At 35.5% G+C, this 61,246-nt stretch overlaps 2 protein-coding genes and 1 long non-coding RNA gene across 6 annotated transcripts; 2 read left to right on the top strand and 1 right to left on the bottom strand.

Moving 5' to 3' along the window:
* The first annotated feature begins 18,741 nt into the window (after positions 1 to 18,741).
* Positions 18,742 to 21,060, top strand: LOC140010703 (uncharacterized). The gene is made up of 2 exons (XM_072058021.1): positions 18,742 to 18,975; positions 19,054 to 21,060. Exons 1-2 carry the CDS (start codon positions 18,742 to 18,744, stop codon positions 21,058 to 21,060), a joined length of 2,241 nt encoding a protein of 746 aa, XP_071914122.1.
* A 13,377-nt stretch (positions 21,061 to 34,437) lies between these two features.
* On the top strand, positions 34,438 to 51,495 carry LOC113698133 (putative late blight resistance protein homolog R1A-3). Of its 4 annotated transcripts, none has more exons than XM_072056807.1 (6): positions 34,438 to 34,690; positions 43,364 to 43,400; positions 43,479 to 43,521; positions 46,441 to 50,475; positions 50,667 to 50,704; positions 51,198 to 51,495. In XM_072056807.1, exon 4 carries the CDS (start codon positions 46,479 to 46,481, stop codon positions 50,403 to 50,405), a length of 3,927 nt encoding a protein of 1,308 aa, XP_071912908.1. In that variant the 5' UTR covers positions 34,438 to 34,690; positions 43,364 to 43,400; positions 43,479 to 43,521; positions 46,441 to 46,478; the 3' UTR covers positions 50,406 to 50,475; positions 50,667 to 50,704; positions 51,198 to 51,495. The 4 variants fall into 4 exon arrangements, with proteins under 4 accessions (XP_071912908.1, XP_071912907.1, XP_071912906.1 ...); XM_072056806.1 differs by having other exon boundaries at positions 51,195 to 51,495; XM_072056805.1 differs by having other exon boundaries at positions 50,612 to 50,704.
* On the bottom strand, positions 36,022 to 36,877 carry LOC140010243 (uncharacterized). The gene is made up of 2 exons (XR_011817539.1): positions 36,526 to 36,877; positions 36,022 to 36,427 (listed from the first exon to the last, which is right to left on the bottom strand). It is a non-coding gene; the product is annotated as an uncharacterized lncRNA (long non-coding RNA).
* Positions 51,496 to 61,246: the final 9,751 nt, after the last annotated feature.

Here is a 61,246-nt window from a genome sequence, read left to right as displayed (position 1 = left end):
CATTATGTATTATTGTGGGGGTTACAAAAGGATTATTTGAATAAGTCTTTATAACCCATTCAAATGTGAATTAACTCTTTAGGTTACTAATTCTACCTATTAACTACATTTTAATATGAAAAACTGTTACACATTAGTTTTTCTTTTACTTAAGATTTTGTAGCCTATAAATAGTGGAGTTCTCAAAAGGTTTTGATACACTTCTTCTCACAACAAAAAATCACTCTAAAATACTATCCTCCTCACATTTATTTCTTTCTCCTTCATTTTGTTTTCTTTGGGCAAAGAAGGATATTGGGAAGCTTCTGCTTCTCTTGGTTGTGCAGATCAAAGAGAAGTAACAACTATAGAGTTGGGCTGTTGTATCCTGGAGGCGGCGCGCTAGACCTTCTGCATCGGTTTGAAAAGCACCGTAGGGGCGCGTATCGTCTTAAAGAGAGCGTTCTACGCGCCTCAGCCCTACCGAACTTCTTAATAGCTGTCAATTCCAAGGTGGTTATTTTTTGAAGATCAGAGATTGTTCGTGTACTCTCCTCCAACAATTTTAAGACGATACTAAAATGGAGAGCAACACTAACTCTACTATCCCTACATCCGTCGGAAGCTCTACAGATCTCAACAAGCCTTTCAAGTTCAATGGCGAACACTTCAAAAGATGGGCTAAAAAATTAAAAAGATTTGGAAGGCTTTGCAAAAGAAATATGATACTGAAGAAGCTGGAGCCAAGAAATACGCTTGTAGCCGCCACTTCAAGTATCAAATGGCAGAAAACAAATCTGTCCTTGTTCAAATACATGAACTACAAAATATAGTTCATGAAATTCAATCTGAAGGCATCAAGGTGGATGAACAAATGCAAGTGGCTGCTATAATTGACAAATTACCAAACTCTTGGAAGGATATTCAAAAGGGACTACGCCACAAGCAATCGGAGATCAGTCTAGTCAATCTCATGGCTCGACTTAGAATTGAAGAGGAGGCAAGAAAGCAAGATAAATCTGAGGAGACAAATGGCAATGGTGACACTAATAAGGTACACTTTATTACTCCAACTGATAATGTCTCTAGAGGTCAGAATTCTAAGAATAATGCATACTTGAGACCTAGAGGAAAAAATATGAAAAATAAGAATAGACCACATTATCAATATAAAGGACTTAGAAAGAACCAAGAAACCCTTTCTACGAATAATAAAACTCTTAGGGGTCCATGTTTTGTATGTGGAAAACCTGGCCACCAAGCCAAGGATTGTTATTTTAGAAAACGTGGACCACCTAAAAAGCATGGTGATAAACCTCAAGCTCATGTAGCTGAAGAGCCTTTAGTGGCTATGATAACTGAGGTGAACATGCTAGAGAATCATGAAGGGTGGTGGGCAGATTCAGGTGCTTCTAGGCACATTTGCCATGATAAAGATTGGTTCAAAAGCTACACTCATGCTGAAGAAGGTAAAATGGTCCTACTTGGTGACTCACATACCACTAAGGTGGTGGGTGTTGGTGATGTGGATCTAAAATTCACCTCTGGTCGTATTTTAACTTTGAAAGATGTTCTTCATACTCCTCAAATCAGAAAGAACTTGGTTTCAAGCTATCTTCTCAACAAAGCTGGGTTCAAGCAAATTATAGATTCTGATCAATATGTAATTACAAAAAATAATGCATTTGTTGGAAAAGGTTATGCATATGATGGTATGTTCAAATTGAATGTTGAAATGAATAAAATATCTCCTAGTTCTGTTTATATTGCTTCTAGTACTAATTTATGGCATGCTCGACTTTGTCATGTTAATTCTAAATACTTAAAGAATATGAGTTATATTGGATTGTTACCTAAGCTTCAAAATGATTTTGAAAAATGTGAGTATTGTAGCTTGACAAAAATCACAAAACAGCCACATGTAAAAGTAGAAAGGAGTAGTGATTTACTTGAATTAATACATACTGATATTTGTGAATTTGAAGGCACTCTTACACGTGGTGGCAAAAGATATTTTATAACCTTTATAGATGATTTTTCTCGATATACTTATGTATATCTTATGAAACATAAAAGTGAAACACATGAAAAACTTGTAACATATGTACAAGAAATTGAAAATCGTTTTGACAAGAAAATTAAAAAGTTTAGAAGCGATAGAGGAAAAGAATATGAAACTTTGGGACTAATTGATTACATTAAATCTTTAGGAATTGTTCATGAAACTACTCCGCCTTATTCACCTGCATCTAATGGTGTAGCAGAACGTAAAAATAGAACCATAATAAATTTAACAAATGCAATAATGGTGAATGCAAGTGCACCAAAGAATTTTTGGGGAGAAGCAATTTTGACAGCTAATTACATAATGAATAGAGTGCCTAGAAAACAAACTCTTTTAACACCTTATGAGTTATGGAATAACAGGAAACCAAATTTAAACTATTTTCGTGTGTGGGGTTGTTTGGCATTTGTTAGATTAGCCGATCCAAAAATTCCTAAATTAGGAGTTAGAGCTAGAAAGTGTGCATTTGTTGGATATGCCTTAACCAGTAAAGCTTATAGATTTTATGACATAGAAAGTAACATTATAATAGAATCTCTTGACGCAATTTTTCATGAAGATAAATTTCCATTTAAATTAAGAAATAGTGGGGGTGAAAAGGAAAAAATAATAAATGAAACTAGCTCTACACTTTTGAAAAATTTTGAAACAAATGAAAATTTGAGAAGAAGTAAAAGGGCTAGTGTAGAAAAGGACTTTGGACCAGATTATTTAGTTTACTCTGTAGATGGTGATAAAAAAACTATAGAAGAAGCCTTAAACTCACCTGATTCTATTTTTTGGAAAGAAGCTATAAATGAAGAGATGGAATCCTTATTGTCAAATAAAACTTGGAAGTTAGTTGATTTGCCTATTGGTTGTAAAACTATTGGATGCAAATGGGTACTTAGGAGAAAATTAAAACCAGATAGCACAATAGATAAATATAAAGCAAGACTTGTAGCTAAAGGCTTTAAGCAAAAAGAAAATGTAGACTTTTTTGATACATATTCACCAGTAACAAGAGTTACATCAATAAGATTGCTTATAGCTATTGCTGCCATTCATAATCTTAAAATTCATCAAATGGATGTAAAAACAGCTTTTTTGAATGGAGATTTAGAAGAAGAAATATACATGGATCAACCACAAGGTTTTGTACAACCTGGTCATGAAAACAAAGTGTGTAAGTTAACAAAATCTTTATATGGTTTGAAACAAGCTCCTAAGCAGTGGCACGAAAAATTTGATAAGAGCATGATATCAAATAATTTTAAAATAAATGAAAGTGATAAATGTATTTACTATAAATCTATTGAAGATACTCATGTTATCTTATGCTTGTATGTTGATGACCTTTTAATTTTTGGGACTAATTTGAATATTATTGAAAATACCAAGGGGTTACTAAAAAATAATTTTGATATGAAAGATTTGGGTGAAGCCAATGTAATACTTGGAATGAAAATTACTAGAACCCCTAGAGGAATTATGTTAGATCAAGCACATTATATTGAAAAAATACTTAAAAAATATAAGTATTATGATTGTAAACCAGTTTCCTCTCCTTTTGATTCTAGTGTGCATTTATATCCAATTGAGAATGATGCATTTGTGTTAAATCAGCATGAATATGCAAGTATAATTGGAAGTTTGAGATATGCCACTGATTGTACTCGACCAGATATTGCTTATGCTGTAAATATTTTGAGTAGATTTACAAGTAAACCTAGTTATGATCATTGGAATGCTATTACTCGTGTTATGAAATATCTTAAAGGTACTATAAATTATGGTTTACTTTATAAAAATTACCCTACTGTTCTAGAAGGGTTTAGTGATGCATATTGGAATTCTCAATCTGGTGACTCATTATCTACCACTGGCTATATTTTTATTTTGGGTGGTGCAGCTGTGTGTTGGAGATCTAAAAAACAACACATTATTGCTAAATCTACTATGGAAGCAGAGCTTATAGCTTTAGCTTCTGCCGGTGAAGAGGCCAGTTGGTTAAGAGATTTATTATCTGAAATTCCCGTTTGGGATAAACCGGTACCACCTATACTTTTACATTGTGATAGTACTGCTGCAATTGGTAGAGTACATAACAAATATTACAATGGAAAATCCAGAGCTATTAGAAGAAAACACAGTACTGTGAGATCATATTTATGTGATGGTGCTATAAATATAGACCATGTGAGATCAAAAGAAAATCTTGCTGATCCATTAACGAAAGCTCTAGCTAGAGAACAAATTTCTCAAACATCAAAGGGAATGGGACTTGAGCCTAAAAATTTTTAAATTGGAATCATCTATGAGGATACAACTACCTAGGGATTGGAGATCCCAAGAACTAGGTCAGGGATAAACGAATCATAGAATGGTTTGGGTGAAAAGCATGCGTATATTAAATCCCTTCCCATGGTGTAAAGCATGCTCGTGGTTCTATGACGAAGAAAAGGTTAAGATTTGATATAAATCTTTTAATGAGTTCTATAGCCCTTTATGGGTGGGATGCCTTAGTCATAGGGGCATTCTTGATAGACTCACCTATATGAGTGTGGAAGTAAAGGCCGCTTCCTATGAGAATTTGGCTAATTTTCTAAAGCATTCATGAATCTGGGATAAAGCACAAGGCCGTAATGTGCTGGCTTAAGAAGCATATTAATTAATATCTTGAATATCATGTGTGTGACATAATCTTACATATCTTAAAGTAGTCTTAGTTTCAAGGCTTTAGTCAACTTTGACTCTAATATGAGGATTATGGAAACACTAAGTGAAGGTTTCAAGGCAATGCCACTTTCACTATGCATGATATTCTTACTTTGCCCAAATTTCCTTTATCTCTTTCAGATTTTATTAAAATAAGTGGGGGAATGTTGGTGTATTTTAATAAAATCTTAATTTTTAGATAAATCTTTTCAAGGAGTTACAATAGTATTCATTGGTGAGTTATGTAAATTGTTATTGTGGGAGTTACATTGCATTTTGAATGGAGTTATAATTGTGAGTTATTTTTTTTTGAATAAGAGTTACAAAACAATTATTTGGAATTGTGGGAGTTACAAAAGAATTTTGAATAAGACATTATGTATTATTGTGGGGGTTACAAAAGGATTATTTGAATAAGTCTTTATAACCCATTCAAATGTGAATTAACTCTTTAGGTTACTAATTCTACCTATTAACTACATTTTAATATGAAAAACTGTTACACATTAGTTTTTCTTTTACTTAAGATTTTGTAGCCTATAAATAGTGGAGTTCTCAAAAGGTTTTGATACACTTCTTCTCACAACAAAAAATCACTCTAAAATACTATCCTCCTCACATTTATTTCTTTCTCCTTCATTTTGTTTTCTTTGGGCAAAGAAGGATATTGGGAAGCTTCTGCTTCTCTTGGTTGTGCAGATCAAAGAGAAGTAACAACTATAGAGTTGGGCTGTTGTATCCTGGAGGCGGCGTGCTAGACCTTCTGCATCGGTTTGAAAAGCACCGTAGGGGCGCGTATCGTCTTAAAGAGAGCGTTCTACGCGCCTCAGCCCTACCGAACTTCTTAGTAGCTGTCAATTCCAAGGTGGTTATTTTTTGAAGATCAGAGATTGTTCGTGTACTCTCCTCCAACACTATGTAACTTTCCTATTGCAGTGGCAAACACAGTCATGCATTAGCTAGCACAGTCTGTTTCAATGTTGAATAATGTTTATATATGTATTTATAATCCCAATTTGTGAAATCTTCTTCCATGCATATATGGGAGATACACTTTTCTGTTCGCAGTTTGTGTATCTAAATAAGAGTAACACAGACAAGTGTAAGTTGCTTCTATTTTTCCTCAATAAAAACCATAACTCGATTGATGTGTTGAAACACAGCAGCTTGCAACAGATATTAAGTGGAGACACAAACCAGTTTTGTGTTACTTCTAAACAGAGAAAGGCCATAGGACCTTTATAATTTGCATAACACTGTCATATGAGCGCATGTTTCACTGACATTGAGGTCTAGGAATAGCTTTAAATATCTAAAAACATGCATCTTCCTTCACTAAAATATGCTGAAGCACAAACATTTTTATTCTTCACTAAGCCATATTTTCGGAAGTCTAGAGGAAGCAATTTTTCTTAAAACTTTTTTGGTGCAGTTTCATGTTTTATCTTCCATTTTAAGTGGCTCATTGCTCGAACTCATCAAAGTAACAAACCAGAAAAGCTAGATGACCTTTTTTGTTGGGTAATCTGTATACCTTTCCATTCAACTGATCTAGTACTGCAATTATTCCTTCTTCCACTGCCGGTTTCCTCTGAAGGAGAGCCTTTTTCTTCTCATCACACCAGACAATGGTGAAGACTGAAGCATTCATTGTCTCTTCTGCATTTGGTGTGATCATTCCACTCGTCTGGTTAGATATAATTCCTCAGGTCTCTTCTTTATCTGTGCATACATTGCATCAGTTTGATGATATAATAATTCATGTGTATTGAAGCAATTTCTGGAGCTTCCAGATTATTTGGTTTGAATTTGATGCAGCTGTATTGCTTTGTCATTGCAGGGGCAAGCACATTCATGAATTCTATCAGTCCAACAGTATCCATCATAATCTGCTTGTAAAATGTTCTCCATGTTCTCTTCTGGTTTGATGTTTATTAGTGTTGATGAACCCAATTTTTGAAATCTTCTTCAATGCTGCTCCTGACTGAAATGATCCATAAAACCTGCAGACAACAAGCATGTATGCTAGATTCACTTTTATCTTCATTTCATGTATTCCAGTACTACAAAAGACTTTGACTTGCTTCTTGAAGAAATTTCAGGACCTTTTCAACCCTTTTTGCTGAACCTGCTGCAGCAATATAAATTTGTCATTGCAGTAGCAAGAAGAGTCATGGATAATATTATCCATCAGTAATCTGTTTCTATAATGTTCTTCATGTTCTTTTCTAGTTCGAGGTTCAATGCGCATGCATTTCATCATCCCAGTTTGTTAAATCTTCTTTGATGCAGACAAGATTGATGTGATGCTTATAAGTTAAAACCAGCTAAGATTGATGAAATACGAGATAAACTTTTCTGTTCCTTTTATGTATCACAGATAAGAGTAAGACATATAATTGTAACTTGCTTCTGTTTATCCTCAATAAAGAACCATACACTCAATTGATAGATATGTTAAAACATACAATAACTTTTTTGCAATAAATATTAAGTGGAGACACCAAAAAAGAAAAAAAAAATCTAGATTCTGTAACTTTTCAATAGAGTAATAGCATAGGAGCAGAATTTGGAGACACCAAAAAAGAAAAAAAATCTAAATTCTGTAACTTTTAGATAGAGAGAGGGCATAGGAACAAAATTGTACATTTTGCTTTAGTACTTGTGTTATATATGGAACCCATATTTCACTGGCATAGCAAGCAAAATGTCTGGAAACTGGAGAAACTGTGGCTATAAAGAAGGTTTCACTGGCATTGAGATCTAGAAACAGCTTTGTATATCAAGCCAAGAATAAAAATGTTCAAATGTTCAAGTCGATGGTGATACATGATCGTTGTCATGAGGGGCCAGAATGCTGATTGAAAACCGACATCAGCATTCTTGAATCCAAATTGTGGTAATCATTTCCTCTGTTTTGATTTAGGCTTTCTTCCTTTGGCTTTGATATAGACTTTTCTTTTCTTTTCATCCAGTTCTGAGCATTGGCTTGGGTTTTTTTATTATTCTTTTGGGTCTTCATTTCTTTTTCTTTATACTTTTTCTTAATTTTTTTGGTGAAACTTTGTTTCCTTCTTTATCTTTTTTCTTGTTTTTTCTTTTTCTTTTTATAACTAATAAAAGAAAGTCTACAAATATAATAAACTAGAACATAGGATAAAATTGAAAACATAATAAGGATTCAATTGAAATTTTGGTGCTTGCAGATTTAGTTTACATATAAGCAGCTAAGTCTTCATGGATGGACCAATGGAGGAGCCAAAATAGTTTTTCATTTGGGGCACAAATGAAAAAAAAAAATTTTGTACCTTTATAAATAGATACTAAAAATTTCTCTATAACCTGTGCTGGAAAAAATTTTTAAAATGCGTTTTTAAAACACCCTTCATAGCTTATCTTACGTACATCATAACATATAAACGTTACAATGAAGAGTGCCAAAAGCTATATTTTCAAAGTGACATTTAATCCAAATGCACCAATTAGTATTCATGGAACAAGGAATAGCAAATAACAAAACACATAGTTATTATATAAAATAAGAAAATATAAGTGATCCACTAGTGAACCATAACTGGTTCAAGTATTAGTTTTAGTGTATAAAAAAGCTCATTATCGAGGTAAACTCTTTAAAGATTGGGCTTGTATTCGTAATCATCATTAACATAGTTATTTATGTGCATTAAGAATATATATTATCAAAGTACTTATAAGGCGATAAAAAAAGGTGATATGTGAATTCAACGACAATAAAAACAAAGCTTTTTTAAAAGCCCAAATATTAAAACAAAAAATTTTCCCTTGCCAGTAAAAGCACATATAAAAATTATTAGGGTAAAATCAGGATTTCTTAAAAATTCTACACCTAAAATTGTTATTTCACTTTGGCATGCGTGCCCGCATTGCCTTACAAGTAGCTCCACCCCCGATGGACCAATCAGTATTCTAGTCAGGGGCGGAGGGAAGGGGGGGGCCAGGGGGGGCAACCGCCCCCCCTCCAATTGTTAAAAAAAAAAAAAATTCTAAGTAAAAAATTTTTATTATATTGTTTTGCCCCCCCAAATATTGATAAAAATTTCACTTTGCCCCCCCTCCAATTGTTAAAAAAAAATTTCTAAGTAAAAAAAATTTTATTATATTGTTTTGCCCCCCCAAAATATTGATAAAAATTTTCACTTTGCCCCCCTCTCAAGGACCCAAACAATAATGTTTGAAAGTTATTTGGACTTGGTCCAAATAACAGAAACTCGCCCCCCCTAATTGCAATTCCTAGTTCCGCCACTGATTCTAGTATTAAAAAACGTAACTCCATGTTTAAGACAAAGTTACTAAATTCAACTCGATCTGATAGTTCAACCGATGAATTGGTTTTCTAATCATGTTAAGTTGCTAACTTGATCATTTAAGGTAATGAACCGTTGAAAGTCAATTTTACCAACGGATGCTGCAAATTGAAGGCTGTTGACTATTTTATACTAATATTTCCCTTTCCCTTAACTCTTCAATTTTTCATTTTTTTTACCCCCTTAAATACTCCTCAAATAAGCCTTTCCTTAAATTTTTACTACTCTAGCACTTTATCCTAAAAGTGCAAAATTAAATTACCAAAGTGATATCTCACCATAATTTATTCCCCGAAAACACTTCTCAAATAAGCCTTTCCTTGAATTTTTAATACTCTCATACTTTATCCTAAAAGTTAGAAAATAAATTATCAAAATGATATCTTACTATAATTCATCCCCAACATAATAATTGCTCTCATAAAATATTGTAATTGAGAGCAAAAAACTACATATAAATAAGAGATTATACTTTAAAGTTGGTTTTGATTCCTAATTAAATTTACCTTGTCCTCACTCTTGTAATATTTAATAACTCAATGAAAATCAAACAAAAAATTTTATTGCATAATTTGTCAAGATTTATATATAAAAAATTAATAAACACTATATTTAATTTAAAAATATAGTTTAATGATTCATTGGTTCAACAATTCATCCACTAGTTGAACCAGTAACCTATTGCTAAATTCCTATCCCAATTGAGTTTAATAGCATTGGTTTAAGAGCCAATCAATTATTTTATCAAATCTTATCTTGGCGACGTAGAGTCATTGGCTAGCATTTCTCTACATGCCTTGAATTTGATTGGACACTGAGGGCAAGTCTTCTAATCGTAAAATCACTTGACACTAAACTACATTAAACTTATAGGATTATTTTTCTCTATAATTTTGAAAAAAATTTATTTTTTTGTGAATATTCTCTTCATATATTTTCAATCATCTTTTTACTTTACATATATTACACATCTTTAAAAATGTGCCACAGTAATTTTTTCTTAGAAACTCTTAGAAAATTTCAATTCAAACAAGCTCTTAGAATTTGAAGTTCATCTTTATTAGTGTACTCCACTTTTATTTTAAATTTGCTCCTCGAAGTTTTAGTTACATAACTTTACAAAGTTTTTCTTTTTCCTATTTTCTTTTAGAAAAAACTCTTAATGTAATGGGGAAAGGGAAAGAGCAAGGCATAAGAGTTCAAGTAAAAATCTCATAAGCTAAAATCTACACAAGCTGAATTGGGGCTTGAGATGACACTCTATTAGTGTTAATGTCATGCATCCGACTTTGGACCAGTTGCTAGAGTTGTTAAAAGAAACAGCTAAAAGATTATGCAATGTCAAACAGAACTTGCATGCGTGGATAACATATAGATTAATTGTAGTGAAATTATTCAAATTGGGACTTTGAAGAGTTTGATTTAGTAGTGAAGGATGAAACATCAGAATTTAGAGGTTTTGAATTCAAATACCTTCTGTCTATCTCCTTGTTTCTTAAATCCTACACTTCTACATAAAAAATTATGAAAAAACAAATAATTCAAATTGGAAGCACGTAGAACTTTAAGATATATTAAAAAAAATAGAAAGTGTCGAAGTGAAAAAATCAAAATTCAAAGTGATACGTATATTACAAAATTAAACTTTAATGGTACAAAATGATTTAGTACAAATGCACATCAAAATGTAATTCTAAGCTTTTCTTGATAGCGTTGCTGGCCATTTTCTACATTTCTTTTTTTGAGATAATTAATTTATAACCAAAATTGGAAAAAATTCAAAATAAAAGAAATAAAAAGGCTTTCAAATAAAATTTGAAATCTTTGAACAACCACTTTGCAAATTCACAACTTTCCTATACTAAAATCTTAAGCATTTTTATCTCTTCACCCCTTGTAAGAGTTCTGATTTCTCAAGGCTTTAACATTACAAATTTCCCTCTTCTTAACCACTTTGATCTACTCCTTTGATCTGAGGAGAAGCCATGTAGGGTACGCAATTGCCCCCATTCAAGTTTTAAAAAATTACATAATAGACTAGAATATCATTGTACCTTTCATTTTGCGCCTTATTTGTTCCCTCTCAATTTTCTAAAATTATCTCCTTTAATTATGTTGCCCCCTTTTAATTTTATAAACTTCACTCTTATATGTACATTTCTTTTTTATTCTCCACATGAAAACTTTGTAATAATTAACTTAAACACAAGCTGGATCTATTCTACATCAAACATTAACTGCAACTTTTGGCAAGAAAAAAACTGCAAACTATATGGTCATCAAAATAAATCTAAACCAATGATTAGGGTATAAGGTGATATATAGGATTACTCGCATCAAACTTCTTTACATATTATATATTTTTTATTCTTATATTTAAAGTTTTATAGGCATGTATTGCAACTTATATTGATAAGAACATTATTTAAATTACATTTTTAACTTCTAATGTACAATTGCTTGTATATTTTAGTATGGAAATATGCATAAATCAAAATTCATATGTTTATAATTATGCACGCATACGCATAAAGAACCAATTTCAATACTTCATCCAATATTGAAATTCATTAAAATCGTTAATTGATTATTTGAATTTACTTTGAAGTAATAAGTTTGATGGATTTTTTTTAAATATTATGTGATGCTGTAAGTTTACTTTAGTCCTCAATATTGATAGCTTAATTGGAGGTTGTTCTTTTTTGTTTGGGGTAAGTCTGTGAAGCCTAGAAGATGGCCTAATCCTTAGGGCTTTATCGTTAAGAGGCAAAGAATTTCAATGTCTATGGAAAATAAAATTACTACTTCAAGAAAAAGAGGGGAAAGTTAATGATGTGTTTTGATCAAAGTCTTTGATCAATTCATATTCTTAACCCTTTCAAGCAAAAACCAAAGAAGCAAAATATATGCTTAATTTAGTTTTTTTTTTTATTTTTACTATAAAAAGATATTATATCTTTTCAATCGCTTTGCAAATGAAACAATAATCTTCTTTTGCAAATAAAGCAGTAAATTTTTCTAAAATAAGTATGTTTGCTTATAATAAGATATTTTAATAATACCAAAAGTGTCTTCTAGAAATAGCAAAGTTTGTGATTTTAATAAAGCAATAAGTGTCATTAGGAGAAAACTTAACAAAAAATTTGTTGATAAAAACTAAGATGGCACCTTTACTAATAATGTAGTATATTTTGGGGATAAATTGGTCGTTTGAAGAAATAAACTTTCCTTAACATTCAAGTTTGAATAGAAATTTGCATCTATTTGACAGTAAAGTTTTGACTTATACTTAAATAGAAGTATTTTTTATTAAAATAAAGTGAAAATTATGTATTTTTGAGAAAAAGTGATATATTTGTAAATATACTTAAAAAGTGGAACTTGCATCTTGTACTTAAATAGTAATATCTTTTCTCAAATAGTAGAATCTTTTCTTATAATATGTTTTCTTGTATTTACAAAATCTAGGAATTGTTAATAACATAGTAATAAACTAGTTCCTTTCCCGTGCATTTGCACGGGCACTTTTTTATGTTCTATAATTTTTATTTTTTTGAACAAAAATTGTTATAAAAAAGCTTAAAATGCTATTTCATAAAATTTAATATACTAATTGTAAGACAAACATTAAAATAAAACGTATTTAAAATGGTTGATTTATAACAGCTTAATAATTAGTTTCAATCAAATCTTATCTCATAATTCAATTATGTTTAATCTAACTAATGGTGGCAAGTCAACATATGAGTGAAGGACATATATTAGCAAATAAGTGCAATTAAATATTTGATTCTTTCATGACTAAAAAGAATTTTAAAAGCAAACAAATAGATGATGAACTCATTATTTGCTCAAATTATTAAAAACTAAGAAAAGTAACTTGGGAGAACTTTTGCAACCCCGTATTATATATCTACTACTTTGGCCTAAATCGAATTTGAATGTAGAGATTATAAAAATTAATAGAATATTTTAGGAAAGAATAACTATTTATACAATTTAAATGGATTTTTTAAATTTAGATGGACTTGTACGAGTAATATGCTAAATTTATGTAATACAGATTCATTAAAAAATGAAAATTGTCAAAACTTTAGCATTACAAATAAATAATTAAGTATAATAATAGAGATACAGCGAACGTAATTGAAGACAACTAAGAAAAGAAAAATTGTATCCACAATTCTACCTCCTGATTCTAGCCATACTTTCCTTTATAAAGCATGCATGGTTGCTGGATTCTACCCCATACATAGGTTGAATGATCACAAGAAAAAAAACCAATGTTCTATTGATTCCCTAGCAAAGGCACATAATAGGGCACCAATTCTCCGAATTAATTCCCCATCTCATTAGTCTGTCTCTTGTAGCCAACCTGTTTTTACATACCAACCACATTACGAATGCATACCGAGGTATATAACCCTTAAACCATACCAGTTTATAGAATGCTACAGCTTGATTACTGCTGATCTAGTTGTATATATTCTAATTTTGTCTCTTGCCCATCTGAAAGAATCCTGCTCCTGAGGTAGTGATATGCATTCTGTAGGGACTGTTGAGATTAAATCTTCCACTTTCTGGTTCCTTCTTCTTCTTGTAGGCGAGCTCCGTTCTCCATCCTTCATTATTGATTCTAACTTTGCATTTATAGATCTGCCAAACTGAGTTACAACCTCCCTTCATACCATAAGTAGATGTTTTGTCCATTTCCAACTATTGCATGAATTTGCTTCCAAGCAATCTCTCTTAGTTGCAATAATTTCCTCCAAAACCATGAACTATTAGCAGGTATCTGAATCTACTAAAAAGATCTCTGATTTAATTTTATCAAATGTACCCGGGCTAATCCATAAGCTGTATTTCCTACAAAAGATATCCCAAATATGCCGGAGCATCAAGGCTTTATTCCAGATTTTCAGTTGATTTAAACCCATTCCACCTTCATTTAGAGGTTTGCAAATTTCCTCCCATTTAACTTTAATACCTGAAGACTTATTAGAACCACTCCATAGGAATCTTGACATTATTTGTTCCAGCACCTTAATAATTTTCTTTGGCAGCATAAATATACTACAATAATTTTGAAGGCTCATTAAAACAGATTTAACAAGTTGTGATCAACCTCCATAAGATAAGCTCTTTGAACCCATCCTTGGACCTTTTTCTTCATAGAATCAATCACAACTTGACAATCACTGATCCTTAATCTACTACTGATCATAAGAGGAATTCCCAGGTACTTCAAAGGCAGTGCCCCTTCCTGCATTCCCATAGCTCAACAAATATCTTGTTTCTATTGTGAGCTTACACTAGCAAACAGAATTTCACTTTTACACTAGCCAAAGCCCAATAGAAAAATAAGGGTAAAAAATCAAAGCAAAAGCAGTCTACCAAAATCAGAATCCCAGGAAGCAGCAATGGAAACCCAAGAAGCTAGCCAAAGCCCAAAATCAGAAAAAGCCGAATAAAAAGAAAAGCCCAAATCAAACTCAAGAAAGAAAGTCCAAAAATACACACAGGAAATTAATCAATGAAAAGTGGCTTACAACAATTAAGATGCCAAAAAAAAAAAAAATTGACTTTAGTTTTTTGTTCACAACAACCTTCATGTAATGCTTTCTGCAGTGATTAAAATTTTTATTTATGGTTGGTAGCATATTGTAGTGGGGCAAATGCTCGCACGACACGTGTCAGCTCGGCAGGCCACACAGACCAGGTCGGCAGAAGAAATTCCGTAGCTCACAGACCTGGGTTCGGCATGGAGGAACCAGCTCGTTCGTCGCCATCGTCTCCCCATGAGTTGGGCCTCGTGGGCCGCCGCCTCACCGCCCCCTATCTTTCAGGGGCCGCTGTGCTAAGCCCTGAGAAGACTCCGAACCCTAAGGGGACTTTGACTCCTGTAAGGAAACTATCACTTGCTCAAGCCTATATATACAGCTTCATTGGAGGACACAAAGGACACCATCTACAGTACACAACACTATACCTTATTCCTCTCTTCTAACTTTGGCATCGGAGTTACTCCGGGGACTTCAGTCCCGCCATTCGTCTTTCTTCGCAGGACTCACTCCCAGGTCGGCTCGGAAGTTCTCCCCCCAGCTCGGTTCGTTGCAGCTCAGCTCGGACTGCGTTCTTGGCCGTCGCATCAATTGGCGCCGTCTGTGGGAAACGTTTTCTTCTATTCGCGAATCATGCCAAGGACTAGGTCCCAGAGAAACGCGGACAGATCCCCGGGGAAGGGGCCTAAAGGCCCCCAAGGCTCCCCCCAGGGTCCCCCGCCTAGAAATGAGGGGTCAGGACCTTCCCGGACCCCAACTGAGCAGCTGGTTCAGGCAGTGGCCGAAAACCTGCCTACCTTCGAGGCGATTGTGAATTATCTCAAGGGCCAGGCCGGGGCTCATGAGGGGCCAGAGCTTCAGGTCCCAGGGAAGGAAGGAGTTGGACGGTCAGAATCCCAAAAAGGGAGCCCCAGTCACCGACCTAAGCGTGCGCGTCAGGAGCTCACGCGCGAACCAGTCGAGGTCGAGCCTTCTCACAAACACTCCCGAACCGAGCACCCGGAGCCCGTCCGGGGGTATCCGAGGGAGGAGCTCTCCCCCCGGAGAGATCCGTATTTGGTACAGGACGAGCTGGACCTTCTATTGGATTCTGAGGCAGACAGGTACATTGCTTCACCGTTCATGCCCGACATTGAGAACTATCCGCTGCCTGCGAAATTCAAGATACCGAACATGAAATCTTATGATGCCACCACGGATCCGGAGGATCACCTGTTTGCGTTCTTGACTCAAATGCGTTTGCAAACGGCCGCGGACGCCGTCAGGTGCAAGACCTTCCCAATGTTCCTGGAGGGGAAGGCTCGTCAGTGGTTTCAGGGGCTTCCTCCCAGGTCTATTCGGTCTTTTGCTCAGCTCGCAAGGCTGTTTGCAGCCCAGTTCGTCTCGTCGCGAGCTTTCTCCAAGAGCACAGCTCACCTGATGACCATCCAACAGAAGCCTGAGGAGTCTCTACGTGAATACATGGTGCGTTTCAATAATGAGTCCCTTCAGGTCCGGGACCGGGATGACAAGGTGGTGATGGCCGCCTTCATCAACGGACTGCATAAACAGAAGCTCTATACCGAACTCGTGGAAAGACCTCCTAAGTCGGTTCGGGAAATGCTAGACCGAGCTCACGAGAAGGCCAACGCGGAGGAAGCCAACCGCCTTAAGAGAGCACAAGAGAGATTGAGGGATGATAAGCGCAGGAGAGGCGCCGACCAGGCGGAAGCACGGCCTGGCCAGGGAAGGAAAAACGCTTATGATCGCCTTCCCGGGAGCCACCCAAGGGGAGGAGATAAGCCCTGAACTAAGCCCTGGACTAACCTCACGGCACCTCGAGCTCGGGTGCTAGCAGTGATGGAGCAGGAGGGGCTTTCCCGACCCCCTCGACCTTTGGCCGGAGATAAGAACAGACGGGACCAAGGTCTGTATTGTGCTTATCACCGAGACGTGGGCCATGATACGGAGGATTGCCGTCACCTCAAGAAAGACATTGAAAAGCTGATCAAACGAGGCCATCTTGGGCAATTCATACGAGATGACCGAGCTGACCAGCAACGAGGAAGGCCGAGGTCAGAACGACCGAGCTATCCCCGGGACCGACCTCCGGGGCCTTATGGCCGAACTCCTGAGTAGGAAACACAGAATTTGGCAGGGGTGATTAACACTATTGCTGGAGGACCTGCTGGCGGGGATAGTCACGCGGCTCGGCGGCACAATCGCCCCCCTCCCACGGGAGAAAGCTCGACCAAGCGGTTGAAGATGTACGAAGAAATTATTTATGGACCTGAAGACGCAGTCCCTCTGGCCTCCAACAATCATGAAGCCATTGTGATAGAGGTCATCACCTGTAATTACAAGGTGAAGAAAGTATACATAGACAATGGCAGTGCCATTGACGTGCTGTATTACAAGACTTTTAAGGAGCTACAGTTGGAGGATAGACAGCTCGTCCCAGTTCGAACGCCGTTGATCGGGTTTGCAGGCCCTCCCGTAAGGCCAGAGGGAATGATAACTCTCATGGTCACGGTAGGGGTATCCCCGAGGTGCCGAACTGTTCCGGTAAACTTCGCGGTGGTTAGAGAGCCCTCGTCATATAATATGATTCTGGGGCGGCCTACGCTGAATGCCCTCCGAGCGGTATGCTCCACCTTGCATCTCAGCATGAAGTTTCCTAGCCCTGCGGGGGTGGCTGAGGTACTCGGGGATCCGGAGGTGGCCCGGGCATGTTACATTGCCACCCTCAAGGGCAAGAAGAAGTTGGTAGCTCAAACGGTTTGTTTAGAGCCCTGGGAGCCCATGGAGAAAGGAGAAAGGTTGGGGACGGACGAGGGATTGACTGAGCTGCCCGTCCACCCTGGCCGGCCTGAGCACACTGTGAGGGTCGGCACTTGCCTAGACGAGCTGACCAGACGCTCTTTGGAATCTCTCTTGGAGGACTATGCAGAAATTTTTGCTTGGAGTGCGGATGACATGCCAGGAATTCCCACCGAACTGGCAGTCCATAGGCTACACGTAAACCCCGACGTCCGGCCTGTGAAGCAGAAGAAGAGAAGCCTTGCTCCTGAGAGAAAGGAGGTCGTCAAGAGCGAGGTGGGTAAGTTGCTGGAGGCCAAGATCGTTAAGAAGGTCTAGCTAATCCGGTGCTAGTCAAGAAGGAGGAGAGAGCTTGGAGGATGTGTGTGGATTTCACTGACCTAAATAAGGCCTGCCCGAAGGATTGTTACCCACTTCTACGGATTGACCAGCTCGTGGACTCAACAGCTGGCTATGAAATCTTTTGTTTCTTGGACGCCTTCAAGGGGTACCATCAGATAGCCTTGGACGAGGAGGATCAGGAGAAGACCTCGTTCATCACCGAGGACGGCACGTATTGTTACGTCACCATGCCATTCGGGCTAAAGAATGCGGGCGCGACCTATCAGAGATTGGTAAACAAGTTGTTCAGAAATCAGATCGGCCGAAACCTGGAGGTCTATGTGGACGATATGTTGGTGAAAAGCCGAACCCAGGAGCAGTTCATCTCTGACCTAAGAGAAATTTTCGAAATTCTTCGGAGCTCACGAATGCGGCTAAATCCAAAGAAGTGTACTTTTGGGTCAGATCGGGAAAATTTCTAGGCTACATGATTTCTAAAGAAGGGGTGAGAGCTAACCCGGACAAGATCAAGGCCATCATGGACATGGCACCACCTCGGAATATTAAGGAGGTGCAACGTTTGACATGGAGGATGGCAGCATTGAACAGGTTTCTGTCCAAATCGGCAGTTCGGGGATCGCCTTTCTTCAAGGCCCTGAAGGGAGGTCGGCAGTTCGAATAGAGCCCGGAGTGCCAGAAGGCGTTCGATGAGCTGAAGGAGCACCTCGCTCGGTTGCCTGCCCTGACCTCTCCCGAGTTGGGGGAGACCCTGTTTATCTACATAGCTGCGGGTGAGGGGGCCGTTAGCGCGGTGCTGGTGCGAGAGGAGAACAAAGTTCAGAAGCCTGTATATTATGTCAGCCGCGCCCTACAGGGGGCCGAGGCAAGGTACTCGGCGGTAGAGAGGTACGTTTTGGCATTAGTACATGCAGCTCGGAAGCTCAGAACATAATTCCAAACTCACCCTGTGGTGGTCATGACGGACCAGCCTCTGAAGCAGATCCTGTCCAAGCCAGAGTCTTCGGGCCGAATGGTGAAGTGGGCCGTGGAGTTGTCAGAGTACGATCTGGAGTATCAGCCTAGACCGGCCATTAAAGCCCAAGCCTTGGCAGACTTCATAGCGGATGGCGTTTCCTTTGGGTTACCCGAGGAGGAGGCCGATCAGGCTAGGGACATACGGGCCAGGAAGAACGGGGAAGTTGTGAAAGATGTGCACACCGGACAAGCAGTCGAGACCTTACAAGCTACCAAGGCTATCCAGGCCTGAGAAGCAGCACAGGCCTTGCAGGCCGGAGACGCTGCCGAAGTCACCCAGGCCCTCCAGGTAGCGGAGGTCGGATCGCCCAAAGAGGCAGCAGAGGCCGAACAGGCCAAAGGAGCTGCCGAGGGCGAGCAGGCCAGAGAAGCAGCTAAGGCCAAACAGGCCCAAGAAACTGCCGAGGCCGGACAGGTCGGAGAGGCAGCAGAGGCCGGACAGGCATTAAACGCTGCCGAGGCCAAGCATTCCAAAAAAGCAGCTAAAACTGAACTGACCAGAGAGACGGTCCAGGCCGGGAAGATTACCGAGGCTGCGAAACGAGCTGATCCCACTTGGACGTTATACGTGGATGGCGCGTCAAGTAGGGAAGGATGTGGTGCCGGGCTCCTCCTAATCAGCCCTACTGGGGAAGAGCTGCCCTACGCGCTGAGGTTCGATTTTAGAGTTTCTAACAATGAATCAGAGTACGAGGCTCTGATTGCAGGGATGGAGATGGCCCGGAAGTTAGGGGCTAGGTCGATAAAAGTCTATAGCGACTCGCAGCTAATAGTGAACCAGGTATGGGGAAGCTATGAGGTCAAAGAGGGGGCACTAAGAAAGTACGTGGCCAAGACACGAGAGTTGAAGGGCCTGTTCGAGCAGTTCGCGCTGGAGCATATTCCGCGAAGTCAGAACAAGAGAGCGGATGCCCTGTCTAAGCTGGCCTCTACCTCGGCTGGCATCTCAGGTCGGGAAATACTCGTGGAGGTCGTCAGAAGTTGGGCATATGAACAGTGCAACACTGCGGTCATTCAGGTGGTGAGCTCGTGGATGGACCCCATTATCCAGTACCTAGCTCATGGGGGGCTCCCGCAGAGCAGGGAGGAGGCTCGTAAAGTCCTCCTGAAATCGCAAAAGTACGAGCTCAAGCAGGGAGTCTTATACAGGAAATCTTACTTGCAGCCCTGGTTGAAGTGTATAACGCCCGAGGAAGGGAGTTATGTCCTGCGCGAGTTGCATGAAGGCATCTGCGGCAATCACGTCGGTCCGAGAGTGTTGGCCAAGAAAGGAATGCTGGCTGGATACTATTGGCCCACCATGTCAAGGGACTCGGCCGAGCTGGTAGCCCGATGTAAGTCTTGTCAGTTACACGCTCCAATCCATCATACCCCCACCCAGGAAATGATTCCTCTCAGTAGTCCGTGGCCATTCTTCCAGTGGGGAATTGACCTGTTGGGGCCGTTACCCCGAGCTCCAGGTGGTTATGAACACTTGGTGGTAGCCATTGATTATTTCACCAAGTGGGTCGAGGTCGAGCCCCTCAGCACAATTAGCAGCAGGTCGATCCAGAAATTCCTTTGGAAAAGCATAGTCTGCCGATTTGGCATACCAAAGGCTCTTGTCTCGGACAACGGCAGGCAGTTCGCTGACCGCTCCCTCCAGGAATGGTGCGCGGAGCTCGGCATCCAGCAGCACTTCACTTCGGTGGGGCACCCCCAAGCTAATGGGCAGGTCGAGAATGTCAACAGAGCCATCCTGCACGGCCTGAAGACAAGAATAGAGTCAGCTCGGACTAATTGGCTGGAGGAGCTGCCTACCATACTGTGGGCTTATCGAACAACGCCTCGAACGGCCACCCAAGAGACCCCGTTCGTCCTAACATACGGGGTTGAAGCAGTAATCCCGGCAGAAATTGGAGTACCCTCGGGTAGGGTGCAGCACTTCGTGGCTCAGGACAATGAGGAAGAGATGCGGCTTAACTTAGACCTACTGGAGCATCGAAGGGAAGAAGCGGCTATAAGAATGGCTAAGTATAAAGGCCAGGTCGCCCGCTACTACAATGCCAGGGTAAGGCACATTTCTTTCAAGCCAGGGGACCTGGTATTACGTAAGAACTCCGTAAGTCGAGCTGTGGGCACGGGTAAGTTAGACCCAAACTGGGAAGGTCCCTACGTGGTGAGGGAGGCCGACCGAGCAGGTTATTGTAAACTAGCTCGTCCGGATGGAGGCGAAGTCCCGCGCACCTGGCACAACTCGAATTTAAGGCTTTTTCTTTAAGTATCCTGGCCGAGCTGAAAGTGGTCAGCTGGACAGGTCTGCTTCTTCATTTTACTAGCTCAGTACTAGGGATTATAAATATATTCAGAGCTTTTAAATAATAGAGAATTATTCAGAACTTTTAAATGATTGAGAATTTGTACAAGTGTTGAAGAAATGCCATCTATTCCATTTCAAAAGGCATGTACATGCGGAGGGCCATACAAAAGCGAGCTGGCCAGCTCGGTCCCTACCCTAGCTTAATTTCTGTACTATGGACTCAGTCTAGCTCTCCCCTTGCTGTTCTTGCTCTGGCTTGGGAGAGGTCGCGGGCAGAGTGGGATCGGCGGCCAAGGCAACCAGGTCGCGCCCATTGGAGTAGCCCGCGACAAGCCTGTTAATTTGATGGACGGCTTGGGGGTTGTAATCAGGCCACTGGCTCAGGTCAAAACCTGGCAAGTTCAGGGACTGAACATCTGCCATGGCTTTGGTATAGCCGAGCTGTAGGACAGGGCCATTTAGGATGGCCAGGTCATTCATGAAGCGTTCGGACTTCTTAAATTCTTGAACGCCTAACTGACGCCCTTCTGCCCTTGCCGTTTCCACCAGCTCGGTCGACCTTTTCTGCTCAGCCTCCAGAGTCACGGCCAGCTCCGCCGCCTTCTTCTTTTCCAACTCGAGGGAGGAGTAGGCGTCTGAGAGCTGCTTCTTCAGGGACTCTAGCTCGGTCTCTGCATCTCCGAGCTGGCTTGATAGCCTTTCCTTGGCGGCGTCGGCCTGAGACAGATTGACCCCCATGTTCTCGTACCACTGAGCCAGCTCGGCCCCAGCAATATTGAGCTACAAAACGAGTACAGGATAAGAAATCAGCAAGTTCAAAGGTATGCCAAAAAGGCACTGGTCGGGAGGACACCTGGGCTGCGCTAAGGTAAAAGTGCTCCAGCAGCTCGGAGTTGGAGGCGAGCTGGATGAAGTGGTGATCGTGTGGGAGCACCGCGCCCTGGACGAGCTCCCGAGCAGCTTCTGGGAACTGAGCTCGGTCATTTACCGAGAGCCCCCAGTTTGGGCAGAAATGTAGGGGGTGTGAGTGGCAGCTCTGCCCCGTAGGGGGCTTCAGAGGAATCACGTTCCTCATGCGCCACATTGCTGGAGGTGACTCGGACGAGGCCTGCTGTTCGGCGGAGTTCACCCCATAGTGAGGGGCTAGAGCTGTTGAGGGTTCTTCCTGGGATTGGGGGGAAGTCTCCTCAGTCCTGGCCCTCTTGGCCGCTGACTTTTTCCTTTTCTTCTTTTGCTCCTCCACTAGCGGTGGCGGAGCTGCGATCTGAGGGCTGGGCCCTGGTGGAGGAGGAGGCGTCGCGCTGCTAGGAGCTGTGGACAGGGCAGGAGTAGGAACACTGGTGCTGCCCGTTCCTCCAATGTTCAGTAGCTGGGAGAATCGCTTCACTGCGAAACAAAAGGATTAGTGTGGATGATATGACCGGGCCCATAAAGAGAGGAAATGAAGAAGGAAAGCATGAAAGTGACGTTTGGTAGGGCCTATTTATAGGCCACCTGGGCGGGAAGACGAAGAGTCCCGAATTGAAATTTCGAATTTATTGCTGGAAAAACCGTCGCCTTGGGAGACGTGGGAGCTGTCAACCGTCATTATGAGAGGACGTGACCGTTGACGTGACAGTTTTGACGGTAGACGTGGCAGTTATCCGAACGAGGGCTGTGATCAAGGGGTCATGGGCCCCACATTGGGCCGACCTGACGCTTCGTAGTTTGGTCCAGACTCACGCGACCTGTCGGTGACCCTAGACTCAAAGGGGGGCTAGTGTAGTGGGGCAAATGCTCGCACGACACGTGTCAGCTCGGCAGGCCACACAGACCAGGTCGGCAGAAGAAATTCCATAGCTCACAGACCTGGGTTCGGCATGGAGGAACCAGCTCGTTCGTCGCCATCGTCTCCCCATGAGTTGGGCCTCGTGGGCCGCCGCCTCACCGCCCCCTATCTTTCAGGGGCCGCTGTGCTAAGCCCTGAGAAGACTCCGAACCCTAAGGGGACTTTGACTCCTGTAAGGAAACTATCACTTGCTCAAGCCTATATATACAGCTTCATTGGAGGACACAAAGGACACCATCTACAGTACACAACACTATACCTTATTCCTCTCTTCTAACTTTGGCATCGGAATTACTCCGGGGACTTCAGTCCCGCCATTCGTCTTTCTTCGCAGGACTCACTCCCAGGTCGGCTCGGAAGTTCTCCCCCCAGCTCGGTTCGTTGCAGCTCAGCTCGGACTGCGTTCTTGGCCGTCGCATCAAGGTTTTCAAATAAATATAGTAAAACATGAACAAACAAATGTTGCTGGGGTTGGAGTATTAACATGACTGCAACATTGCTGCAAGCTTGTAGCTCTAATTCAAGTCTTATGGAGGTACAATCCCTTCCTTTCTACATGAATCCCTTCCTTTCTGTTGTTGCCAATGCTTTCTCGGGCCGACCTTTCCTTAATGGTTGAGTGAAGCATTCCCTTGCCAGAATTTAGGCGGCATTCTTTTCATCCTAAGTCAAATAGGGGATGAGTTTTTCTTTTTAACTTTTTTTGGAAATTGGGTATGGGTTCGAATATAGGCCCAAACATGATTTGAAGTGTCCTAACCACGCCATACGTTCAATACAAAATCTGAATTTAATCCTAACATAATTGCTATACTTGAATTTAATTTCCTTTCAACAAGTCCATTGGGGGATTGGTAGTGCCTCAATCATTGAAATGTAGGAATTTGTCAAGAAATCCTGCTGCTGACTCACTTTATCTTCTTACGCAGAAAGGATAGACAATAGAGGTGGTCAGGACAAAAAGACATTGAAATTTTTGCTATTCCTGTGAAAGAATAGTAGGAAATAGTGCAAGAAAAATCCAACGCAGCTCGATGTTTGGGTGTAAAAGAGAATATGCCCAACACTTAGTATTCGATTTTATTTTTTTATTTTAGTAACCTTGAAATTGCATTTTACTTTCTGGTTTCTGAAGCCAAAATCAAGTGAAGCTACATATAAGCTTTGCTCGTTTTTAGCAAGATTCAAAAGGAAAACGAAAATGCTATGTTACAAATTTGTAATGGTAATTCAATATCTATCTATATCAGTACTATATTAAGGGTGGGAATTTGAAATAGTGCATTTAACACATTAGATCTTCTAATCTAATTAAAGACGGATTTTAAATCACTTCTACTTGACAAGTTGATTTTTAAATAATTAAACTTCAAGTAAAGCAAGAACTCATCCAATAATCGGCATAGACTTCGATACTAATCAATGTAAAGTCGTTCAACAATCAATCAATAATTTTTAAAGACCACGATTTTTCCTGTGGTGAATCTATATTTTGTCCAACTTTTAACTCAAACTTGTCAAGTGTCTCGAGTCTTCTGCTCAAACTTTAACTCAAACTTGTAGGTTGAATGCAGCAAACCAAACTATTGTCTTTGATTATGTTAAACATGAGAAAAGAGAAAAAAGCGGAATCAAGAAATGAAGAAATAGGATAGAGGAGGTCGACTCGAAGTTTTGACCAAACGCGTGACGATTCAAAGTTTGAGAAACTTCTACCAGAAACGGTCCTAAAGTTTGGAGACACCAGATTGGTCCTTACCATGTTAATAGAGTGATTCCCTGATAAGAAACACCTATTGCCTTGGTCTTGGTCTTTGACTAGAAGTCTTGGTCTTTGCTTGCCATAAAGATAGTTGCTGGGAAAGTGTGATCTAGCTTAGTTTGCCTTAATTTTTGTTCCCTATTACGAGTTTACTACTGATTGTGTGTGGTAAAATTTTCTTCATTTGCAGAAAATTTTAACTGCTTCTTCATAGGTTACATTTTTGTCATTTATTTTATGGTTATTTCCCTATTTTATTTTACCAAATATTGCATTAATTGATGGATTCTACTTATATTTGGTTAATGGTGCTAATTATAGGAAAAAGAGCAAAACGTGACAAAAAGGGCAATTTTCCAATTAATTTGATGGTGGCACGTTCGGGACCGGTTTCCAAGTTCGATTCAAACTCTAGGCAGCTTTAGAGGAAGATTTGGAAGAATTGAATTCTAATTATTACTTTTATGGTTGAATAAGGAAACTTGAAATACTTTCTTTTGTGGTTTATTTTTCTATTTAGGAAACTAGTTTTATTTGGTAGTAGACTAATTAGGAAACTAGGAGAGAAAAGGTCAGATTCTCATTTGATTAGGACTTCGGCCAAAAATAAAAGCGTTAGGACTCTTTGCTTTGCAAGGAGGTACGACGGCCACTTGGCCTTTTGGCCAATCTTTTGTTTTCTCTAGTTTCTCTCTTATCAAAGACTAAGCAGTTGGTTTTGGAAAAATGGTGTGAATTGCTTCATTTGGCTATGCGCAACTAAGTTCCTTTTCTAATCGAAGGTCAAGTTGAAGACTTGGTTCCAAACATCTATGAGATCGAATTATTTTACTTATTTCTTTTATTCATTGATATTCGTGCGTTTTCTGATTTAATTTCTTATGATTGTTTTGTTATTTAAATGTCAATGGTCCGATATTCGAATTAACCTAATAATATATTATCAAATTAACCGGTTAAATCCGTAATTATTTAATTGTCATTAATTTTATGATTATTTTTCCCTTGATTTTAGCCAAATATTGCATTAATTGATAGATTCTACTTATATTTGGTAATTGTGTTGATTGTAGGGATTCGGAGCGAAAAAGAGTTAAGAACATGAATTTTAACTAATTTCTGTACAATTCGGCATGGGAGCGTCAAGATCTAATTCTGCAAGTCCGGGAACTCGGGATTTGGCACGTGATTTCCAATCTCAAATTGAATCTGTGGATGTCCGCCTCTTCACCTGATGATTAGTCTCCTATCTCTATTAGGACACTAGTCTAATTTATTTATCTTACTTTTGTGGAAAGAATCCCTTATATAGTGGGAATTTGATTTTGATTAGTAAAAGTAGTTGAGTAGTATTAGAAAACAAGAGACCAATGTGGATTGTTTCCTTATCTATTGGTTCAAGTGCAGCAGACTTGTCACTTAGGTTAAATTGTGATTTTTCCCTTGGCCGCAAGGGAGAGGACCATGACTCTTTGTGGGGAGGACGGCAGCCGCTTGGCTTTCTTTTTCCTCTTGGTAGTTTTTTCTATTGTCAAACATTGATGCAATTTCTTTCAATGGAATTGCGTGAGTTACTAGAGAGTAACTAATTTTATTTTCTAGTTGAAGGTCAACTTGAAGACTTGGTTCCAAACATCTATGAGATCGAATTATTTTACTTAATTATTTTATTCATTGGTATTCGTACGTTTTCTAGTTTAACTTCTTATGATTGTTTTGTTATTTGAATGTGAAGGGTCCGATATTCGAATTAACATAATAATCTATTGTCAAATTAACCGGTTCAATCCATAATTGTTTGATTGGTTAATACTAGTGGCGACTAGTATGATTGGTCCCATGTTAGGGAACGTATAATCTAATTTAAACAAACCCTCGTAGTGTGTTTGTTGGTTAGGGTTAGACTTTTCTAATTTCTAATGCAATTGAGGAATTGAATTCTATGGTCGTACCTAGGGTTATTTCTTAGTTACGGAAATAGTCAACGGTCGTACCTTGACTATAAAAAAAGTAAGGAAAAGTTGGTTGTTTATCGCGTGTATGGCAACTATAACCAATCTGTTAATGAGTAATTAAATTATTATTGCATCGATGATCAGTTGAATGGACCGTATTTGAAAAGTTACACCTTTGGCTAGAGTCATATGTATTATTGATTAATTCCTATTTGTTTTCTTGAGTTGTTTTTATTTAGTTAATTAGTTAATTTTATATTTTTATAAAACCCCCCATACTCTGGACTCTAAAAGAAACGAATTTCCCCAATCTCTATGGATTCGACCCTGCTTACTACTGTTTATAAAATCTATACTTTATCTGAGCAAGTATTTATTATTGCACAGGCTCGACATCTATCAATCCCTCACTTTTAAAAGTGTAATTTTATGTCACTTACAAATTCACATTGTTTAAATTTGGTCATTACCTAGGTTTTCGACTAGTTTTTTGCCAGAATTCATCACGTGCATTGCATGTGATCATTTTTTGGGGCAAAAATATCAAATCAAAAATTTATATAATCCAATCTATAGTCCCTTAGATTTCACAAAATAAATTGTTTCACCCCTCGCATTTCACAAAATGAATTTTTTCATCCCTCATTGACCGTGTGTACAAATAGTTTTTTTTTAATCCATATATATATCTATATGATTTTACCTAAACAGTATAAATAGCGTGTAATATATCTCTATTTGATTTCATCCAAACAGACTACTTGTAGTTGTACACATACTACTCAATATATATATGTATATGGGTTTAAATCTAACAATTTTGTTTTAGACCTATATATATATATATATATATATATATATATATATATATATATATATATATATATCTATTTGATTTCACCATATGAATCTATTCAATATTTGTAACTTTTTTGTTTTGGTAATAACTCATTTTTTGAGTTGTGTAATAAGACCATTTAATTGATCGGTCCTAATTCGAATTCTATAATTATGCTAACAAATCATTTTAAAATTTGAAAGTGTCAATCACTTACTTTTTTTTGTCATACTTTTATTTTGTTTATTTTTTTGTCAAAATTTAATTCGATATGAACACTTGATTATATTTAGGATTAAATATCTTCTTTGTTTTAATTTTCCAATAAAAGAAAAAAGAACATGAGTGAAAAACTAACAAATTTTTTTTTTAAAACCCTGTATATATCTATTTAATTTCATCTGAGCAGTATGTTCAGATGAAATCAAATAGAGATGTTTTATATGCTATTCATATTGTTCAGGTGAAATCAAAAAGATATATATATATATATATATATGAATTTAAAAAAAAGTTATTGATACATATGATTAATGAGGGCTGAAAAAATTTATTTTGTGAAATGTGAAGGACAAAAAAATTTCATTTTGTGAAATGTGAAGGACAAAAAAAGTTCATTTTGTGAAATGTAAAGGATTATGGATTGGATAATATAAATTTTGATTTGACAATTTTACCTTTCAGGAATAATCACATGCAATGCATATGGTGGATTCCGACCAAAAATTAGTCGGAAACTTAGATAGGAACCAAATTTGACCAAATGTGAATTTGTAAGGGACGTAAAAGTATACTTTTAAAAGTGAAGGATGAAAAAAATCATTTTACCAAATGTGAGGGACGTTTGGAACAATTTTCCCTTTTAATTTTTACAAACTTCCTAGCAACTTCTCATCTTTCTTTCCATTTTTTTGAGGCTTGATGTTCGATCCCTCACAGATTTGCTTGTTTCGCATAAGATTCTCGTGGAAGTTTGGAACCAGGTTTTTGATCTGAGGAAAACATCGAAGTGTAATTCATGGGCAATCCGGAGTCACTTTTAGGGCGTAGTGAATTGAGGGATGAAAATAGGTTTTTTTTTTATGCAGATATTTGAAAATGGGCTAATTACTTAGAATATTGGCAAAAAAAAAAAAAGAAAAATCGGAAACTTACGGCTCTGACAGGGGTCTAGTATCAAAATATTGGTGTCGAGCTGCTGACACAATTTTTTTCTGTTTTTAAACCCGACAGCCAGTCAAAAGTTTTTCTTTTACTGTCAGCCTGGCAACCACCTGCAAAAAGTTAAAAAAAAAAAAAAAGTCATTGAATGAATAAAGGACATTCTCAAGCCATGGTACAGAGATGGTTTTTTTCTTCGTTATAACCAAGCCGTGGTACAGAGATGGATTTTTTTCTTTCTTTCTTTCATTTTTTTAAAAGTCTGGCCATACCTTTCACAAAGCCATGTAAAATCATACCAATTATTTTTGAATATTTATTTTGGAATTTCCTGAATTAATAAAAGAAGTTTGTTGAGAAATACTCCCTCCGTCCCATTTTGATAGTTTTGATTTTTTTTCATAGCTATGTAAAGTTATACCAATTATTTTTGAATATTTATTTTGAATTTTCCTGAACTAATAAAAGAAGTTTGCTAAGTAATACTCCCTCTGTCCTACTTTGACAGTCTTGGTTTTTTTCTAGAACAATTTTTAAAAATTAGTTAACTTTGATGAAAAAGTAAATATAGCCTAATGTTTTTCTAAAAGACTCTTACATTAACAGCTCGGCAGCCACCTGCAAAAAGTTAAAAAAAATAATTGTTTTGATACAATATTCCCTTATTTAATACAATATTCCCTTACAATTTAGTAAATATTCCCTTAAAGTAGGTTATATTTACAATATTCCCTTATTATATACAATATTCCCTTACAATTAAAATAGTAAATATAACCTACTTTATTTAATACAGTCAACTTTTCCACCAATAATTGTTTTGATATATGTGTTGAATGGTATTATAATTAATGTAAAGGTGTAGTGATTAGTGACACTTCAAATATTAATGTAAGGGTATTTTAGAAAAACATTAGGCTATATTTACTTTTTCATCAAAGTTAACTAATTTTTAAAAATTGTTCTAGAAAAAAACTAAGACTGTCAAAGTAGGACAGAGGAAGTATTACTCAGCAAACTTCTTTTATTAGTTCAGGAAAATTTAAAATAAATATTCAAAAGTAATTGGTATAACTTTACATAGCTGTGAAAAAAAAAATCAAAACTATCAAAATGGGACGGAGAGTATTTCTCAACAAACTTCTTTTATTAGTTCAGGAAATTCCAAAATAAATATTCGAAAATAAATGGTATAATTTTACATGGCTTTGTGAAAGGTATGGCCAGACTTTTAAAAAAATGAAAGAAAGAAAGAAAAAAAACCATCTCTGTTACACGGCTTGGTTATAACGAAGAGAAAAACCATCTCTGTACCACAGCTTGAGAATGTCCTTTATTCATTCAATGACTTTCTTTTTTTTTAAACTTTTTGAAGGTGGCTGCCAGGCTGACAAAGGAAAAGTTTTGACTGGCTGCCGGGCTATGTCCAGTGATCTTTTTAAAAAAAAGAAAAAATTTTGTGTCAGGCGCTGGGTTGTTTTAGCCCGGCACCAATAGTTTGATACCATAACCCTTTTAGAGCTGTAAGTGTCCCAATTTTTTTTTTTTTTTGCCAATATTCTAAGTAATTAGCCTTGGAAATGGGGGTTGAGATTGTTGGGCCAACACTTATTGAAATGGTGATTACTGCCTGATCTAAACACAACTATTGATTCCGTCATGGAGAAGTTGGAGGATTACCTGAGACCTTCTTCGAAGATGTATTCTATATTTTAAACTTCTAGAGAAATATCCTATGCTTTGCCACAATGCAAGGTGTTAAGCAGATGCACTTGATGGTTCTCCTGACTAATTCTAAATTTTTAGCTTTCATAACCGAACACCTTGGTCGTGTGTACATTTTTCTGGTATAAAACGCAAGTGCAATTATGTTTAATTTGAAATTTTCTCAATTGGAACCGAAGATTAAGCTTATTAATCACCAATTCCTTGTACCTTCTGTCCGTGTCTTGAAAGCTTTAAAAGTGGTATCAAAATCATCAGTTACTTCTGCTCCGGTGGACGAAAAGCAAATAATGGCAGAAATTGTTGATTCTCTCCGAGGTATTTCTATGCCTCCACTAGTATGTTGTTATACCACTTTTACGCTCCTTGTGCAGGATTAAATGCTTACTTCACGAGGGAGTAAGGTTCTCCCCCACACCAAATTCTTGCATGTCCTCAGGCAAACTCAAACTAGAAGACCTAAGCACAATACCCAAACAAATAATTCAATTCTTCCATAAACATTGAAGTCATGCTACCCCCACAAACCAGTTGTTGTACAACACTAGGTAAGCTATTAAACAACTAAGGATCTCTTCACATAATAAAGGGATAATTTCAGAAACCTCCCTTGAGGTTTCTAACAATTTCACTCAGCTCCCCTGAGGTTTAAAAAATTACACTTACCTCTCTTGGTATAGTAAAATACCTATAATGCCCTCCACTTGGTAGATAATTTTAAATTTAAGGCAATAAATTTGCAAAACCCAAAGAAAATCTATTTTTCTGTCCCTTGTCTATTTTCACTCCTCTATTTTTTAGTTAATATAACATCTTTTTATTATCTTCGATTTTGTGGATATTAGCAAATTGAAATTATAAAATCAACAGACGGAGCAAATTATGTGTCAAATTAGAAGAAAATAAAGAGACTCGTAGTGGAAGAGAAATAAATAATGAAATTAATGATTGAAATAGGAAGAAAAACTAAAGATGTTAAATTTGTCATATTTTGTTTGATGTCAGGAAAACTTTTTATAAAATATCAATAATTACATAAGGATTTTTTTCATTGGATTAAAAATTTTTTATTATGATTTTATTGTGGAGCTAGAATTTATTCTCTATTTTTGAAATATTAATATTTTTAAGACCATAGAAGGGTTGTGATAGCGGTTCTAAGTCAGATTAATTTGTATTGAAAAGATATTTAAATATTGATATTTAATTTTGGGGTATAAAATTGGTTGTCAATAGGATTTGTGTTTGTGTGTGTGTGTGTGTTTTTTTTTTTTACATAGCAAGTATTGATACTGTACATGTAATTTGAGATCTTTTGGATGGCTATTTGATTTTAAAACGTATGCTTGGATGGTTGTTAGAGATTAGGTTTGTTGATTTGTACAAAGTGTGGAAGAAAATAATTGAATATACTATATTTTTCTTAGTTTAAAGGGCAATTTAGGAATTTGGTGAAAAATTTTATATTATTGGACTTATATTGTTACTAAATAGTAAAAGCAAGGGAGGTATATGTAGTTTTTAAAATCTTAGGGGAGCTCTCTGTAATTGTTAAAAACCTCAGGGGAGGTTTGTGAAATTATCCCCATAATAAATGCATTCAAGCACAAAACCAATCTAAGTGATAGACCTCACAAGTTAATCTCACTCTCTCAACCATATGCACAAGTCACATAAGCATGGCAATATATCACTCAAATTCATTCCACAAAAATGCGCCATCATAAGCTTATAATGAATCTAATTCTTCGTTACCTCAAAACTTGCATAACATCAATTATAAGAACTTTAAATTTTTGGATGTAATAGGGCACAAAGATAAGATAGTTGGAAATTTAAGACAAATCCTTAGAACTAGTAGAGAACAACACAAAACAATCCCTAACTGAAGGTAACTCCCAAGACTTCTCTGCAAATAGGATTCAATGAATTACACTTTGAAGCACCAAGTGTATCTTTTGTGAACAAGAAGAGTCATTCTCCAACCATTAGCTACCTAATTGATGCTAATAACTCACGGAAAACCCATAAAACCCCAAAGTAATACTAATTATGACAAAGGATATTCTTTTCTTATTTTTCTTTTTCTTCATTTATTTTCCTTTTTTCCTTTTTCCTTTTTTTCTGGCTTTTTTTCATTTTTTAATTATTTTTTGGTATCCCTACCAAACTTTGAACTAATGTATGCCAATCAAAAGTAACAAGGTATGATGCATTAATGTACATTTTGAAACTTAAAGGTGTGGTTTATATCTTCTTACAGGACAATTGTATCATGCAAATGAATCGCAATTTGGTACGACATGTCCAAAACGTTGAAAAGCTGAATAATAGAAAAAAAAAATTTCATGACATTTTGCCTCTGCAATACTTTTAACTTTCCTTTTTATTAACGCCTTCTAATAATTATCTAAAAACACTCTTGCAGGTTAAAGAAATCAACAATTACAAAAATCCTAAGACTTTGATGTTCCAAAGAAAATTCCAAGAGGCGCAAGAAATAATTGGATTGGCTTCGATGATGTGTTTTTTGAGCATTTGAATAAACTTTAATGCAATTTAGTGCAGAATTTGTATAAAAACTTTTGTGTGTTTGAGTGTTTAGGGAATGTGTGAAATACTTTCTTATTTTAATTTTTCTTTCCTCTTGTTTCCTTTCTTTTATATCTTCTTTTTCCTTCCTCTCATTTCTCCTTCCCCAAACCGCCATTGGCACCGATGCTGGCACCTCACACTCCGCACCTTTTTCCATTTTTTTTGGCCTTTCCCTCTCTCTCTCCCTCTGTCTCATCCTCCTTCTTTTCCCTTCTCCTTCTTCTCCTCTCTTCTCCACCGCTTGTCCTCCTCCCCCATCCTCTTGCCCTTCACCTGCACCCTTCCCCACCCTCTCTCCCTCCCTCGTAGCCAGAAAAAAAAAACTCTTAATCATTTAACCAAAAAATACAAGGAAAAAAAAAAAACCAAAACAAGTTACTTCTCCACATACACCAAAAAAAAAAATCAACCTTTTCATGGCTAGATGAAAACAAAATTAGCCCTTAAATCATTTAACCCAAAAAAATGGACAAAAAAGAAAAGAACCAAAATGGATTACTACTCCACATAAGCGAGAGCAAATTGCTACCAATCTAACAAAACTAAACAAGCAAAAAAAAAAAAAAGGTTACTAAAGTGAAAAAGTTCAATAGTCCAAAGTAAAAGAAGTATCATGCACAATTGCCAACAAGTAGGAATGTTACAAATGCTATGACGCAACTAAAATTTTTAAGTCTTTTGTTGTCATTTCTTCGTTTATCTTAGGTGGCATTTGCTAAGAGGATTTCGGAATGGAGAATTGAAATCAATTCCATAATTGTTGTTTGAATTACCACAATCAGAATTGAAATTTTGGAATCATATCTAAAAATTTGGAATCCACCAATTCCCTAGTAATCTGGAAAGTTTTGGATAAAACTCAAGCCTGATTCTTGTTTAGAAACGTGGCTCGTCTTGCCATCCGGTAAAAAAATTAATAAATAATTATATACATATATATAATTATATAAAATATATATTATAATTTTATGAGATTCGAACTTGAATTTGACGAGTTCAAAATGTCAAGTTCGAGTTCGAGGTTAAAAAAATAAAAAAAATAATTATTTTATTTTTAAAAAATGAATAAAATAATAATTTTTCTAACAAATAATAAAATATCAGGGATATATATATAATTTTACTATTAAAATAAAAAAAAAAATATATATAATCAAGTTCGCGAGTAGTTTGCGTAGTATTTTTGAACTCGAGATCAAGATCAAGTTTGACTTCATTAGCTTGAACTTGAGTCGAGTTTGAGCGGTTCGATTCGTTTGCAGTTTCAGTGGAGATATTCTCAATTGAAATTTGTGTTTTCTAAATAAGAAGTTGAAAAAACCTTTAAAATTGTGAAGGCCCTGCCCAAATAGCACTAATTATCCCGAGGCCCACAAAACGACTCGTGTTTCTGCGGTAATGGACGCGACAAAGGCTTTGTTGAAAAGCACCACCACCTCTCTCTGTTTGAAATGTGGAAAAGCAAAAGACAGCATCGATGTTCTGGTGGAGCAAGAAAAGTGAAAAGCATAAATATTCTTCGTAAAAACAACCTCTGCCTTTTGTTTTGTGGGCAACACAGTGAAGGTCTGCTACTGTGAACTATCTCGCCTCAGACGTTCGGTAGTAGCATATTTTTCAAAGAAATCCCACGAAGCGGTTTTTTGGGGTGGTGGCGAAGCCGGTTGCCGGAGCTTCTACTGTCAATTTCTTCAAACAGAGCTGATTACGGTGCTCATCAACAAGAGGTATTTTTCAAATTCAAGGAATCAAAAAAGAAAAAGGAAACAAGTTGATTAATTATTCCATTTTCTCTGCTGTTTATATATTCTGTATGTTGAAAGAATCATCGGTTGAGTTGATTCATTTTGAAGTAGGAAAAGATGATCTAACTCTGCTAATTTTGGTCTTGGTCTGGAATAAATCAGCATAGATGTAAAAAAAAATAAAAATTTAATCAGACGGCGTGAGTAATATATAACTGTAAAAGTAATTATAGAAAAAGCTTCTAAACTTTTCTTTTTCTTAGTGCTCCTTCTCAGTTAGAGGCTAATAGTTAATGATGCAATATTTTTTCTCTAAATAAATTTACTACCTTTCGTACAAATTGGTATTCATGAAAAGTAGAAATTCTAGAATTGAAATTTGATAAATGTATTGCTAAATATCTATAATAATGACTTGAGGAAATTTTTTTAGTTAAAGAATAGCCAATTTTAGATTAGTCTGAGAAGTTCAACACCTTGATAGAGTAATAGTTAGATAAAACGAAAAAGTCAAATTTAGACAATTGTATAAAAATCTCTTAATACTGAAATTCTATAATCTCTCCATTACTCTGCCAAATTAACTTTTAAATGGAATTACATCAATTTAATTGTAATGACATGCATATACTAACTAATCTCACATACATTTGCCACCAAGGATGAAAAAGACATTTAAAGAATAATCATAGCAAGTCTCCTGTCTTCAACCCCAAATTGCAAGCAAGAATCCTTGTAATTCTTTATTCTTTCACTAATGACTGCAATCTTCCCAAATTAGCCGATTAAGAAATTAGTAATACTCTAGGACCATACGTCATATTAGTGTTACTCTTTGAAATGTATTTAGGGGGTGTTTGTTTCACAGATTGGAATCGAAAATGGAAATGGAATCATAGACTCTGGTTTTGGAATTAAACTTTTCATTTTAATATCTAACTTGGTTCACACATTGGAATTAGTATCATTCCAATTCCTGATGCTTGGTTTGATGAGTGTTTCGGAATTAAATGCAATTAAATTTTCAAAATTACCCCTGAGATAACAATTCTTATAAAACAAAGGGATAATTGCAGAAACCTCCCTTGAGGTTTCTGACACTTGCACTGACACTCCCTTGAGGTTTCAAAACAAACAAATTCATTCTAAATTTTGGTTTGGGGTAATTTCATAAACCAAATCGCGGTCACTTTCTATAAAATATCACTTTTCCATAAAAGACCAGCTCTTTATGGCTTTCCTCCATTATAAGAATAGAGTACCCATTTTTCCATAAATAAATTTATTTATCGGACAAAATAAAAATAAACCCGTTTTCCAATAAAACACCAACTCTTTATAGCTTTCCTCCGTTATAAGAACAGAGTACCCTTTCAAAATACAAATGGGAAACCGCAAAAAACATAAACAAGGAGAACTTCCAAGGAGTCAGGGGGTCTGCATAGTTGAGTCCTTGGATTTGTTCTCTTCTGAAGATGGCTGATTCTCCGAGTCAGATTGCCGGACCTCTTCAATCATCCTAACTACTTCATCCATGTTTGGTCGCATGTCTGGCACCTTGGCAACACATGCCATGGCTATTTGCAGCATTAGCACCATTTCTTCTTCAATATTTTGGAACCTCATCAACTCGACATCAAAAACTTCGGCCGTCCATTCCCCCCTGACAACTGATTGGACCCACCTTGGGAGATCAACCATGTCATCCCGTCCTGGAGACTGAATTGGTTGTTTTCCAGTTAGCATCTCCGCCATTTTTTCAAATCGCAAATTCTACCTTAGTATTAATTATAGGAGAAATTTGAGAGAATACATACCTTAGAACTCTTGGATTTGGGTGGAGGGTTTCCTTCAATTTTTTGAGATATTTTTCATGGAGATCTTGTTGAACAATTTGCCCACTGAAGATATTTGCCCACTATTAATCCATTTAGATCTGTTTTAGATCCTTTTTTTTTCAAGAGATTTTGGATTACAGATGAAGACTATATGATGAAGAAGAAGAGATAAGAAACTGATGAAGAAGAAGAACAGAAAGAGCGGCGTGTGATGGAGAGAAAGAGAGGGTAAAAGAGTTTTGTATGTGATGGGTAGGTCCGTCATAAATGTTGTCCGACGGAATAAGTTGAGGGTTTTGTCCAAAACCTCCCAATTTGTTCGGGAATGGGATAAGTCCCATTTTTTAGAAATGATTCCAAAAATTGTATTCCAATAGGCTTATCTCAAGCAACAAATAAAGGGTTTATTCCATTCTGTGATTCTCAAACCCTTTATCCAAGCAGCCCCTTAGTTTCTGAAGATAGGAGGGAAAAAGAAAAAAAGAAAAAGAATGAAAACATCTGTTACTAATAGTTGGATGAATGGTTTCTTATTTTTCTTGGAATCCCGTTTGACTTTCTTTTTAACTAAAAACATTTGTTAACTCCACAAAGAATAATCTGTTGGGAACTTTGCTATTGGGTCTAGCTTTTTTTTTTTTCTTTCCTTTTTTTTTAAGTAAGCTCTGGGTTCCTTTTTTTAGTAAGCTCTGGGTTAATTTTAAAGTCAACCTTAAGCAATTTCCAATTTCAATTCATCTTAAAAGGAAAATTATTTCAATAAAACCTTATTGCTATAATAACATCTAAAAGTTCTCCAAAAACCAATGTCTTTACATGGCAGAAGCTCATTTGTATTGGGTCTAGTTATATGGATTTTTTTCCCTAACAGGCATGGACACTCATTAACACTCCAAAATTATACCTAACTTTTCATGCGAATACACACAATCACAATTATTATACCTCCTATATTTTATACACTTTTTCAAATTAACTATACTTTTTCTTCAAAAAAATTAACATATGAGACTCCTCTTAGCAAGCATTCAATGTGCACTGATTGGCCAAACCATACTTATATTTTGAACGATAGGATCATGGGTCTCACAGTTTGAAGTTGTCTAGTTCAATCTAATTGTCGTAGTTCTTACCTCTTTTGGTGTAAAATCGTTTAAAATGGGTGTAAACTTGAATTTGTAAACTTATATACTGAAATTTGTATTAAATTAAATCCAAAACTGTATAAGTTTATACCAATGTGCTAATGATTTCTCCAGGACAGTTTACCGTACTATTTCTTGGCAATTAAGACGACAAATTTTAAAATATACCTACCTGATCTTTTTAGGGTAGTTTACAACTAATCTCCTAATGCATACCCTAATTCTAACTTCATCCCATAACATCTTTTTTGTGTGTAATGAACCCTTCTTTTTGTTTGTCTTTCATTATAAATACTGAAATATAAACTTGGCACAAAATCTACATTTTGGAAAATATATGCATAGTTTACATTGATTGTTAGTTGACGAGTTAGAACCCTAGAAGAATGCTTGTTAATTACACTATTGTTCTGTAATACATTTACGATAATTTAGCAACACCTTATAATCTGTGAGGATGCTCCTTGACCCAATGAGTAGCTGGTGCCCGGCCGGTTATTTTACTAATGTCTCTTTTTGTAATAGTGTAGCCAATAAAATAGATTATCACTATACTGGTCTCAACTTAATTGCCCCAAACAAATGCTTGTCAATACAGTTTTGGACATAAAAAAAAGTTACCACAACACACCCTTACTAGGGCTGCAAACGAGCTGAGTCGAGTCGAGTTTTGGCCTTATCGAGTCGAGTCTTGACTTAATTTCATCGAACTCGAATTCGAGCTCAAGCTCGACGAGCTAGTAATTTTCAAGCTCGAACTCGAGCTCGAAAAAAATAAAAAATAATTATTTTATTTTTTAATAAATAAATAAAATAATATTTTTTCTTAATAAATAATAAAATATTAAGGATATTTATGTAATTTTACTATTAAAAAAAAATATATATATATATATACTCGAACTCGCGAGCTAACGAGTTTAATGTTTTGAGCTCGAGCTCGAGCTCGACTCTGGCTCGACCAGCTCGAGCTCGACTCGAGCTCGATCAATGAATCGAGCCGCTCGCGAGCGGCTCGATTCGTTTGCACCCCTAACTCTTACATACTAAATCTCCCAAACTTATGCTGTGCTATTTTCTTACCCCCTACGTTTTAGGTATTTTTATCCCAAGTTTTAGGCATGCAAACAAGTAATGGTTAGGAGAATTTATTACTTGTCTGATGCGTAAAATACAATAAAAACTCTATAAATTAATAATTTTGAAATTATACATATTCTATTAATTTAAAGAGGTATTAATTAATAATTTATTAGTTTATTGAACATACTTACAATTTAAAGAACACTCATTTAATCAACTAAAATTTTATTTGATTTTATAAAAGTATGAATTATTCTATTAATAAAAGGCGACTAAAAGTCTAATGAATATAAACCAATCAAGTTCATGGGTCTCAAGTTTAGAAGAAATTGTTGCTAGCATCACTGAAAATTTTACTAATGATGAAGCTCAAGATGATATAGTAGCTTTGGAGTTTGTTACGTGGAAGGAAGCACTCAAAATATCAATAACTCTTCATAATTTCTAATTGCAATATGAGAATTCAACTCCAAAACTTTTAGATGCAATACAAAAAATTAAGGATGAGATTCAGGTAGATTTAAATTTTAAGAAAAAATAATAATAAACTCATATTTTAGGAAAATATGATATGTAATTTTAGTGACTTACTAATTTATAATACGAATGGGACCAAAGGGTTATGTTAGTTTTTTTTAAAAAAATTATTATCATATTATTTTATCAAAATTATTAATTTAGCTCATAATCCAAGTTGGGACCAAGAAAATTTATTAGTTAATAGAGATTATTAATTTATCGAGTATTAATTTATAGAGGTCTTGTTGTATAACGTATAAATTATACAAGGGAAAATGATCTGTTTCATCTCTTGCTTTTTGGTGGAAATTTTTTGGTCTATCATTTGTAAAATGAAACAAATTTGTCATTCACATTCTAAAAGGAAAGTAAATTGGTGTTAAAATGATAACCTGATATAGATTTTAAAAGTAAAATTGGAGTATCACTTTAGTTTCTTGCAAATTTAGGCTATTTAGCTACACTTGATATGCACATAATGTTTAGTCAACATAAAAAATTAATTCTTTCTAAAAAAATTCAAAATTTTTGAGAAAATGAAGTCAACATAAAAATTCCCTCTTTTTTTTTATAAATAACTCATAAATCTGGCCTAAACATTTTTTTTTTTGGAAAATATACTATACCAATACCAATAATACAATGTTCATTAATTTTTTAGTGATGTGTTAGAACCTCAAACCAGTGCTATTTAATACATTATTACTAGAGAGAAGAGCTTTTTTTTTATGTTATAATTTTAAATTTTTTTCAGAGACAATGGTTTTTTTATTAGGTTATCATTTTAATTTTTTTTCCTTTTTATAATGACTTAATATTATCTTCTCAAAAAATTTTATTTTTTTAAAGAGAAGGATTTATTTTTTATGGTACAATTTTATATTTTTCCCAACTTAATATCATGTGCATATCAAGTGTACCAAGAATTGGAAATTGGAAGAAATGAAAAAGAAAATCTCCGTACTTAATTGTACACAATTGTGTAGTGGCAGCCATGGACAGTGATGGAGCCAATATTTTTTTCTTGGGGGGGGCCAAAATTTTTTCGAACAAAATTACCTTAATATGTTATGTTCAAAATAATTTTCATTTATTTAAATATATGACATCTTAAAATATCAAATGTTAACTTTAATTATAAAGGTATGTCTATTTCATAAATATGTAACATAGGCATAACTAAAGTTAAGACAAGAAATAATCTTTGATTAAATATCTTATAACATCAAAAACCACTTAAGTTGCACATTATGAGAAGATGCTCCAATATGTCACTTGTGCAATAAACAAAAATATAACTATGCAATATAAATATAACTATTTTCACTTAAAAAAGATAAAAGTTATGTTAGCATACCTTGAAATTCATCCTCTTTTATTAAAAGTAAATTGAGATTTACGTTCTTTTATAGAACTAAATTCATGTATAATTGAATCAATACTAAATTTTCGAGCAACTTCCTTTTTTTTATGTACATTGTTAGGCAATCATTCAAGAAATTATCTTTTATCTTGTTTTGGAGCTTTGTTTTGATTATCTTCATAATTGAAAATGTCCATTCTATAGACTATAGAACGGAGCCAGGATTTTTTCTTTTGGATGGGAGCCAAAATTTTTCTGAACAAAATTATTTTAATATGTTATATTCAAAATAATTTCATCTATTTAAATATATAACATCTTAAAATATCAAATATTAAATTTAATTATAATGGTATGTCTATTTCATAAATATGCAGCATAGTCATAACAAAAATTAGGATAAGAAATAACTTTTGATTAAATATTTTATAACATCATAAACTACCCAAAATTGTACATTATGAGAAAATGGTCCAATATGCCCGTTGTGCAAAAACAAAAATATAACTATGTAATATAAATATAACTATTTTCAATTAATAAAAGATAAAAGTTATGTTTGCATATCTTGAATTTCAACCTCTTTTCTTAAAGTAAACTAAGCTTTACGTTCTTTCATAGAACTAAATTCATCTATAATTGAATTAGTACTAAATTTTTGAACTTCCTTTTTTTTTTTATGTATATTGTTAGACAATCATTCAAGAAATTATCTTTTATCTTGTTTTGATTATATTCATAATTGAAAATCATCGTTCTATAATTGCAGTTGACATAGGAAGAGTGAAAACAAATATAATCAATCTGTCAATAACAGGATTGATCACTCAATTTCTTGTCTTCACCAAGCCTTCAAGTAATTATTTGTATATTTGTATATGGGTCAACAAAAGTATAGATCATTAATTTTAAATTTTTATCAATTAGGCTAAGTTATATATTTGTATATGAACCAATAACGTAATTATTTTTGTTTTAGCCCATTGATAATTATGAATTGAGTCTTTTATTATAATATATCAAATTGGGTCAATTTATTATGGATTATCAAATTATATGTTTAATTTTTTGAATGTTAAATAATTAGCACAATAAAAAATAAATAACTTTTTTTGAAGAACAAATTAAATCAAAGTTGGCTAATTCATGTACACACACAGATATATATATATATATATATATATATATATATATATATAAACTCTCATAATATAAATTAAAATTATAAAAAATTAGGGGAGGCCAGCTTTGTTTTATACATATATATTTACATATTATGAATTAATATTTTCAAAATTTAGGGGGGCCATGGCCCCTCCTTGGCTCCTCCTTGGCTCCGTCATTGCGGCCATGGATCATGGAAAGTCATGACCCTTCCGCTTTAGCAAATTAGCTCAGGATTGAAAAGCTCTAAACTTAGAGGGACTATTGTTTTAATGGGGCTGTATCTATTGTTTACTAGTTACTACTACTACTTTGTCCATTATAAGAGTATCTACGATGGTGTGTAATAGAGGGTGTAATAGACTCTATTACACTCATGCATTGTGTTTCGTATCATTGTGGGAGTATAATGAGTATTCACGCAAAAAAGGCACTCAAAAACTGTTGGACCCATACTCAAAGCTTTCAACCGTCAAAATATTACCCATTTTGTCCGTTTTATTCAAAAGCTTTCCAACGGTCCGTTTTGTCCAATTTACAAAGGTAAAACAAAATAATGGCAGCATTGCAACGCTAATATTTTTTTAGATTTTAATCTTCAAAATTTTGTCAATTTGACCAATTATTCAAAGCAGCAGCATGGGACCCATACTCAAAGCTTTCAATGCTCAAACTATTACCCGTTTTGTCCATTTTATTCAAAAGATTCCATTTTGTCCATTTTGCAATGGTAAAACAAAATAATGGCAGCATTGCAAAGGAAATATTTTTCTTGATTTCAATCCTCAAAATTTTGTCCATAAATGTTGTTAATAATTTCTCAATTTCTCACTCTCCTATTCCATCATTGCAACAGTAATATTTGGGAGCGGTTCGAAGGCAATGATAATGAAAATTAGTATTTATTATGTAATCTTACTTCCACTTCAATTGATTTAAGTTATGTAACGGAGTTAAATTAATTAAATAGAGCATTATTAATTGAGTATGATGATTATGATATATTTACATTTTAAGTGTTAGGTATTTGTTTAATGATTACTTAATTATTTTTTTTTGAAAATAACAATGTATTAATTTTGAGATCCAAAAAATATGTATTTTTTCATGAATTAATAATATTATTTTTCCAAAATAAAATATTTGAAAAGTAAAAATTTCACCAAAAGTTAATAAAATATTTTTCAAACATAATGAAATTACTTTTTAGAAAATAAATTTATTTATTTATTTACCGGATATGTATTGTGAATTATTAAAATAAATGCATGATTTGATGTGGTTTCATGCTATTATACTCTGTAGAGTGTAATCTATAGTGAGTGATGCTGTAATGAAAGAAAGGGATAATAAATTGATGATATAGCAAATGAATTACACTCTTGTGGATGTCCTAGTGTACCATTTCGCTTGCAAAAAGTCTTGCATATAAGAATTCTTTTTATTTTGGTCGAAATCATCAGAATGTTCTTTTTTCTTTTCTTAAACTTGATTTTGTTTGGGTTGGTGCATGATATACTGGGAATTTTTGCGCATTCACAAGATCACCAGCTATTGCCAGAGGTTTCACTTTCGCTCAAGTGAGTGCTGAATTTATTTTTTTTAATTTAAAGTTTTTTTTTTAATGTAGCTTCACCATATAAATGGAATTTCTGCAGATTCAACAGATCACCTGCTCCCAGAGTATTCATTCTCTCCAAAGTAAGAGCTGAATTTCTTTTTCTTTTTTTTCACACATTATTTTTTGTTGAAATATATATGGCTTCCATGTGTTCTTGACACTTTATTAGTGGTTGAAATTTATATGGCATTTCTTTTGCATATTCACTTAATCCTTGGACGTACAGTCTCAGTTTAATAAAGCAATTTCCTCCCAAGCTCATAGTATGGAAAGAAACGCGAGGAAATTAAGCACAAAATAAGAGGAAATTCCAGCTTTTTTATTTGACTTAGCATTAGATAAATCAATTTTTTATTTTTAAATTACCCCAGCAATTATGTGAACGCATTTCATGTGATATGATATGAAATTAATATGTTTCTTCATCTCCACAGTGTTTATCTTACGAGTAGGTTGTTGTTATTTCTCGATAGATCTAGAAAAATAAGATTTAGATGGTTTACTTTCTCATGTTATCTCACATGAAAAAGGAAATAAAATTGTTAGTCTAATTAACAAGTTTTTAAATTTGGAGAAGTTGCCAAGTTAAAAATTAAAAAAATAAAAAAACAACAGAAGCATTAACAATATATAGGCTTGAGATCCTGATGTTCCGTGCAATGTAACTTTTAATCCCAAGAAGATTAATAAAATAGTGAACATGAAATTTTGAAAACTTTCTAAGTTTTCAAGCTCTCAAGAAAAATACTTTAAACGGGGCCATATAAAATTGTAATTCAACTCTAAATCCACAGGCCAATTTGCACCGCAAACACTAGATTTGGAATTGGGAAAAAGCGAAAACTCCTTTATTTTTGGGGGTATTCTTTAAAAACGTACTGTAATGGTATATATGAAAAACTTTACTATAAATATTTTTGAGGGTGTTTTAGAGATATTTTTAGGGGGTTTTTAATGTATTTTAGAATATTTTTCGAATTTACAATTTTTTGGACATTTTTTAAAAGTTTACACCATCCACCACCACCTCCACCGCTACCTCCTGCTCCTCCCTCCTCTCTTCTCTTGCTCTTTCTCTCTCTCTCTTTTTCCCCCTCTCTCCGTTTCCCTTCTCCTCCCTCTCCTTCTCCTTCTTCCTTCTTACCCTCCTCCCTCCTCTCCTTTCTTCCCTCGCCCCCTAGACCCCTCCTAAGTTCACAACTAGAAGTCACCTCTGAGACTGATTTTTTCTAATTTAAATCTATAAAGATGTAAAGTTCACATTTTAAAAGTAAAAGATGAAAAAATTTATTTTACAAAATGTGAGAGGTGTTTTGAACAATTTTTCCTTAATTCATTTATATAAAGTACAAAAATCAAAGTAGGCATTTATTCAACAAACCAAGAATTATCTCGTGCTACATGCAAATTTATTTTATGTTGGCTCTGTTTTTCCCATTTGACTTTATTTTGAGAATCTTTTCAGTTCTACTATAAAAAATGAAATAAAATTCAACAAAGAAGTGAAGGAAAAGAACAGAAACTTATGTGCCTTTACACATAGGCAAAAGGAAAAAAAAAGCATAAACTAATTCAATTGATAAAAGAGACAGTAAATTTCAGGAGAGATCATAAATATTTTTCCAACATTTACGAATTATATTTGGAGATCAAGGCGGAATTTTATTGAGGGAAGTCAAAGTTCGAATTCCTAGACAAACTAGGCAATAGATAAGTTGTTAAAGCAGATGAAGGAAAAGAAAAAAAAAAGTAAAAGAGAAGGAGAAAAACAGTTTTTTTTTTTTAACAAAAGCTTATTTAATACTCTCTCCATCCCATAAAGATAGGCTTACTTTCCTTTATGTGGTGCTTAAATTATAGGCCTATTTCCTTTTTTAAAGAGTGTTAATTTGTTATTTTACTAATATACCTATATTAAATGTACATAGTTATTAGAAATTTTGTAATATATTAGTTGGCTTCTAATGGCTCCAAATTGAAAAGTTTGGTTGTTTGGCAATTTTATTTTGGTTATTCATATTAAATGTACATAGTTATTAGAAATTTTGTAATATATTAGTTGGCTTCTAATGGCTCCAAATTGAAAAGTTTGGTTGTTTGGCAATTTTATTTTGGTTATTCATTTTAGTGAAACATGTAACATTAATTAGATTGACTCTTGCATTAGAAAACTAAAGTACTCTAAGTTTCAAAAACAATATAGTAATATGTGCCTCTTACTTTGAATGAATGATCTAATATTAATAAGGGTTATTTGAGAAAAATATGAATAAAAAATAATTGCTGTAACTATAATAATTAAATTTCTTAATTTGTGTGAAGAAAGAAATAGACTTATTTTTATGGGACAGAGCTAGTATACAATCAAAGAACGCCGCCCAAGTGGAACTAAGCATCATTATTGTAAAAGGCTAAAAGCACAACTTAACTTTGTCCTTTCAGTTGTTAAACTTCAACAAACTCTATACTTATCTATCTATATTACATGTGACAATTTGTCATACAATTGATGAGAAAAATAATTAATTATTCAGAATAATTAATGCAGAAACCATTACATGAATGTTGTAACCTCACTGCTCATGTGACTGCAAAACTGAGCCTGAAAAAATGTTGGAGTAGGAACTATGACTGCAAAATTCAATCAGGTCATAAAAAAAGTAAGCAACCAAATTGGTACACACGTGGCCACTAACAAAGGACTATATTGGTCAATACCTTATTGTCCAGGGACAAAAATGATAACTTATCTGTTGACCTTGGTCTTGTTCTTTGTTTGGAACTACTCAAGTGGTTGGGGAAGTGTAGTCACACTTATTTAACTTTTTATTGCTTCTGCTGCACGATATCCTTTGTGAACAAAATAGCGTCTCACGACATTTGCACAAAAAAGTTTTTTTTTTTTTTTTTTAAAAAAAGCCCTACCTGTTGTTTGTTGGCTAATTTGTAGATGAGACAGTTGTAGATCCGGAACTAATTTTATTCAGTGGCTAAACCAGATAGAAGTCTGATACAAGAGGGAAAAGAAGATACCATAATGGAGATTCCCTCCAGCAGTAACACCAGTTTCTTTGAATTTGCTTTACATGACTATCTGAGGTCGCATCACATCTCCTCCAGCACTAGCACTAGTTGCTTTGATCTTGCTTTAGATTTTCTATGCAAGCTTGAGGAGTCCGGTGATTTCTGGCTCTTCGATATCAGGGATCTGAAGGAAAGCATAAGATTCTTGAAAACCATTTTTCTATATGTCAAGAAGTGTAGGAGGAGGAGGAACTGTGAAGCGGTTTTGGAGCATGACCAGGACGACAAGGGTAAAACGCTTTTGAAGCAAGATCAGGAGGACAAGGGTAAAGCGCTTTTAGAGCATGATCAGGAAGACACCGGTAATATTCTGTCAGAAAGGTTGTCACATAGTATTATTTGCTTCAGAATTCAAGATATGGTTATCAACATAGTTCATGATCTTGAGTCTGCTTATCTATTATACGAACATTCTGATGAATCAGATAGAAAGCGAATAGCAGAAAGTGCGATGTCCGGATCCCTGGCTAATATTTGGTCACTTCTTAGGACAAATATCAAGGAATCGTGCACCGGCATCTTCTTCAACTATTACCCACCGGAAGATCCACAACTAGTTGTGGATCTTATTGCATCCCTTTTGGAGCCTCTAGGGCATCCTTTAATTGAGTTAGAGGATACTAGGAGACACGAGCTACAGCTTGTAAGGAGTCTCATTCGCTTTGCGATAATGCGAGGTGTTGAGTGCACGCAATTGACAGATCTCTTGACTCACGCTGCAGATGTGGTTGAATGCGCGATTTTTGAATGTTGCTTTGACAGTGATGAAGAACAAGTGCCCAGTCAAACGGACTCTGAAATTTATGAGTTGATGGATGAGGATATAGATCCTCCTGATCCCCAAGTCCGAGAAACTTGCATGCATGTCCTGACAGCGTCAAAGAAACAATCAAGATCATCATATGCTTTAGCCGTTGAGCAGAAGGAGCATCGAGTGCTAGTCGAACTTATTGATTCTCTCCTAGATTATCTTACGGATCTACTAGGATCTTGTGCCAGTTTTCAGGTTCTAGTAAAGGATCAAATGCTAAAACTCCATCAAGGAGTAAAATACTTGAGTATCCTTCTTGAAGAGGAGGAGAAACTAGGTGATGAAATAAAGGATCTTATTGGAGTTGTGGTCCATGATGCAGGAACTCTGATCTTCTCCCTTTCTGTCAATGAAATCAAAGAAGGCTTTCCCAAGGAAACAGATCTTGTATTGTTTCATTTGTACAAAGTTCTCAAGTATATGATGGCAGAGCTTGGACACAATTATCCACTAGCATCACCACATTCGTTGTTTAATTATCCTAGATCCAATGAGTTGGGTTGTATAGATTTTTTCTTAAAAAATCTCAAGGAACTAGCAAGGTGTGATGAGGTTGATGATTCAATTGTTTTCATATTAAATAGAATCCAAATGGTCCAAGATGATCTTGTATTCTTAAGATCTTTCCTAGAGAATATCAAGGAGCAGCGCTATCATACTGAAAAACTCCAAGCTTTCTGGAGTCGCGCTATGGAGGCTGCATACAAGGCAGAGTTACTAATTGACTTGATACTTGTTGGTGATAAATGCGAAGATTCTTTGTATGCTGTTGCTAGACATATCAAGCTTCTTAAGACTGAGGCCCTAGAGATCTATAATGGTCAAACCCGGACAGTTAACAAGACTTTCATTCACATACCTTCACAACTTGCTGCTGCCATACACAATGAAGATCTAGTGGGTCTCGATGATGCGGTGGAAACTATCACTCATCGACTTATAAGAGGATCAAAGCAGTTGGATATCATTCCCATTGTAGGTATGCCTGGGCTTGGTAAGACTACATTAGCCAATAAAGTTTATGCTGCTCCTTCAGTTAGGTTACATTTTCATGTTCGTGGCTGGTGTTCTGTTTCTCAAACGTGCAGCAAGCACAGTTTGTTAGTTCAACTTTTGTGTAGTCTTTATTCTAAGAGTCCTCATGAATATCTTAAGAAGGACGAAAATGATTTGGCTAAGAAGCTAAGGCAAGTTTTGCTGAGAAGTAGGTATCTCCTTATTTTGGATGACTTGTGGGACATTGAAGCATGGAATTTGTTAGAAAAATTATTGCCGAATGATGCCAATGGAAGCAGGATTCTCTTAATCAGCAGATTTCAGAATTTGTCTTCACAATTCAAACCTGATAGCAACCCTTACCATCTCCGCCCACTTACTGATGAAGAGAGTTGGACATTGTTGCAAAAAAAGCTATTTGACAAAGAAGGTTGTCCTCCAACACTAAGTGAAGTTGGATTTCAAATAGCGAAAACTTGTAGGGGCTTACCCCTCACAGTTGTCCTTGTTGCTGGAATTCTTGCTACTACGGCACAAGATAGATGGGAAGAAGTTGCAAAAAGTCTTAGTTCTATTGTCCTTGACAATGAATATTGCATGAAGACACTTGAGCTGAGTTATAGTCACTTACCAGATTATTTGAAGCCATGCCTTCTATACTTTGGTGCATTTCGAGAAGATGAGGTCATTCATGTCCGAAGGTTGTTACGGCTTTGGATCTCTGAAGGATTTGTGCAACAGGCTGAAGGAAAGAGCTTAGAGGAAGTAGCTTACGACTACTTGGTGGCTCTAATTAATACAAGTTTAGTTGTGGTTACCGACCAAAGAACTACGAGGAGTGCTAAAGCCTGCCAACTTCATGATTTGGTACACGAGTTTTGTGTGGAAAAAGCCAAAGAAGAAAGTTTTCTACATATTATTCGATGTTGGAAAGGCCCTTTTTGTCTTGCTGAACCAAGCAGCCACCACCGAGTTTGGATTCAAAGTAGCTGGGAATTGAAGACTTGGGAGTTAATGCTAATTTTTCCCAATTTACGCTGTTTGCTGTTGTTTGGATATCATGCTTTTGACTGTGAAGAGAAGCCTTCGAGGATTTTGTTACCTAAGCTTCTTAGAGTCTTGGATTTGGGGGATTGGGGCTTTGGTGAATCATTTCCAATGGAAGTTTTATTGCTTGTTCACTTGAGATACCTAGCGCTCTGTGGAATAACATCCATCCCATCTGCAATAGTCAAACTTTCAAGGTTAGAAACTCTCATTGTAAAACATCCAGAGAGTAATATTGTGCTGCCAAATACTATTTGGGACATTAGGACGTTGAGTTATCTACGTACTATATATGGGAAAAGAGGTTTTATTTTTGCAGTTGGAAATCTTGAAGTATCCCCAGATTTAGATCATTTGGACACGTTAAACCTTGCAATTGATCCCTTGTCTCAAAACCTGCAAAAGTTACTGACAAAATTACCAAGCATCCGCAGGCTAAAATGCATGAGAGATGATGAATCAAGAGATGACGAATCAAGAGAAGCTACAAGAAATTGTGACGAGATTCTTGTGTTTGACTGTTTGACTCAACTAGAGTCACTTCAATTGATTGGTTTTCGGGGATATGGATTTAACTTCCCATTGAATTTGAAGAAGTTGAGTCTCTCAGAGAATTGTCAGCCATGGAGTGAAATTTCAACGATTGGAAAGTTGCCCAATCTTATAGTGCTTAAATTACACGATTCCTCCTTTATTGGGGAAGAATGGGTAATGAAAGAAGGGGAGTTCCCTAACCTCCGAGTCTTGGAATTGTTAAGGTTGGACATTCGAAACTGGACTGCATCTTCTGATGATTTTTGCCATCTTGAGAAATTGGTTGTGCGCCATTGTAAGAAGCTGGAAGAGGTCCCTGCTTGTTTAGGGGAATGTCCAACTCTTGAAATGATTCAGGTGGAAAACTGCAGTGAGTCTCTTGCAAATTCAATAAAGCAAATTCAGCAAGAACAGATGGATAGTGGAAATGAGGTTCTAAAGATCATAATTGAAAATTGTTGTGATGATACACTCATTCTCTCCAAAGAATAGTCGAATTCCTCAAAAGCAGAGTCAATTCCCTCAGAAGCAGACGAGATTTCCTCCCACCACCTTTGATCAGGTCAGATAAAATTATATTTTGCATATGTTGAATCCATTCAATTATATAATGATTCATGTCCGTTTTTCATCTGTTTATATGTTTAATCAGTTCAATGCTATATTAATTCATTTATATCTCAAAGCAATTTCTGCAGGCTCCCAAATTCTTCTGTTTGGACCTAATGCTGCTGTATAACTTTCCTATTGCAGCGCCAAACACAATCATGCATTAACCAAACCAGACAAGTGTAAGTTGCTTCTATTTTTCCTCAATAAAAAAAACCATAACCAAATTGATTGATACGTTGAAACATACAATAGCGGTTTTGCAACAAAAATATTAGGTAGAGACACAAACCAGTTTGTGTTACTTTTAAACAGAGAAAGGCCATAGGCCCTTTATAATTTGCATAACATTGTCATATGAGCGCATGTTTCACTGACATTGAGATCTGGGAATAGCTTTAAATATCTAAACACATGCATCTTCCTTCACTAAAATATGCTGAAGTACAAACATTTTTATTCTTCACTAAGCCATATTTTCGGAAGTCTAGAGGAAGAAATTTTTCTCAAAACTATTTTACGCAGCTTCATGTTTTATCTTCCATTTTAAGTGGGTAATTGCTCGAACACATCAAAATGACATATCAGAAAAGCTAGATGACCTTTTTAGTTGGGTAATATGTATACCTTTCCATTCAACTGATCTAGTACTGCAATTTCCTTCTTTCACAGCAGGTTTCCTCGGCAGGAGAGCCTTTTTCTTCTCATCACACCAGACAAGGGTGAAGACTCAAGCATTCAACGTTGTAACAGTTTGATGACATAATAGTTCATTTGTACTGAAGCAATTTTTAGAGCTTCCAGATTATTTGGTTTGAACTTGATGCAGCTGTATTACTTTGTCATTGCAGGGGCAAGCACAGTCATGCATTCTATCAGTCCAACATTATCCATCATAATCTATTTGTAAAATGTTCTCCATGCCCTCTTCTGGTTTGATGTTTATTAGTGTTTATGAACCCAATTTTTGAAATCTTCTTCATGTTCTTTTCTACTTCGAGGTTCAATATGCTTGTATATCATCATCCCAGTTTGTTAAATCTTCTTTGATGCAGCTAAGATTGATGTGATGCTTATAAGTTAAAACCAGCAGATTGATGTCATGCTAGATAAACTTTTCTGTTCCTTTATTGTATCACAGATAAGAGTAATACATATAATTGTAACTTGCTTCTCTTTATCCTCAATAAAGAACCATACACTCAATTGATAGATAAGTTAAAACATACAATAACTTTTTTGCAATAAATATTAAGTGGAGACACCAAAAACTTTTCAATAGAGAAATAGCATTGGAACAAAATTGTAAATTTACTTCAGTACATGGAATCCATGTTTCACTGGCATTGAGATCTAGAAACAGCTTTGAATATCAAGCCAAATATATATATATATATATATATATATATATATATGTATATGTATATATATCTGAAAACATGTGGGAATATGCTATCTTTATGTGTGCCTATCTTCTTTAAATGTTTTCATGTACATTGTTAGGGAGAAATGCCTTGAAAGAGCCCACCAAAGAATCCAATATGTAAGTCAGAAATTCAACTTTGACTCAAAAGCTGAAACCATTAGGTCTCAACCCCTTACTTACATATTAACCACTCTTTCTCTACCTTTTTCGGATCAATATGGATATAATCCTTTACTCATGAATCTAAAAAATTTTCCCCTTCATGAGTAATCCCTCACATTAGATTAAACCCAAATTTATAAACCTTCTTCGAGTCCACTTTAATATTCAACGCAATCTCACATTAACTCCTAAAGTCACTTTTTCTTCCAATCATGACCCACTCTTCTTTAACATCTAAACTGGATCTTTAACATCTAAACTGGATTCTGGACCCTTGCCAATCCTTGGCTACTTGGTCTAACACTAACCGGATCCCCTGCCAAACCCATGGCGCATCTGGTCCAACACTAACCCAAACTCCTTAGCATGACACTTCGGCCTACCACCAACAAAAGAAGTTTTTATCAAGTCCAATATCTAAATTAGAAACCCAACTCTAACCCAAAACATTAAGCCATTAGGTCTCGAGCGCTTACTTACATATTAACCACTTTTTCTCTATTTCTCGAACTAATGTGAGACATAGTCCTTTACTCGTAAACCTAACATACTTTAATTTTCATTCTTCAACATAGCAATATTTTCAGAAGTCTAAAGAAAGTAATTTTTCTTAAAAGTTTTTCGTCGCCGTTTCATCTTGTAAGTGATTAATTGTTCAAACTGATCAAAATGACAGATCAAACAAATTAATTAGATGACATTTTTGTGGAGTTATCTATAATATATAGTTCTTCATTTGACTGATATAGCACTTGAATTGTTATTTTCACTTGCCTTAAAAATCACTAGCTTTTGCTGAAAGGATTTTATTGAAATTTATAATGCGCTCTGACCTCACATACCAATTTATAATCTATCCCTTCCCATTATGCATATACAAACTGAAAATGTGCTTTCTGCAACGAGAACTTGATTGTATATAATATAATATAATATAATATAATACAATCTATCCCTTCCCATTATACATTTTGAAGTATTTTGTTGATTTATGCTGTCTGCAACAAGACCAACCACCCCAACCCCAGCATGCTCAAATTACAGATTTATTGCGAAAATCATAAGCTAGAAACCAAGAATAAAAATGTTCAAATGTTCAAGTCGATGGTGATAGATGATCGTTGTCATGAGGGGCCAGAATGCTAAGTGAAAACCGACATTAACATTCTTGAATCCAAATTGCGGTAATCATTTCCTCTGTTTTGATTTAGACTTTCTTCCTTTGACTTTGATTTAGACTTTTCTTTTCTTTTCATCCGATCCTGGGCATTGGCTTGGGTTTTTTATTATCCTTTTGGGTCTTCATTTCTTTTTCTTTATACTTTTGTTTTCTTAATTTTTTTGGTGAAATTTTTGCACTCCTTTCTCTTCTTTCTTATTTTTTCTTTTTTTATAACTAATAAAAGAAATTCTACAAAAATAATAAACTAGAACATAGGTTAAAAACAAATAAAACAAGTTTTTTAAAAAAAAGAAAATTAAAAAACATAATAAGGATTTTTGTTTGAAAAAGAACATAATAAGGATTCAATGAAAATTTTGGTGCTCACAGATTTAGCTTGCATACAAGCAGCCAAGTCTTCATGGATGGACCCAGTGGAGGAGCCAAAATAGTTTTTCATTTGGGGCACAGATGAAAAAAAAATTTGTACCCTTATAAATAGACGCTGAAAGTTTCTCCATAACCTGTGCTGAGAAAAATTTTTAAAACGCATTTTTAAAACACTCATCATATCTTACGGACATCATAACATATAAACGTTACAATGAAGAGTGTCAAAAGATATATTTTCAAAGTGACATTTAATCCAAATGCACCAATTAGTATTCATGGAACAAGGAATAGCAAGTAACAATGCACATAGTTATTATATAAAATAAGAAAACCATAACTGGTTCAACTATTAGTTTTAGTGTATAAAAAAGCTCATTATCGAGGTAATCATCATTAACATAGTGATTTATGTCCATTAAGAATATATATTATCAAAGTACTTATAAGGCAATAAAAAACGGTGATACGTGAATTCAACGACAATAAAACCAAAGCTTTTTTAAAACCCAACTATTAAAACAAAAAATTTTCCCTTGCCAGTAAAAGCACATATAAAAATTATTAGCGTAAAATAAGGATTTCTTAAAATTACTACACCTAAAATTGTTATTTCACTTTGGCATACGTGCCCGCATTGCCTTACAAGTAGCTCCACCCCTCGTTGGACCAATCAGTATTCTAGTATTAAAAAACCGCAACTCCATGTTTAAGACAAAGTTACTAAATCCAACTCAATCTGATAGTTCAACCGATAAATTGGTTTTCTAATCAAGTTAAGTTGCTAACTTGATCATTTAAGGTAATGAACCGTTGAGTCAATTTTACCAATGGATGCTGCAAATTGAAGGCTGTTGACTATTTTATACTAATATTTCCCTTTCCCTTAACTCTTCAATTTTTCATTTTTTTTTACCCCCTTAAATACTCCTTTCCTTAAATTTTTAGTACTCTAGCACTTTATCCTAAAAGTTCAAACATAAATTACCAAAGTGATATCTCACCATAATTTATTCCCCGATAACACTTCTCAAATAAGCCTTTCCTTGAATTTTTAATACTCTCATACTTTATCCTAAAAGTTAGAAAATAAATTATCAAAATGATATCTTACTATAATTCATCCCCAACATAATAATTGCTCTCATAAAATATTGTAATTTAGAGCAAAAAACTACATATAAGTAAGATATTATACTTTAAAGTTGGTTTTGATTCCTAATTAAATTTACCTTGTCCTCACTCTTGTAATATTTAATAACTCAATGAAAATCAAACAAAAAATTTTATTGCATAATTTGTCAAGATTTATATATACAAAATTAATAAACAATATATTTAATTTAAAAATATAGTTTAATGATTCATTGGTTCAACCATTCATCCACTAGTTGAACCAGTAAGTCAGTAACCTATTGACACACCCCCTTTGCTGAATTCCTATCCCAATTGAGTTTAATAACATTGGTTTAAGAGCTAGTCAATTATTTTATCAAATTCATCCACTAGTTGAACAAGTAACCTATTGACACACGCCTTTGCTGAATTCCTATCCCAATTGAGTTTAATAACATTGGTTTAAGAGCCAGTCAATTATTTTATCAAATCTTATCTTAGCAATGTAGAGTCGTTGGCTAGCATTTCTCTACATGCCTTGTATTTGATTGGACACTGAGGGCAAGTCTTCTAATCGTAAAATCACTTGACACTAAACTACATTAAACTTATAGGATTATTTTTCTCTATAATTTTGAAAAAAAATTAATTTTTTGTGAAAATTCTCTTCATATATTTTCAATCATTTTTTACTTTACATATATTACACATCTTTAAATGTTATTCTTGATTTTGATGATCACAAAGCACTTTGAAATGTTTATCTAATTCTCTTCAAATATAAGTGTTGTGCTTTTAAGAGAATCAGGTACAAAGGTATCAAGGAAAGAAAATCAACCAAAAGAAGAAGCAAAAACAGGGCACTCATGTCGGACGTCCTAAAGGAAGCTGTCGGACGTCCGAAAGAATGAAGAATATCAAGAAGGAAACTTTGTCGGACGCTTGTAAAGAAGCATCAGACGTCCGGGAGGATCGGACGCACATCGATCGCATCGGACGTCCGAGAAATTTCGCAAAGTTTTGATGACTCTCTGATGACGTTCGGACGCAGATGCTGTCGGACGATAAAATCCCATCGGACGTCCGAACGACAACTTGGCTGATTTTCGGACGATGGGATCGGACGGTGATTAATCTGTCGGACGTCCGACGGCCCCAACGGCTAGCTGACTCTTCATCTGCCTACTATCCGTTGGAAGCATTATTGAAACCCATTTTTTGTCCCCTTTAAATGCAAACGATTCTGAACCAGTGAGGGACTTTTGCACACTTTGTTTACAAGATCTCAAGAGATATTTTAGTTAGAAAATAGTCTCCCAAGCTAGATTTGTTCTCCAAGTGGTGTGAATTTCTTGTAAGCACTTCTCTTGTGTTTGAAATTTTCAATAGTGTAGCTTTGTTGAGGGTTATCTGAATGATAGTAAAACTTCCTAACTTGACTAAGTGAGGTTTGGGGCAAGGAGGAAGTAATCCCTCCATTGTACATTGAGTTGATCTTGTTCTTCAAAGAGAAGGTGCTCATCTTTGTGATTGGTCTTCAAGTTTGAGGAAAGCTTGGTAGACAATCGGTTTGATACTCTATCTTATTCCTTTTGTTTAATAAAATTCTCATTGCTTATATACTATCTTATTTCTGATCAACATTGTTCTCTTCTTTAAATTTACTTGGTTAATCACTACTAGAAAAGAAGGTAAATTTTTATTAAAGAAAAAGTGCATAAACTCAATTAAGGTTTTTTAATCAACCTAATTCACCCCTCCTCTTAGGTTGTTTTTGGGCCTTACAATTGGTATCAGAGCTTGGTCTCCTAGAGATTAAGCTCAAGCGGCTTGGAGTAAAGATGACAACCAATCATGCCATGTTTGTTGAGGGGCAATCTGTCACTAGACCTCCCATGTTTACTGGTTCCAATTATGTTAGTTGGAAAGAAAGAATGATTATCTTTTTACAATCCATTGATATTGAGTTATGGTTTATTGTGAATGAAGGACCGCATGATGCTAACATTCTTGATGCAGATACAGGTTTGTTTCGGCCAAAAACAAGAGCTGAATTGAATGCTCAAGATAGAACAAATCTCACATTGAATGCCAAAGCCATGAATGTTCTTTATAGTGGCTTAGACTCAAATGAATCAATTAGAGTAAAAGGATGTAAATCTGCCAAAGAAATGTGGGATAAACTAAGAGAAATTCATGAGGGTAGTGACAACGTGAGAGAACAGAAAAAGTCTATCTTGATCACAAAGTATGAATCATTTAGAATAGAACATCTTGAGGATATTGACAAAATGTATTGTACGTTCAATGACTTGATCAAAGATCTCGAGGTGTTGGGCAAAGAGTACACCTTAGGAGAGAAAAATAGAAAAATTCTCAATGCTTTGGGCAAAGAATGGGAAAGTAAAGTGACTGCAATAGAGGAGGCTAAGGATTTGAATTCTGTACCTATTGAATCTCTCATAAACTCACTAACCTCCTATGAGTTGAAGTTGAAAACTAAAGTGCAGGAGGAAGAGGACGCTAGAGCAAAGAGAAACATAACTCTAAAGGCAACTCAAAGTGAAGATGATCCAATTCAATTGGATGATGAAAACTCGGATGGTGATAACAACGATCTTACTCTCATCACAAAAAGTTTCAAGAGAATCTTGAACAAAAGGAAGTTTAGAAGGGGAGGACCTAGCAATCAATTCCAGAATCAGTCTTCAAACGCAAGGAACAAAGGAAAACATGAATTCAACAAGAAATAATTGGACAAATGCTACGAATGTGGACAGCCTGGACACTACGCAAATGAATGCTCCCTGAAGAAAAAGAAAGATGGAAAAACTGATCGAAAGCCAAGGTTCAACAACTTCCAGATTACATGGAATGAATGTAACTCGGAAGGCGAAGTTAAAGAAGAAGAAGAATCAGCTCAAATGGCTTTCATGGCTATTGGAGATAATGAGGGAAAAGGCTCAAACAAGTCCAAATGGTTCATTGACAGTGGCTGTTCAAGGCATATGACCGGTGATCCTTCTTTGTTCATAAAGCTAAAATCAAAATCAAGTGGAAAGATGACATTTGGTGATGACGTGAAAGCTAAGACAATTGGAATAGGTGATGTTGGTAAGGATGGTGAAACTTTTGTTCATAATGTACTCTTAGTTGATAATTTAGGTTATAACTTGCTTAGTGTTAGTCAATTATGTGATAAAGACTTGTATGTGTTGTTCAAAAAACATGAATGCATTGTACTTGACTCTAAATATAATGTTGTGTTCAAAGGTAAGAGGTTTAACGATATTTATATTGTTGTTCTTGATAAACTTGATTCATCTAACTTTCAATGTCTTAAAGTTTCAAATGAAGATCCTTAGTTGTGGCATAGGAGACTTTGTCATTTTAACATGGATTTACTAAAGGAAATTTCGAAAAAGGAGTTGGTTAGAGGCTTGCCAAAAATCAGTTTTGAAAAGGACAAAATTTGTGATGCATGTCAATTTGGGAAGCAAACAAAAATTTTCTTTAAACCAAAGAAGTGTGTTTCAACTTCAAAACCTTTGAAACTCTTGCATCTTGATTTATTTGGTCCTACTCAAATTTCTAGCTTGGGAGGTAAGAGATATTGTTTTGTAATTGTTGATGATTATTCTAGATATACTTAGGTGATATTCCTTGCTCATAAAGATGATGCCTTCAAGAATTTTACTTCACTGTTTGCTAAAGTTCAAAATCTACTTGGTTTAAAAATTGTTAAGATTAGAAGTGATAATGGGACGGAATTCAAGTTTTGTGGTTTTTCAGAATTTTATGATCATAATGGCATAACACATGAGTTTTCTATTGCAAGGACTCCACAGCAAAATGGTGTTGTAGAAAGGAAAAACAGGACACTCCAAGAGGCTGCTAGAACTATGTTGAGTGAATGTAATTTGCCAAAATATCTTTGGGGTGAAGCGGTAAACACCGCATGTTATGTGATGAATAGAATCCTCTTGAGACCTATTTTGAATAAAACATCTTATCAACTGATTTTTGATAAGAAACCTACGGTTGGATATTTCAAAGTTTTTGGTTGTAAATGTTTTATTTTGAATTTAAAGGAACATCTTGGTAAGTTTGATAAAAAATCTGATGAAAGAATATTTTTGGAATATTGTGAGAGAAAAAGAGGATATAGAGTCTTTAATAGAAGAACTCTTGTGATAGAATAAGCTATACACATAACATTTGATGAAACTAATGATGATAATTCCAAAAGTTCGTGTGAGGATGATGATGTAGGTGTTCGTGAAGGAATGGAAAAGCTAACAATTGGAGATGAAGGAAACTCTAAACCAGTAGCAAAGGAAATAGAGGATGAAGCTCATGATGATCAAGAAAAGAAAGATGAAGACAAGAATGATGATTCATTCAAAGACCTTCCCAATGCTTGGAAATTTAGCCAAAATCATCCAAGAGAACTTATAATTGGTGATCCATCCGAGAAGGTAAAGACTCGTTCCTCATCTAAGAAATTGATAGACAATTTTGCTTTAGTCTCTCTTTTTGAACCCAAAAATATCAATGATGTTTTAAAGGATGAAAACTGAATTTTGGCAATGCAAGAGGAACTTAATCAATTTGAGAGAAATAAGGTTTGGACACTAGTTGATAGACCTCAAAATCAACCTATCATTGGCACAAAGTGGATATTTAGAAATAAGTTGGATGATAAAGGTGTAGTTGTAAGAAATAAAACTAAATTAGTTGCTAAAGGATATGCACAAGAAGAAGGAATTGATTTTGATGAAACATTTGCTCCCGTAGCTAGATTAGAATCAATTAGAATGCTTCTTGCTTTTGCTTGCTTCGAAGGTTTCAAATTGTTTCAAATGGATGTTAAAAGTGCCTTCTTAAATGGTTTTATTGATCAAGAAATATATGTGGATCAACCCCCCCGATTTTGAAAATGCAATATTTTCAAATTATGTGTTTAAACTCTCAAAAGCATTATATGGACTAAAATAAGCTCCAAGAGCTTGGTATGAAAGATTAAGTGATTTCTTGATTGAAAATGGTTTCAAAAGAGGTATTGTGGACACCACTCTTTTTACTAAACAAGTGTTAAATGATCTTCTTATTATGCAAATATATGTTGATGATATTATTTTTGGTGCTACTAATGAGTATCTATGCAAGGATTTTTCCACCATTATGCAAAGTGAATTTGAAATGAGTATGATGGGAGAATTAAATTTCTTCCTTGGACTTCAAATACATCAAACCCTAGAGGGAATTTTTATAAATCAAGCAAAATACACCAAGGAGTTGCTGAAAAGATTTGGCATGGAGGACTCAAAACAAGTTGGAACTCCAATATGCACTTCTACAAAACTTGACAAAGATGAAGAAGGTAAACATGTGGATGAAAAGCACTATAGAGGTATGATTGGAAGACTACTCTATTTAACCGCAAGTAGACCTGATATTATGTTTGCTGTTTGCTTATGTGCTAGATTTCAATCTTGTCCAAAAGAATCACATTTGAACGCTGTTAAAAGGATTTTTAGGTATTTGAAAGGTACATTAGACTATGGTCTTTGGTATGCTAGATCTTGTGAATTTGCTCCATATGGATATTCGGATGCGGATTTTGGTGGTTGTCGTGTGGACAGAAAAAGTACTAATGGAACTTGTCACTTTCTTGGTAATTGCTTAGTTTCTTGGTTTAGCAAAAAACAAAATGCAATCTCTTTGTCTACAACCGAAGCGGAATATATTGCCGCTAGTGCATGTTGTGCTCAACTTTTATGGATGACTCATACCTTGAATGATTTTGGACTGTTATATGACTGCATGCCTATATTATGTGATAATACTAGTGCTATCAATTTGACCAAAAATTCAATTCAGCATTCTAGGACAAAACATATAGATATAAAGCACCACTTTATTCGCGATCTTGTTTAAAAAAGTGAAGTTTGTGTGAATTATGTTTGTTCTAAAAATCAAATTGCTGATATTTTTACAAAAGATTTGCCATTGGATCAATTCATTTATCTTAGATCAAAATTAGGGATAATTGAAAAATTATCTTTAAAAAATTTTTCAAGGCTTTCGGACGTCCGAAAGAAGATAAACGGACGTCCGTTGATGTTCTTCAGCTATTTTCCCAGAAAGCACCTGTTCGGACGAAACTGTCGGACGCATGACTTCGTTCAGCCGTCCGACAGTGCAATGGTACACTTTTTAAAGTAACTTCTCTCCTCATTTGCTTCAGACCCTTCTTCTTCTCTTCCCTCTCGGACGAAAAAACTGTATCTCTTTTCGCTCTCAATTCATGCTATTCTGAAGCACTCATTCCAAAATTGACTCAACCAAAAACTTTTCCTGATCATTGCGAGTTGATTCTCCTGATTTTTTCACCAAATCTCATCACATTTCGACAGTTTCCAAATTTCCCTCAAAACCCTATTTTCCCATAACCACTCTGATCAA

This window comes from Coffea arabica, chromosome 7c, assembly GCF_036785885.1.
Source record: "Coffea arabica cultivar ET-39 chromosome 7c, Coffea Arabica ET-39 HiFi, whole genome shotgun sequence".
In the NCBI taxonomy this organism is placed as follows: Eukaryota; Viridiplantae; Streptophyta; class Magnoliopsida; order Gentianales; family Rubiaceae; genus Coffea; species Coffea arabica.
This window is presented reverse-complemented; position numbering and strand designations above follow the sequence as displayed.

Coding starts and splice junctions, on each gene's coding strand:
- LOC140010703 (XM_072058021.1), top strand. CDS start 18,742: ATGACGGACCAGCCTCTGAAGCAGATCCTGTCCAAGCCAGAGTCTTCG. Junction 18,976..19,053: donor ACGGGGAAGTTGTGAAAGAT/GTGCACACCGGA, acceptor CAGGCCTTGCAG/GCCGGAGACGCTGCCGAAGT.
- LOC113698133 (XM_072056807.1), top strand. CDS start 46,479: ATGGAGATTCCCTCCAGCAGTAACACCAGTTTCTTTGAATTTGCTTTA.